We start from the raw sequence: 70820 nt of genomic DNA, 5'->3' as shown, positions 1-70820 counted from the left end.
GGCTATATTGTGTTGGATCCATCTCTGACAAACTTTGTGACTTCTGGGGTAGATATTTGCTGGGATATTTGCTCATCGGGTCTCTTTAACACAAATGAAATGTGGCAGGAAATACTGTAGTTTATTACACAAGGAATTGATCTTCCACCAGCGTAACATTTGGTCTCTAAGCTCCTTGATTGAGAATATTTTAATTTTGGGCAGGGATAAGCATTCAGAAGCCTTCCCTTATGTGAGTGCATCTTGCACCTGTATATCGGTCCATGCTGTTTATTTTGTAGGCATAAACGACACCTGCAAACAAGGCGGATTTCAGCGTGGTTGAAATTATACCCCTTTAACAAAACCATTTGACTTAATAGATCTTGAAATAGCATTTGTATGCTTTGGTAAGATAGCACTGTATGTCAGTGAGGCAAATTATTTCTTTTAGTACAGTGATTCTCAGTTGAGGTGTGATGTTTTGTGGGCAGCAGGGGGATGTGACAAGCTGCCTCATGAGGTCTCAGTGGGGTGACTGGGCCAAATTTCCATGAGTGGCATTGTAACCTGGAGCATGGGGTTGCAATGCCTGCCAGCATTCTTTGTTGCTGAAATTGAGAAACATTGCCCTGAACTTTGTGGATCTTTATGGTTAAGGTATGTGCCTGTAAAAGGTTGCCTAGCCTATGCACAGTTAGCCAGTAGGATCAAATGATTGATTTATTTAAAGTAGAATCCCCTTTGTTGGAATCAGTGGCCCCATTTCCATCTAGATTACATTGGAGAGTCCCATTTTGTAAGAGGGGGCTGGACACAGCTCCAAGTTTAAAAAAAAAAGTTGAGAACCCATGTTCTAGTAGAAAGTTGCAACATGCTCTTGCCAGATGTAGCAGACTAGTCACTCTGAAGCAAAGGAACATCTACTGAGTTACCTTTTAGTACTAAATTATTTCAGATGTTGCAGATGAAGTGTCAAGTTGGATTTGGCTATAAGCAGCACCCCAAGTGTACTCTGAAATACAGTGGAATTTGCTTCCACAGTTACATCCTTGTCACAGAATTGTTCCATGATCTCAGCTTGTAATAAAGAATATGTGGTTTCTCCCTTTTGGTTGCAAAGAGAATCTTGAAGAGATAGGGCATCTTTGCTACAGGTCAGGTCTAGAAAGTCTTAAAAATGTCGATCGGTGCTGTATTCTAGCATTCCTACCGTTGCACTAGCCATTTGAGCTCCACTTGTACTATCAACACATTGCTCGGATTGTCAGTATAGATCAGTCCTTAGTCTGCCAACAGCCTGACACTTGTGTGTTTAACGGTAGACCCTGAAGACAACATACACAAACTTGAACTATTTCACAGCTCATTATTTTGGCAGAAACATCCACCTAGTGTGCGTTTCCCACAAACCTGCTGTCTCCCACACCTCCCCCAGGCATCTAGCTGCCAGCCCTAGCTTCCCACTGACTACAACACAGCTAAGCATGCTTGGTATGAACACCTATCTCACAATGTGAGAACCGTGACATTAAATGTGATATCAAAGAACCTAATCCAAAGGCTGTAGTAGTGTATTCATATTTAGTTAAATTTTCCATTTTTAATGTCGATGAAGCTGCAGTGGAACTTCCATTCCGCTGCACAAGAATTGTGTGGAATCCAGAGCCCTTGCCATAGAACTGAATTCCAGCTTGCGGTGGAGTATGTGGAAGGCCTTGATGTGTATACCTTATGTTACTGCATAAACTTAAAATATGCTATGTCAACTGCGCTGGTGTCCTTTCTCTGTTTTAACTTAGTGGAAATTTCTCATTCCTACCGGAACTCACATCGTAGCTAAATGTGAACTGTGCTATAGTATTATAATTAGTGTCTTAGGGCAAGTTTTTGGTCACGGATAAGGGTAAATGTTTCTCTATAATTCATGCCAGAAAAGATATGATCTGTCAGACATATGTGTATCTGGACTTTAAACATTGAGTGAAGATGATCTAATAGCAGAAGTTTGTGCCCCTTTTTTTGAAGGGTGCCCTTAGCTTTGATATATTTGGAATTCACACAACTAAGGAAATGAGTTGCAAGCACAGTTCATTAAAGAACACTTGAAACAGTCTAGTATGCTGATTCTAGGGTGAAATCTCTTATGGAATCTCCCACTGTTTCTCTGGTGGGATACTCAAGTGAGAATAACTCTCCTGAATGAAACAAAATTGAATTAAAAATATTCTAAATCTCCCGAATTAACCAATTGAGATTTCCTGCAATAGCAGGGAAACCAGGCTCGATGACCCAGGAGGTTCCTTCCACTTCTATGAATTTTTTAGTATTTAAAAAAATAGTCTGCTGCCTTTGTAATACCTCTCATGGTGCTTGCTGTCTAAGTTGCTGTCACTGGTATTGCAGGTGACCTGAGAGAGATTACCAGTTCAGTGATCTTTGGGCGTAGATACTTTTGTAGCCTCCCCCCCATTAACCAGAGTACCCAAATTCTAAATGGGAGAGTAACATACCACTACACTCAACTGTACTATTGTGCTCCCTTTTGATTTTTGTTATATAAACTCAGCTCACCTGTATAATGGAGTTGTCTGAGAGTATATTGCAAGTCTTGTGTAACTGGATTCCTCATGTTGAAATATGTGCCTACAAACATTAAATTGTTAATGCTAATGGGTAAGTCTGGAGGAATGTAATAGTTCCATACTTCTGATGTGCTGGAGGTAGCAATTGTTGCATTTTTAAAAGGCTTTTTCTTAAAGGTGAGACACTGGAGAAGGGCATCAGTCTAATGTCCTTTCTTTGTATATATCATCACTGAAATGTTTGTCAAATTTCATTACACTTACTCATTTTGAAATGCTATGGCAACTGGAGAACTATTCAAATTTTTAGCTGTAGAACTTCAATACTTAGCATGGGGGAGAAGAGAGATCTTGTGTTAAAGAATGAATACTTCTCTCTCTGACCCTTCACATAGGGCTTTAGGTCATAATATTCTGCTCATATCGTCAAAATGTCCTTCAGCAAAACAGGCTTAAAATTCCTGATTTTTTGCAAACAAAAATCCAGGCTTTCTTTGTGAATTGTAAAGTAGCTAAAATGTCACAGGCCTGCCTTTTACATTCTTTGCCCATTGCATATAGGTATTAAGGCAATATTATTTTTAACCGTGATTTGCTATAGATGCCAGCCAGATGCTGTTAGCAGTTTGCTCTCTGGAATGCCTGCCTGAGTCCATTACAACTTGGTCTTAGTAATTGATCAGACTGCCAACCTCTCACTTCTTACCTTGGTTACTGATGGTTCTTAGCAACATATGCCTCTTTAGTGGCTTGTGCAAAATGGAGGAGGCTGTTCTAGGCCTATTAGGGAACCACTTCCTTCACTGTCTTTATTTATCTCTACAAAGAGAGCCTAGCTCAAGAGGCTGAATTTTACCATATACCATGTAGATAGATACAAGGAAATGTAGTGGGGAAGCTACATCTGTTTGTATCTTACTTGTTCTATAGATAAACAGAAGCATTCTTCAGGCTCTATGGTTTACAACTTTCTAAAAAAGTTAAGGAAATAAAGTACTTCAAATTACTTGTTTATAACATTACTCTTAACCCAACTAAGAGATTACCTAGAAATTAACCTTCACAATAATTGTGTTTGAAAGCCACCTTCCTAAAGGTAACTGGCAAAAGAAAACAGCAGGTTAATGTCATAATTTTTTGCTTTTCCAGAAAGCCTGGAAATCTGCATGCCCAGAGAACTAGAGCTGTATGATATCAGTAGCACAGATGTTGAGCAAGTACAACTAGATGATGTGAAAAGTTGAAGTAGCTTTTACTTGAGTTGTATAAACTTAAAAAAAAAAAAAAAAAAGCTCATACAGTTAAATGGCTGTTTGAACCACAGTTAGTACCCTCTTGCTGACCACGACCTTTAGTTAAAGTGTAATTCATAACAGACGTCCTCCACAGCATACTTCATTCAGCCTAATCAACAAACTCTATACTTCAATATTTCTGAAATGTCTAAAGTAAAAATCACTTGAGTTTGGGGGGGGGGAATCTAAAGGCCACAAACCCTATTTTTCCTTTATGGTTCACCTTAAACTCACATTTAAAACAATGAGATGAATCTGTTTCCTACTTTGTAGGCATTATGGATGGAATTTTCCAGTGCATGTTGTTGTCCAGTCTGTTCTATAGCTGTTACCTTGCTTGAACCCTCAGTATGTGTGTGAAGCAACATACTTCTCAGGACATACGATGCCGCCATAACGTGACCACAAACTTGATAATACCTTTGAGTTTTGTTTTGATGCTTTTAATCTCATCACAGCACATGAGGTTTAGGAAAAGATTCTTGCAGCTTTCATTTACACTTTATAATGTGTACATGATTGCTAAGGTATATTGGATAATGCTTCATCCATAGCATCTAAAAAAGCCAGCTGGTTTTGAAATAATTAGCCTTCTGTTGTATCAAGCCTTCTTACAAAGTGTATTCTCTAAATGTGATCACATTTAAGGGGCCTATACCTAATAAGTTTCTTCTGTAATAGATGTACATGTAGTTTTATATTCCTCACTCAATCCTTTGACAGGTAATTGAGTTCCGCTTACTGCAGTTGGGAAGCCTACTCAGCACCTTTAGTTTGACATAACCACTGAATTTTGGCTGTGTAAGAAATCTACCCACTCTGTTCTGGCCTTGCTAAAGTTATGCTAGCTGCTCTGATGTAAAAATTTCACCTTGCCTCCAAACAGGATAAAAATGAGATCGTATAATAGTGATGGAAAGGTGCAGTCAAGGGGGAAATGCAAACTAAATCAACCTTAAATTTCTACAGATGAGGGTATCTTCCCCTCCTCTGCCCCACTCTCAAACTAGTGAAACTTAACATAGAGAGGCCTCTAACTAGGGCTAGTTAATTGTATGCGGAAAGGCACAAATCTGTTTTGTAGCTTCCCAATTCTCAACTTGTAGTCATTTTGGATGTAAGAATAATATAAATGCTTTGTGAGCTCTTTGGGGCAGGGTTTCCTTTTGTTATGGGTGTGCAGTGTCTGATTTAAGAGGTCCCTATTATCAAAGTGCTACCCTAATGTAAATAATTCCAATACAAGTCTTAAAAGTTCTTCTATAGGAGGATGGGCAGTGTATTAAATTAAGGCCATGGAAGAGATCAACAAATCTGTGAGCCAGAATAACAATATCCCCTTCTAGGTGCACACTGGTGAATTGACACAGGCACACTTCTCACGAAGCATATGGCAGACTGAGTATGCTGCTGGGTTACCACCAAATTGGACAATGACTAGCTGGATGTTCTGCAATTATTACATCGGAAAGCACTGAAAGGTATACTGGGCCAGAGAGAATTCTGCTATTATAAAGCAAATGTCTACTGCTTTAAAGTGGTGTTTACATTATATAATCCTACCATATTGGCATTTATTACAAAACTTTAAAAAACATCTAGAAATCCTGCTGTAGCTTTTTATTTTGCATACATCAAAGTATTTCACGCAGGGAACATGAAGCAGTGGTACTACAACTGTAATAGAACCAGGAGTAGCTTGAAAATCTAATGGAAAGAAATATATAAAAGGTTTATGAAAAAAGACCCATCTACAAACTGCATATGAAAATTTCATTTCTGAATGGAAGATAGCTGTTAGGTAGTCCTTGCAAGTGTCCTTGAATCCTGAGGGGGGTGTCAGAGAGGTACCTATGTGCACTAATATTTCATATGCAGAGTAACTTTGTTGAACTGTTTCCAGCTTCTCCAAAGTCCAGCAGTTATTAGGTTGGCATTGCCGGCATTCATGAAATCACTGCATGCTTATAAATTAAAGAGCTAAAGTTGGAAAAAGTGAGAATTTGGCTCAATGGTCTAGAAGCACTCAAGAGTCAGAAGTGCTTAAATTCAGGATGTCCTTGAGGGGAGAGCTATGGTGTTAATAAATGCAGAAAGCTGATGATAAAATGGTATGGGTGCACAGCTGAAATTATAATACAGCGTGTAACACAAAAGGTAAGACTTCTATGGCAAAGCAAATTTAACCATGTTGCATTTCCTGTGGGGTTGATGGTGTATATTTGATATTAACGGGGATATATTAAACTGCACATTTAAGGGAAAAAACAGTATAAATATTGCTGTGTGTAGTGCTATGAGTTAATCTTGCAGTGGGAACTAACTTTTCCATTGCCTGACATTTTGTAATTTTTAATTACACCTGTTAACTTTGCAATCACAAACTTTTTTTTCCCATTTTTATTTGAAGGGAGAGGAAATGAATAAAAATGATCACAGCAGAATTAACAGTTCTAAACTGTTAAAGAACACCTTGTCTGCGCATTAATTTTCATTAACTAAAAGAGCATGCTTAAATTGATTAGATTGAAGGGGTGCAAATTTGTGTGTGGACACTCTTATTTCAGTTTGCATGGTTTATTTGGATTTAGCTTAATCCAATAAAATAGGAAGTTAAGACTAACAGTAAATCTCTCTTAAACTGAAATAAGATTGTGCGCAAACTTGCTCTCATTCGACTAAATTAGTTGGAAAATTTTGAGCAAGTGAAAAGATAATCAATTGTTGGGAGGGTGAAAACTGCTAGAGAGGGGTGGGACAAAGGCAAGTTATGATCGTCATTTTGGGCTCATATGCCTACAACTCATTTCTCCTATGAAAGGGAGAGTAGAATTGTCCTCTTGTCTGTGTGTGATGTATGTGCTATTGATCAGGTAGGAATGCAATGGGATCATGGCTCATCCAATTGGTATAGCTACAACATAATTGCACAGCACTGGTTGAGTTGTGCCCTGAAATGGTCTTGAATTATTGAGCTCTTAGCTAGACAGTTTTGCTACTGAAAGTGAGGGGGTTGTATAAAGATGTGATCTCAGGTGAAAAAAACAGTGTACATAAAGTTCTGTGCTAAATTTGCATTCCTCAGTCTTCCGTGGTATTTCAGATTCATCAGTTACACTGAGCAATGCCAACAGGAAGGGAAAAGGGTGTGGCAAATAGTCATCCCCAAGTGTGCTGAGCAATGGACTTAATGAAATTGTTCAATGTGTTTGTGGGGCAGAGGGGAAATATTCATTTACAGTTATCCCATAATGACAGTTACTGCTACTGTTGTCTGCTCTAGCTCTCAGTGCTCCCTTTCTGGGCTAAGCTAGAGAAGCATCAACAGAGCAACTGCCCATGTAGCAAATTAAGAACAAAGCAATTTGAAAGGCCCTAATAAAACGTAGCCTGGATCAGTTAGTTGATAATGGAAGACTGCTGCCTCTTGGGTTGAAAGTGTAATTGCAATGTGTAATGGTTTGGGACATCATATTCCACCAATTTTGATGCCCAAAGGGGAAGAGATTTTATAATGATGCTTAGGTCTTATGTATAGCTTTTATCCATAGATCTCAGTGCTTTACAAAGGAAGAATTGTTATCGCTGTTTTACAGATGGGAAAACTGAGGCATAGAGTGAAATAACTCAGTAATGCACCTGACTCTTATCTAGTGCTTTTTCATCCATAGTTCTCAAAGTCCTTTCCAATAGAGGTCAGTAGCATCATCTCCATTTTACATCTGGGGAAACTGAGGCACCAGGCGGGAAGAGTCACACTGTGAGTCAGTGGCAGAGTCAGGCATAGAACCTGGGGCTCCTGAGTCCCACTTCAGAACCGCATTGCTTCACCTCTAGTACAGCTCCACGTCATCCCCCCTTGTCTAGTGAGCGGGGAAGTGACAATGGTGGGCGGGGGGATGGGATGAGCATGGCAAAGGCAGCCATGTAAGGGGTGGGATGTTCAGTTTTACACTTTGCCAACATTTTGACACAGATACAGTCCATGTCTCCCTCTCTCCCACCAGCTGGTGGGCAAAAGGAAAATAGCCTGTGAGCAGCTAATTGGGAGGGAGCCCTGAACTGGGTGGTTAAATGAAGAAGGAATCAAACCAGTGTCTTCCCAGGAAGGACGGAACGGACACGGGCGCACTGCTGTCCCTACAGGGAAGAGAAGATGGAAGGCTCACGCAGAGGTCTCTGGGGAAGTGGCAGACCAGAAGGGGAAACTGGCATATAGCAAGATGAAGTAACTTGCCCAAGGTCACCTAGCAGGCCAGTGGCAGAGCAGGGAATAGACCTCAAGTCTCCTGAGTTCTCTGCTGTATTCACCAGGCCACACTGCTTCCCATTTTTAAATGTTTGAAATCATGGTTGTTCACGGAGGTAAGCTGCATTCAAGTAACGTGGGGCTTTTTGTGTATGCCTTGCTAGCAGAGAGGGTGCAATGTTCTGTCTATCCGGCAGTCAGCTTCTCTCAAAGCGACTGAGTTGAATCTTTCTACCTGAGTTGAAACTACATTTGAAATCCCCAGTACAGTAAAGCTGGCAGCACAAGCAGCCATTGCTACAAATAATTTCCCCCTATGATACTGAAGGAAATGTTGCTTAAAATAAATAAATAAAAAAGGCACAGGAAGAGCCTATTTAAAGCCCTGAGTGAATTAAGCCAACTCTGACAATCGGCTCCAATTAGTTCATCAAAATCCCCTAACTGGGTCTCTTGTTCTTTTTATGAACAGCTGAAGCTGTTGGGGTGCGTAGGAGGAGCTGTGTGATGTGCTCCTGGAGTTGCAAGACTGACAGGATTACCAGAGCCAAGGGCTTGATTCTGCTCTCCGGGAAGTGAGTGGGAATGTTGCCATTGACTTCAATGGAGCAGGATTTGGTCCAGTATGGGGGAAGAAGTGCAAGCTTTCCCTCTCCTGTTCTGCTAAGGCACCTCAGTGCTGGTCTCTGTTCCAGGCCTAGTCTCTCCTCCAGGCCTGCCATGGCACTTTAGGCCCTGCTACTCCAATTTAGGGTCTTTCCCAAACAGACTTCCAGCTCAGCTTGATTGGTGTCAGTTTTATCATGGTACCAAGCACTTGCTGCTGCACAGTGCCATGAGCAGTCCCATAATGCTAAAGTGCTGGAAGTTAAAGCATGTGCTGGATTGGGGCCAGCATGCTCAGCACTTCACAGGGTCAAGCCTCAATTTTTTCCCAAGAGTGCGTTAAGCTGCATAGACTCATCCCACACACCCCCACCCAGGATATTTTTTGATGTTTATGGTAAAGTGCTGAAAACTGGTTCAAGGTGGCAGCTTGACAGCCCCGGGAAGCGGAGTCCTCTCTTGCTCCATCCCCAGCACAGGAAACAGAGGAAATACAGTCTGTTTGCTTCAGTTTGGACCTGGAGGGACCTCATCTGAAGTTCAGTGTCCATGGCCTATTCAGGCCTTACTCAGCTGCCAACCCGAGTGCCCAATGAGTGTCAAAGGTGCTGCTGCTGTCTTTTTGTAATGCAGACACACCTGCCTATGAGGAACTGCACTGAAACCACAGATCGCCATCAAATAGGAATGAATTTCACTCACTATTGACCTGGGCTGGATTTGAACTGGTGATCTCGAGAGAAAACGTTCTGTTCTTCAAGCCCTTTTCCCATCCACTTCCTCACCAAAGTCATATTGGAGCCTGAGTCTTAGGAGACGAAAGAGTAAATATTTGGTTTCCTACAGGGACACTTGTGGTCTATGAAGCATCCACAGGAGATTGGGTTTCCAGAGCTCTATGATTACTTCATAGCTTTGCTTAAGTGGGTGAGACCTATACCGAACCAAATGTCCCGCACTGGAGATCTGTGTGATCAGTGCAGAAGCTTCATGGCTTGGCAGCTAGGAAGATGTCTTTGTTCCTTGCCCTTTACGATGACTTTCAAGCACATGGGTTTCAGCAGCAGCAAGGAAGGCAGAGCAGTCCAGCTCTGGAGTCTGTGCAAGAACATGAAAGAGGGATCTCTCCATGCTATTGAACACAGGGCAAAAGGAATAAAAGCAAAGCACGTAAGCCTGGGTTTTGATATTTTTGTAAAACATTATCAAAGAACACAGGGAAACTTGTTAAATGCATTCCATTTTGGTACAAAAATGGATCGCAGTCCTTACCACTCGATGCAATTCCCCAATGTCTTTTAGGTAAGCATGAAGGCAATACAATTTTTTAGCAGAGGGAGCCTGTCACTAAAATGTCCCATGGTGGATGAGTATATCTAGGTCACTGGGTCTGAGCTTTGCTGTTATGTTCTGCAGTAAAGGTGTAATTTCCAGCTCACAAAGACGTACATGTGCTAGCTTTGATCTAATCCTTTGTGAATCCTATAGAGTCCTTGGCTTTGATGGCTTGTGGCAGTGAGTTCTGCAGGTTAATTATCTGTTGTGTAGTATTTCTTTTACTCATTTATTAATTTAATTTTTCAATATGTTGCCACCTTATTGTGTTATAGGAAAGGGTAAATAGGAGTGTTTTATTGTCCTTCCCACTACCATTTCATTGGTCTATTTAGTTCCATGATGCCCCTTCTTAATTGTCTCCTGACTATGTTAAACTGGCCCAATTTTTTCAGTCTTTCTTCATATGGAAGTTTTGTCATGTCTTTAATAATTTTTATCTCCTGTTTCTGGACTCCTTCATATATATCATAGCAATGTAGGACTTGAAGAGACCATCTAATCCCTTCCTCTGTGCTTTCCCCTCCACTCCCCCACCCATGCTGCGGTAGGATTGTGTGCCTAGACCATCCCTGGCAGATGTTTATCTAACCCAGTGGTCCCCAAACTTTTCCAGTTGCACTCCCCTAACTCCCTTCACCCTTAATGTAAACTGCCTGTGCCCCCATAGGGAGCTGGGCCACAGCCAGAGGCCAGGGCTGCAGCCAAGAGCCAGAGGTGGGCTGTGGCCAGGGGCAGGGCCAGAGCCAGAGCGGAGCTGGGGGCAGTGGAGCTGGGTGGGGCTTCCTCCCTGTGTGGGCTGGTCCAGGCCCCTCTGCGCACTGCCCCCAAGGTGGTTCTGCGCACCCCTAAGGAGGCACCCAACAATTTTGGGACCACTGATCTAACCTGCTCTTAAAAACCTACAATGATGGGGATTCCACACCTTCCCTTGGAAGTCTGTTTTAGTGCTTGACTATCCTTATCTTTAGAAAGTTTTTCCTAGTGCCTGACCTAAATCTCCCTTGCTGCAAATTAAGCAAATTGCCTTTTGCCCTCCCACTGGTGGGTGGAGAACAACTGATCACTGTCCTCTTTTTAGCAACCTTTCACATATTTGAAGACTGTTATGGTGTCCCCCCTCAATCTTCTCCTCTCATGGATATGTCTGAATAAAATCTGAATGAAAAATGTCAAAATTTTGATGGCAAAATTAGAAAAAATAACAGGAAAAATTGTGCTAAATTCCCCACCACCTATTTTTAACCAACTATAGAGTTAATAGAAATTTTCATTCATGTCAATGTTTTGAAACATTTGACTTTTTTTTGTTACTAATTTCAAAATCAGAGGGGGGGGGGTGCAAAATGTGAGGGTCAATCTAATATTAGATTGGGAACCCACAACTGAACACATTATTCCAGGTAAGGGTGCATCATTTATTTATATACACCATTATAATATTTTCAGTAATACTTTCCATCCCACTCCTTATACACCCTAACATTTTTTTTTTTTTGCTGTTTTTGACCACCACTCTGCAACATCTTCCCATTATGTAAAGACATGTATCGCCAACACAAGATCTTAAAGCGAAACAAAAACCTTAGTAAAGTTTCCTAGATACCCCAAGCAAGACCTATTCCAAATTTAGAGACCAAGTTGGTATTTTCTCTTAAACAAGCAAAGTACGCTCAGTCTCAATGATTTTTGACAGGCTGGTTTTATTTTAAAACACTTTCCCAGTGCTGGCAGTTTTACCCCATTCATTTTACAACAAATCACGTCACTAAAAGGCAGGATTTTTTGACAATAACTGCTTTTTTGGGAATAGCGTCTTTGAAATTCTTATTTAAAGGATGTTATTAAACAGGGCAACCAGTTAAACAAGCATTCATGGTGGAATGTTAAAGAGGATCTTAAAAGTCTGCGAGGGCTAGTGATTGGGGGTGTGTGTGTGTGTGTGTGTGTGTTGTGTTGTGTTTTGTTTCTGTGGGGAGGTTATATCGCCATTTCACTCAAATTTTCAGAATGTTCCCTTGCCCTCGGTTTAGGGGGGAAAAATCCTTGATCCAAAACCAAACCTAAAGTGGCTACCATATGTATTTTTATCTGCTCAGTTGTTATAGCAACCAAAGTTCTAAACCGATGCAATCACATTCCAAAATAATGTGATGTGATTAAAAATTGACGCGGCCGTGTTGAAGAATAAATGTATTGCGTTGTTATGGCAACTGGAAGAGTTAAATTCTGCCTGCATAAATTTAAATCTGCCAAATTATCTGCAAAAAATCTGGAGAATTTGCTAACATAACAATGGAGATTATCCTCCCCCCCGGAGTCTATTTAGTCAAATACCATCAGCTAAATTAAGTGTAGAATCGCTTTCTAGTTTGCAGTGTAAACCTAGTCTACCTCATTATTCTGATTGCACTCGGCTTTACGGTGCAGACCGGATTCGGGGCAGGGGCAGTTGCGGATTTGCATCTCCTTCATCACTGCCTTTCATCCTCGCCCCTGATGTGTCTGTCCTACATCCGAGACAGGGATTCGTACATTTCACTCTAGCAATCTTCGGCAGGTGAGGGGAGGGGAACCGGATCAGGCTGACACGGGGAAGGGCCGTTTGGTGCGAGGTACGCCAAGACTGGACAGCCAGTCTGCCTAATGGCTCGGATTCTCCACCGCCCATGTACCAAAACCATCCCTAGCAAAAACGCCAGGCTCCATCCGTGCACCGCTGCGGAACTCCGCAGCAGCCGGGTCAGAGCACGGGCGCTGCTGGTTTACAGCAAAGATTGAAGTTCAAAGGGTCGGAGCCCTTCCCTGCGCTGAAGATTGGCTACATCTCGCTTTCCCTTCCACGCCGGGCGAGTGGTGGTCGGAGTCGCGCACCGTGCGAGGAGTCAGCCAGGCATTGTCTTGAAAGCCACGTAACCTCGGCTGTGCCCTTCCCTGCCAACCTGCCGTTGGCTGCACTTCGCTCAGAGACAGAAATTCTCCCTCGTCCTGTGAACTCCTTAGTATGTAATACAAATACTGCAGCTGAGGAAGGGGGCTGAAGCCCAGGAAAGCTTATGCCTGCTGAAATGAAATGTGTTAGTCTTTAAAGTGTCACAGGACTCGCCTTGTTTTACTGTGCACAGACTAACAGGGCTACTGCTAGTATTTAATAAAGTCCTGCTGATGTGTCTGCTCGCAGCATCCAGCTGAGTGTTTATTTCCCCACTGGTCGGGAGATTTAGTCTTTTCAAAAGGGGGGAAGATTCGGGAAAGTTATCTCCACTTGTTATCAATTCAAGGGCCAAACTTGGCTCTTGGCTACATCTGTCTAACACCACTAGCTGCAGGGAGCTTTGTCTGGTGTAGCCGAGAGCAGACGGTGACCCCCAGGTACCTGCTGTACAAGATACCTACACACAGGCAATGGGTGATGGTCAGTAACCCTTAAAATGCGGACAAATGTATTTATAAATCCACTCCACCTTGTCATTGGCGAACCTCTGTGGCTGGCACTCCCCGCCCAGGCGTCTCTCATGGGCACCACGCTGCTTCCAAAGGATTCTTCTAGGAGGGTTAGAAATCCTACTGTCCAAGGCCATCAGATCACAGTATCATCGAAGATGAGGGTTGGAAGGGACCTCAGGCGGTATCTAGTTCAACCCCTGCTCAAAGCAGGACCAAGCCTAACTAAATCATCCCAGCCAGGGCTTTGTCAAGCCCGGCCTTAAAAACCTCCAAGGATGGAGATTCCACCACCTCCCCAGGTAACCCATTCCAGTGCTTCGTGAGCACCCAAATAAGTTAACAGAATGGAGTTCCCCAAGTGGAAGCTTGTCGGTTCCATTTAGATGGTGATCTCCACTTTGCCATGAGGCTGATTCCAAATGAGATCCCCCCTCCCCCCGTCAATCATACACTAAATAGATTGAGCGTCAACAGGATAAGTGGGTTCAAAAAAGAACTAGATAAGTTCACAGAGGATAGGTCCATCCGAGGCTATTAGCCAAGATGGTCAGAGATGTAACCCCACGCTCAAGGTGTCCCTCCGACTGCCAGAAGCTGGGACTGGAGGGGAGGGGATGGATCACCGGATAACCGCCCGGCTCTGTTCATTCCCCCTGAAACAGCGGGCGCTGTCAGAAGACAGGACATTGGCTGGATGGGCCCACTGGTCTGACCCAATATGGCTCTTCTGATGGATCCATCGTAGGGAGGGGAAATAGTTTGGGGTGGGGTCGTTTTAAATGCAGGCTCCAGGGGCTCTGGGGTTATAAAAACCCGCATCTTTGAGGCAGCATACTGTGGTTCTCCTTGTCGCAAACCGTCACCCGGTGTCAACACCGCCACCAGACACACCGCTGCCTGGCATCGAGCAAACACGAGAGGCGAGAGGGTGCCTTTACTTGACCCGTGCACCTTGGAGAAGAAGGGGTTGGAGCTGACACGTGTGTACTTCTCATTCATTAACTGATCGATTGATGTCATTCTAAATTTAACCCCGGTCTTGAAAATAAACCAGCGACCCCCAAACCCACCAAAACAGGGATGCGCGGCGGAGCAGCAACCCTCCCCTCCCCCCATAGCCTCCCCAGCCAGCAGAGAAAACCCTGCTACACCGACGCCTCAGAGGGGTTAATAGCCGGTTCAATTATATATGTCCCTAAAATGGGGATTGCGGCGTGGATAACACACATCCCCCCTCCCCCCGCAGCCCACCCCGCTCCCGCCAGCTCGCTCGCTGTCTATTAAATATGCTTTGCTTGTCAATTTCTCAGCCCGTGCATTTCTGCAGGGCAGGCGGCCCCGCCCCCCGTGTGCGCAGGCGCGCGGCAGCCGCCCGGGTTCCCGCAGGCTCAGCAGTCAGTGACCACAGGCTGATTATTGTAGGTAAGGAATCAGATAAGAAAGTAATTTATAAACCTCTTTAAATCATCCGAATGCTCGGCGAAAGGGGTCCGCTCCGCGCTCTGCCCGCCCGTGCTCCGGTTTGCATGCGGCGCATTGATTTGAAAATTGCACTCCGCTGCCTTTGCAACTAGCTCTTCCAGCGGGTTGGTTTCTTTTATTGCATCTTTGGGGAGCAGCGTTCTCTAGATTGGTATTTCATTTTTCCTCTTGCAATGGGCAGAGCAATCGCACAAGTGAAGAGCAGAGGGAATCAGGAGGTAAAGGGGCTTCGGCAGGGACAATGCAAGTGCTTGCAACCCCGGGATGCTTTTTCTATTCCATGTTTAAACTGAGGGAGGGTTTCTTTTTTTAACCCGCCTCCCCCCTGCCCCCAACAGACAAATGAGTTAAAGAGTTTGGAAGGCTGGGAGTGCGATGCAGGAGGGAGAGAGGACAGGGGGAGGTTTGCAATGAGCTGGGAAGGGAGAACGTGGGTCTTTCCCCCCCTTTTTTTTCCTTTCCCTGCCCCCCCCAACTTTCTCCTTCATGCAATTTCCACTCCCCACATTAGAGGAATTTCTGTTTGTGCAACAGAATTTTAAAAAGAGAGAGAGAGAGAATTCCGCCATTTTGATGTTTAAAAAAAAAATTAAAGGGCTTTTCGGATTGTAGAGCTGCTGGTCACCCCCGCTGCTAGCACGAGCGCCGAGACGTGGGGGGCAAATAGAGCCAGGGCTGAGAGCGGGGGAGGCGGGATTATGTCCCTTCTTGATTTCGTTTTCGATGGAGATTCTTGAAGTGGAGATTCTCTAAGAACAACTGTGCAGATCGGGTGGCATGTGGATGCACCAGGGCACCAGATCAGCAGTAGCAGCGTGTGTAGGTCCTTCATTAAAGGTCCCAAGGTGGTTGTTTTTGGGGAGGGGATGTGTGTATTACCACAAGCTCTTGAAAGGACTGTTCTGGGGAGTTAGACTTGGATTTCCCTCCCCCTGTTGTAACATAACATTCCCTCCCCCCGCCCCCCCTTTGTGCCCCGCTTTGGTATTTTATCTAAGTGCCATTAATATGGAAGGACAGGCTCAGTGTGTAAAAGGAGTGTTGCACTTGCTCGCGTTTTGATTCTCAGCTGGCTGGCAGGAGAGGGGCGGGGTGAGAGGCTGATGTGCTAGCATCCTTAGAAATGCTGTGCCTGGCCGTCTAGGTATCTGCGAAAGGCAAGGGGAAAATATGTCCTGCTGGGATAGGCACTGGCGGTGAATAAATGGGTAGCCCTGCCTTCTGGAGGAGCGATCCTAGGAAGAACAGGAGTCAGAGACGTGCTTCATACAACTCCCATTATAAAAGATCAGACCTGGAATCCCTTCCACATCAGCGGGTGGAGCACGAAGCTTACTTTGGGCCATTCTACCGTTATGACATGGATGTGCAATCAAGGCATTTTTCCCCTCCACAAACCTTTATACCAAACGTGTGTGTGTTGGGGGGGAGGGGAATATGACACAAAGTGTATTTTTTACAAAAAGCAGCATGTCAGGGTGTATTGTTTGTTCCCGGAGCAGCTCCTGCACCACTTCCCCAGGGTTTATATGGGGATGTAAGACAGTCAAACCATTCCTCACAATGACTCCTGCTGGGAGAGGCTGGGGGTCGATGACATCGTGGGCTCCTTCTCCCCCATTCCCTGTGGTGGCTTCTGTGGTGGGGTTTTGGGCTATGTTAGGAGCAGCAGTCTGCACAGTCAGTTGCTGCTCCTGCCTTGTTCCAAATAGCGACTCCTGCAGGAAGATGCTGGAACTGGAGGAACTACTGTATAAACTTTGCCTTCACGTGTTGTTCCCTTCCATGACTGCTGCTGGGAGAGGCCAGGACTGGTGCTCCTGTAATGCTTCTTCAGGGATGTGCTGAGGCTGGGTGAGGAGCGGGGATGAGGCCCAGGCCAATCCTCCTGGGATTGAGATTCCCTCCAGTGCTGCTGCACAGTTTGGCAATTTTCCTCTTTACTGGTGGTTTTCGAATCTTGTGTGAAGCCTCAATGAACGCCGCGCTGCTGCTCAGCCCGAGCGCCTCAGCCAGTGCCCCGCAGAACCCAGGAAACCAGTTCAGCCTTCGCCTTCCTTGCAGCGACTGCGCAGGCATAAGCTAGGCCACAGGAAAAGGGGCAGTGATTTTTAGGACAGGATTTGGATTTATTTCTCGGCTGCTTAATAGAAAAATTATGGGTGACCTAAGGAAAGCATGAACGTTTTCTGAAATATTTGTGGACAGTGTTTTTCACATCCTCTTTGCTGCGTCTAACCAGGGAGTAAGTGTATGCTTTAATTCCACATTAAAGTCAGTATCATGTGTACTTTTTTTGTGCAAAGTAGCCTGCAGAATGACTGTGATCTGTGCTGTGTCCTACAGTGCCTCCTGCTGGCAGAGGCTGGAACTAGAGTAGGTATGGAGCTGATCCACAGCCAGTGCTCCTGCCCCGCTCCCTACAGCGACCCTTGCTGGGAGAGGCTGGCACTGCAGTAGCTATGAGTTTCCCCCACAGGCAGTCTTAGATCAGTCCCTAAAGTGACTCTGATTGCAAGGGGATGCGATTGCTGTCAGAAAGCATGACTGTGATGACCCACTGGAATATTACATGAATGATACTAAAAACTTAACCCATAGTTTGCACAGCTCATGCATGTGTAAGAGTAATCCACACTACCTCAGTGTGGTGCTCTGTCCCTAATAGTGGCTGACCTGCATAGAGGTTATTGAGTCTGCTACTGCTAGCATGGCCAGGTCTCTTAGTTCCGGTGGGAGAGAAGTTTGTGCCTGTAGATTTACAAGTCTGAGTTCGAGCCGCGATGCCAAAGTCCCATCTGGAGGTCCCATGCTAGATAAATCCACATGGTAAGAAATGTATCTGACCCAGAATTTACCGGTTTGTTTTGTTAAGTTCACACATTTGTTTCCTTACATGGAAAGGACCCGTCTTTCTGCCTGCCTGTCTCCCGCAGGGTCCTATGTTCTGGCACACAGTAAATAAATTAAAATACACAATACAAATAACAATCTGGTACAATAAAGGACTTCCCATCCCATTTTGAGATGTTAATATAACTAGGATGACAGAAATAAACCCAACACATTCCAACCCTCCTCTTCCCTAAAAGCCTGGGGAGAATAGATGAGGCTTGCAGGGAGCCCCGAGATTCGTGAATCCCTGTCTGATCCAAAAAGGGAGTAAATTCCACACGTGAAACTCAGGGCCAGATTTGATAAGGCAGAGAGAAGCTTTAGATCCACATGCACTCGCATGATTGCATGTGACCATGCAATTACCACCATTGGTCATCTGTGTGTGCAATGGGGTGCTTCAAGGTCTAAGATACCAGTTTGTGTCTGAAGCTGCAGGATCTGCACCTGCAACCGCTCGTGCATTTTTGTGAATGAACCCTGTTGTTCAGCAATGTGGCCTTGTCCATGCAGGAAAACAGTGGAAGACACAGTGAACCAGCTCCTCACCTGCTCTAGCTCCTCAGTCGTGTTGCCAGTCCTTGTGATTTTTATCACGCGTCTCCCGCTGTTTGGTGCTTTTCATAAAGCCTCAGTGCCTGGAGGCAACTATGTGAGAACCTCAGCTTCCATTTAAAGCCATTTCAGTTTCCAGCATTCGTGGTTGTGGAGTAAAGCCTGAAAATGTCACCAAAGAGCACCCTGAAGGCTCAGGAATCAGGAGGCAAATGAAAAGAAACCTCGTGATTTTTAAGCCAATCTCCTGATTTTTTTGTGGTCAGATTCTTGATTTTTGAAAGCGCGGGATTGGCAATAGCCATGGGTAACAGTGGTCAGTCAGTCCCAGAAGTGCGAGAATTAGCGAGCTAAGGGGGCAGGATGAACTGGGGGCAGGTGGCAGCTGGAGAAACACCTGGCCTCATAAAAGGGCAGAGAAGTCAGGGGGAGGAACCCCAGGGAGCAAGATGGGTGCCTGTGGGATGTCCAGAAGCAGGGGCTGGAAGAGGCAGGGGAAGTGTGTGATGGAAACAGCCCAGGGGTCAGCGCTCTGGCAGACAGGCGTAATGGAAACCCAGAAGGGGCTGGGACTGAACCCTGAGGGGTGACGAGGACCTCAAGCAGGGTGGAAAATTAGTTCGTTTTGACTCTCCTTATCTTGGAAGGGATTAAGTTTTCATCGGTGACTTGGCCAGCAGGCTAAGCCAAGCCACCAGCTCACGCCTGTGTGGGGAAGGCTGAGGGGGCCCACCTTGGAGGAGGAAGTCGGGGTAAGGTGTACCTGCAGTGTCCCACTTGGCCAGCAGGGGGCACAATGGGTGCAGGTATGCTCCTGACACTGGGGTAGCTAAACCAAGAGCTCACGCTTTCTGTGGAGCTTTAATCCTGATGGTTGACTGACTGTTAAAGCCAATTGGAAATTAATTTTTGGTCTCAGGCTGGGTCATAAGTCGCATCACTTCTCAGCAAAATGGCTGCCTCCAGCACCTCCTCAGAAACTGCTGTTATCCTAGGTGGGCTATATCTCGGCCTCCACCCCTGAGGCTCTAAGCAACAAGCCATTTCAGTGATAGTTGCACATTGCAGATTTCCCCCTGACTTCACTGCGGCTGTTGGGGCGTGAATCATGACAGGATTTGGGCCAGTACCTATATCAACAATACAGGTATTACTGGGAGAATCTGCAGCCCTGGCCTAAGGTGCTGGAGTAGCTCAAAGCTCATTGGAAAATTTATTTCCACTTTTCCATTTTTCCTTAAAAACAAAAAAACCTTTTGGGATGAAAACATTTCCATGAAAATGTTCCCCCTCTCTTTCCTCCACTCTCATGGTAACATTGGGTCCAACGCTGGTTCCTTAAGAGGTTTCCTCATTTCGACAACCATATTTTCTTCGTCTCTTTCTTGAGTGGTCAAGACAGGAGTGAGTAGCTGTCGCTTACCTTAGACCAGTGTTTTAAAGAGGGGTTGTAGTTAGTCTGGTGGTTCTTGGCTTTCTGTTTGTGTGTCAGAGCACAAGTTTGAGTTCTGTGCTTTCCCACCACATTGGGAGGATGAACGCTCAGTATGAAGTGGGAGAGGGCTACACTGCATGCAGGCTGCGTGGGCAGCAATCAGTGGCTGATCCAAGGAGAGAGCAAATTCCACCCAGGGGATAGGACGAGCCAGATTTTATACCCTCACTGCATGTGCTGTAGATGGGACCATCCGGAACAAAGAAACCATGTCTTTGGAAATCCCGCCTGTTCTGTACAAAGCTTTATCGATGCTGTGGAAAGTTTTTAAAACAACAAAACAAAAGACCTTCCATTTTCTGTGCATCTTCTAGTGCAGTGGTTTTCCACTTGTGGTCTGCAGACCCCTGGTGGTCTGCAGACTATGTTTAAGGTTTCAAAGGGGTCTGCAAATGAAACAAAGTTGAGAAACACATTTCTAGTGCAAACCTTGGAGAAATACAATGCTAAACAATGTCCTATAAAATGCCACAGCCCCTCACCTCAGTGAGCTTAGTAATGACAATGCATCGTGGTTAATAAGACTGAATCACAGTGGAATTTCTATAGAAAAGGTTTAGGGCCCAATCCTGTACCCTTTTAAATTCTGTTTTGCCACTGACTTCAGTGAAAGCAGGATTTCCCCTCCACCCAATCTCGCCACCCACAAGTAGTTCCTGTGGAGTCACTAGCACTGACTAATACCTACACACGATGGGTTCCCTAAAGGCCTGATTTCACAGCCACCAGCAGGAACAGACAGTCCTCTTGGCTTCACACCATGTGGCATATTGCAGTAATAGCCGTGAGCATTACACTCAGTAGTATGGGGTCAGTGTTTGGGGTCAGTCTTGTCACTTGCTTTCCTCTGTAAGCCTCTTGCTGCTCCCACTTGTCCCAGCCCCCTTGCGCAGAATGTCACTTTCCCCCTGAAACAAGCAAACCTCTTCCATAAGAAGTTTGTTACAGTCTTTGAGATTAGAAGTCACTGTCATGGTGAAAACCATGGGTGCAAACAATACCTTGACCTGTGGCACTAGTAACTCTAGTCCTCACATTATTAAATGGGAAAGAATTTTTGAAAACCTAAGTTATTTGTAATTGTTTGTTTACTTCCTGCATTTACTTCAGTTTTGAGTTTTATTCTCCAAGTCACTTTCACGTTTGTTTAGTCATTTTTGCTTTTGGAGGTACTTCTTGCTGCCAGGTTCAACTTTTAAGCACTGCAGGGGGCTGTGTATGTGTATTTGAAAACAACTGGTTTCATTGCGATATTTTAAAAGCGATTTGGGGAAACACCTGTTGGTCTGGGGACTCTAGAAAAAGCTTATTTAAATTGTGATTCAAAATGTATGTCAGCTGTGTTGAATTAGAGATGGAGATGGGAGCGCTCTTTTGCTTTTGGAATTGTCTTCTGGCTGATTTTTGGGAACACTGTTGACTTGGTCTAGAAACATGCAGTGTGAAATCCTGCCTCTGCTGAAGTCAATGGGGCTGGGATTTCACCCCAAATATGGGTGCTCTAGTTGTCCTTGGGGGGGAAAATTGTTATATGGTTTATTAAAGAGCTATTTGCTATGAAACTCTACACAGAAACCGCTTTACCAGGTCCACGCTTAGTCCTTGAACCAGCAAGTGACTTAAGGAGGTGTCTAACTTTAAGCATGAGTCATCCTCTTAAAATCATTGCCACTAGTTATGTTTTTAAAATGGTCTTGTCGACCCCTAGTATTCAAAAATCCTGATTCAGGCCCCCAAAATCATGAGATTTATTTTAAAAAGAAAATGCTGGGTTCTTTATATTTACCTTTCAGAGTCGGAGTCTTTAGGAGTCAATTTTTCAGCCTTTTCTTCACAACCATGAGGCCAGAAACTCCCTTTTTTAAAAAAAAAAAAATGAAAGCTGTGATTCTCATGTAGTCACTGGGCTCCAGGAGCTGGGTGTGTCAGAAAAGCCCCAAATAGTGAGACATGCAATAAAATCACAAGTTGGCAACTTTACGAATGCATTTAAATACTTGCCGAAGGGAGGCCTTTGCTGATGAGTTTTGATCGTTACCCACTGCACATCAGTGCTGATCTCCACTTCCGTGTTATATAAGTAAGTTTCTAGCTCCACTTGAAGCTAATATGAAAATCCAAACTGATGGCTAAGGTGGAGAGTTTGTCCTGGCGATCACTTGCAGCTCTGGCATAACCTCCTGTGCATTTCCAGTAGAGACGACAAATCCTCCCTTCTCAGATGATACAGATAGATCCAAGTGCCATCTCCCACTGATCTATCAGCCCCACAGTCCATCTTTCCAGACCATTCGTGGCAGAACTCCCCACTTAAACAGCACCGAAACACTGTCCGCATGAGAAACCTGTCTGCTTCATCCACCTTCTATATTCAGGTGATACATTGCACATTAGCTACCTCTCCCCTCCTTCCAGATGGGATTAAGATCCCCCACACTGGAAAAAGGCTTGAGATGTACCTTTACCCCAGTCTTGCAGTTGCCTGACATACACAATCATGCTTACGGCCCACGGTCAGCAGGACATGGTGGTGTGGGAGATGTTAAAGTCCTAGCAATATAAGCTGTGTTGCTGGGCTCAAGCGTTCAAAAATCAGGAGCCTTTTTTTAAAAAAAAATAAGTAAACGTGGGATTTTTTGACCTTTCGAGTTCATGGTTTTCCAGCTCTTCTCCACAACTGCTGGAAACTTTTCTTTTGAAATGAAAGCTGAGATTGTCATATATTCACATGACTCCATTAGCCTGGGCTTTATAAAAACCACTGACTATTGTGAGTCTGGTGATAAAATTGTGAGAGTTGGCAACAGAGTTTAACAAATTTGGCTGTCATGATCCTCTCTTAGGTGTGAAATGCCTGTCCTGTCTTGTCCTCCTGGATTTTACAATCCCCCACATCTATAAAAGTGTTGAATGGCCCCTGAGCTTTTTGTAATCTCAAGATTTAGCTGCACGTTTGCTGTATCTGTGTCCCTGTTAGGTGAATGGGGCAGGAGGAAGGAGACAGTTGGGATGGTTGTTTGCAGAACTTTCCCTCCACATGTCCTGACTTTCAAATCTTTTATTTATAACTTCACTGTTATAACAGAAAACACAATGGATCAATACAACCTGAACTCTATTTTAATGATTTTGAGGGGTGGGGCGGGAAATAAAATCTAAATTATTATTAGGTGTTTAAAAGGGAAAGAAGCATTAATGATGCAAGTCATTAATCAAAATGAGTACTGTTCCTTTAAAGCAAAACACAGCCCATGCAGAGAGCCAGCTGACGTCCATGCATCTCTTCAATCTCACTGCAGCTTGTCAGGGCTGTGTAAGACATTTGTCTTCTGATAATTCTACTTTTTACACGTTGATTTTGTATTAACGTACTGGCCCTCTGCACAGGGGCGAGGTGAGCTGCACTGTGGCAGCCTGTGTATCACTCAGCTTGGGGGCTGGTCTATTGTGCTTTCCGTGTGTGGTCATCTTCCCTCAGACTTCTCCCGCACTAGCACAAGATGTGGTGGTGGTTTGGAGTTCTGACTCCCTGGGGCAAATGTTTAAATAATAATAATAATAAGAAGAAAGCCCCGCACCTTTCCCTGCCATTAAAAAGAGTGGGTCTGGATTAGGTTTTTGTAAAACCCATTTCAGTCACAAAGCCTAAGTAGCTGATCTAGGTGCCTAGTGGGGTTTATAAAGCTTGGGAGTTTTTGCAAAATCTGGCCCCTGGTGCTTTGGTAGTGTCCATGAAATATTTCCTTTTGGAGGGTCTTTAGAGAGTTGATCTTCCTCTGGGTGCGTCTTGTATGTTTTGATCCAGGAACTGAACAGCATCCTTGTAATTGGCTATTCTCCTTCCTCTCTCCTACAGCAAATCCTCAGTTTAAAGGGATAAAAGAGTGTACCACCCAGCCAGCCTTATCTTTTACACATCTTCTTGCAACTGTCACAAATACACCTGCAAACTTTACGAGATAAAAGAAACAAGGAAAATAAAATTCCCAGTCCTGCATTTGACGCTAACTTGCCAACGTCCGGCTGTATTGCTTTGCTTCAAGAGCTGCCTGTTCTGCAAAGAACCAGATGTGTTGCTGTTACAAGACGTCCATAGAAAATATATTAACATTAAAAAACCCACCTTCTGGCACACAAGACTACGTGCTATTGTTCAGAAGTTTTTATGTTAGTAAAATTGTTATTGTTCTCTGCAAATAGCTTCCAGAAATCAGCTGTTCATAGATTTTTTTTTTTAATTTTATTTTTATTTTTTAAAGGCCAGAAGATACCATTGTGATCATCTGGTCTGACCTCCTGCATGGCATAGCCCAGAGAACCTCACTGAATAATTTTTACATTAAGCCCCCACTTTCTGTTTGAGCGATAGCCTATTTTCTAGATGTAACCTGGTGTAAGCGGTGGGATCTGAACCGAGAGCTCTAATAGTAAAGTTGGCTCATAGTTGCAAGACTATATTATGAACTGAGATTGTTCAAGTCCTTTATAGGAAGAAAGATGGTGTGAGAGTTCAGTGTAAAAGATAAATATATCTATTTATGTCTGTGTATATAGTTTAAGAACATCTTCTACTGGCAAATAGGAATATGGTGCTGCAGGTTCAAGGAAGTTGTAATCATTATCTAGCACAAATTTGCTTTGGAGCTAGGAGCCAGCCCAAAAATTAAGGAGCCGGACAACGTGGGCCCAGCGATGGGGCACCCTGGCCAGAGCGCGGCAGCTGCTCTCCCCTCCCAGCCCCACTCTTCTCCCACAATGTGGGCCCAGCGGCGGGGCACCCTGGCTGAAACGTGGCAGCCGCAGCGCTCCCCCCTCCCGGCCCTGCCAAATGGACGCAGTGGCGCCCTGGCCGGAGCGCGGTGGCTGCTCCCTCCAGAGAAATACTAGGTGCCAGAATTAAATTTCTAGGCGCCATGGTGACCTGGTGCTTGGGGTTTGTCAAGCCCTGATGTAGTGCAAATGTCCTCCTGGGTCCAGCTTTGAACAGCTGTGAGCTGACGTGCCTTCGAAGGGAATATGAAGCTCTACCTGTAACCCGGTGTGAAAACAGGTTGCCTTGTCCTTTCTTCACTCTTAGGTGCCCTGTCCCTGAACTGGTTGATGTTCCCTAATCTCAGCACAATTTCCAGACCGTCATTATCAGTTTGATGACCTGACAGTGGATAGTCTCTTCTGTTCTTAGACCTGGGCTATGCTAGCAAGTTTCACTGGCATAGCTGTGTTGGTTAGGAGTGTGGGGAAAAAATCGCCCCTCTAACTAACATAACCATGCTGGGATATGCCTTAGCGTGGATGTGGTTATATTGGCAGAAAAGTCCTTTTGCTGGAATAGCTTATTCAGGCCTGCTCTGCGCTAGAACGTTTTACCTGTAAACACGCCTTATTTCAGCACATCTTTGCATGTGTCTGCACTCAATTTTGAGTCCTGTCACTAACACCCTTCTTCTCGGTGGCTGAAAACCATCTCTCCAAATGACATGTGCTATCCGCTGGCTCTGTTTTTACTAGTACAGTGCCAATGTGGATGCTGTTACCTCAACCATTCGGGGAACTGGTTTAAGCTATATAAGCAAAATAATTATTTTGCCAGTACGAGCTTCATCTGCACTAGAGTTTTTTTGCTGGCATTGCTACACAAGTATAGCTATACGGGCAAACTCTTTGTAAGGTTAGACAAGGTCTTAGTTAACAGAGCATCATGCTGATGAAATGTTGCCACTGACTCGTCTGTTTCACAAACACCTCTGCAGAATCCATGCTTTCCAGATTATGACCTGTTGCAGATATCTGTTTCATTACACTATTCCTGCTCTTGATTTTTATCTTTGCATTTCCATTGCACCTTTCATTTGAACAGGAACATTCTTTAACTAGATTAATTAGTTTGCCCTCCCTGTTCTCCTGGCTTATTATTATCTCCATTTTGTAGGTGAGACCTGACTGCCATCCAGCTTTTGGCTAATATAGCCCTCCCTGTCTGTTGTCCCCTCTGAAATTCTGAAACTAAATAAGCCTGACCTCGTTGGACCAGTCAGAAACCTGATAGAGCATCCCTGAAATACACCCCTCTCTCCCGGGACTAAGGACCCTTTGTGGGCCCCGGTTTAAATCAGACATCTTAGCAAAGCTCAGTCTTCCTAATCATTCAGAAGAAAATTAATTAAAAGAATCAAGCTATTTTAAAAAGTTGTCCTTAATGTTAGGAACATCCATATCCTCTCCTGGTCTGACAATGGGACCTCAGCTACAATATATTGAGCGATGGTTGAGGAAAAGCCATGACTTTCATACTGTTGTCTATCGTGTGAGCTCCCCAGCAGTGACTCCTGCTGGGAGAGAGTGGGACTGGTGGTACAGTGAGCCAACCGTAGTCGGTGCTTTTAGGATGTTCGTCATACTGACCCCTGCTGGGCCTGGGGTTCCAGCTCATTCTGTCTGTGCTCCTTTGTTGAGTTCGTACCACTCAAGCTCTGACTGGCCTCCATCCCTGCTGGTTGCATTCCAGTTTTATGCCCCGTGCCCAGAGAAGGTGATGGATGGCAGAGTGGAAATGGAGGTCATGAGAAGCACCAAGGGGAATGCCGCTGGAGAGGTCAGCGTCCATCTGGTCGCCAACGAGAACACAGTGCAGAACACACACCTGCCAGCGACTGCCTTCATCATCCCAGGTATGTGTTCCGGGCGCCGGCGGTTGAGCATTCATCTGTGATACTTACACAGCCCCCATCAGCACAGTATTGGAGCACCTCACGATCTCTAATGTGTTTATCCTCACAACACTTATGTAAGATAGGACAGTGCCATTATCCCTATTTCACAGAGAGGCAATTGTGGCATAGAGAGACTAAAGGACTTGCCCAAGGCTGTACAGGAAGTCTGTGGCAGAGCTGGGACTTGAACCCAGGTCTCCCGAGACCTAGACTAGTGCCTAACTGTGGAACTCTCCTTCCTTTCTCCAAATAGCTCAGAATGTGTCCTCCATTTATGGAGTCACCTCCTCCCGCTCTTCCGGGACAGTCAGCAGGGTTTAAACGATGGACCACTGGCACTGTAGTGCAAATCTACTGCATGAGCCTCGAGAGCACCTCCATTCAACATCAGCAGTAGTAGGCTGTTATCTTCTATGTGGACCAGCCACATGAGGGGAAGGCAACTTACACTTTACAAGCCTGTTATTGTAGCAAATATTTGCCTAGCAGACTCTCACCCATGGGACATGCAGCGGGGCTTGGGGCTGGGATGATGTTCTGGGCACGCTTGTGCTGTAGATGTTTGTCTTGTTTAAGATCTTGCATTGATCCAGCCAAAGGATGAACCACAAGGCAGGGAAGTTGAGACCAGGCCTGTCGCCTTATCTCAGCATGCTGGCAGGGCAATGGCACGTAGGGCTGACTATGAGGGCTACGACGGGGAATCAGAACCCCTGGAGATGGGTGCACGTAGCTCTACAGCCCAGTTACCTAGAACATATCCTCCCCTATGTCCCTTTCATGCACTGTCTTCCTCGCCTTTAACTCTCACTTCCGTTCCCCCTCTTTCACTTCCTCCCCCATCTCTCTCCTTCCTGTACCCAGGTGGGCAGTATAAGCCCTGAGAGTGACCCCTGCTATGAATGGTTTTCTCTGTCTCCCAGTCAAGGGGGTGATTTGTGCTGCCTTGGAGACATTCCTGGTCACGGAAGTGCTGGTGCGTGTCCCAGGGCTCCTGCATCAAAGTGGTTCCCAGCACAGTTCCCCAGGGGAAAGTGGATGTTAACTAGCACCTGTTGGGGATGGTCCAGCACAGTTCCCCCACACTGCCAACACCCACCGGCCAGCCAGGATGATCGGCAGCTCTGCTCGTCCCTGTCAATGGATGTCCTGGGTGCAGGTAGCAGCACGTTGCCTGTTGATTGCAGTACCATGGAGTGGAGCAGAAAGACTGGGCGAGGGTTTCTAGTGGGAAGCTGGGTTGTAGCCTGTTGAGGGGTGTGAAGATGAGGACTAGGGAACCAGGAGGGGGTGCTGAGCAGTGGCGAGTTCTCACAGACCTATGCTTAGCAGCTGGGCCATGCATTCTGGGCCAGCTGCAGCTGTTGGGCTGAATTTGCAGAGTCCAGGCTTTGCCTGCACAAAATGGAGGGGCATGGAAGAGCTGCCTGGAAGCTCTCATAGAAGTCAGAGCAGCTGGGGGTTTGCTCTAACTCACCCTGGTGGAGCAGTGATGCAGCAGAGCCCTGCTCTGCCGTGCATTTTACAAACCCCTGAGAAATAAGAGAAAGACCAAGGAGAGTGTAGGCCCATTTCTCAATGAGGGAGGGAAAGACAATAACAGAAAACATAGCAACGGCCAAAAGTGTTCAATACCTTTTTTGTTTGTTTTCACCAAAACAGTTAGCAGTGATTGGACGATGAACATAGTGAAGATCAGTGTAAATGGGAAAGATCTGGGGCTAAAATAGGGAACGAACGAGTTAAGAATTACGTAGACAAGTTAAATGTCTTCAAAGTCGGCAGTGTCTGACAAAATACATCCTAGGATACTTAAGGAATTGGCTGAAGAGATCTCTGAGCCATTAGCCATTATCTTTGAAAACTTGTGCAGGACAGGAGAGATTCCAGAGGAATGGAAAAGGGCAAATATAGTTTCTACCTATAAAGAGGGGAATAAGGCCACCCCAGGAATTATAGATCAGTCAGCTTAACTCCAGTATCCAGAAAGATTATGGAGCAAATAATCAAACCATCAATTTGTAAGCACCTGGAAGATAATAAGGTGATAAGTAACAGTCAGCATGGATTTGTCATGAACAAATCATGTCAAACCGACATAATATCCTTCTTTGACTGGGTAAGAAGCCTTGGGGATAGGGAAGAAGCAGTAGATATGATATATCTCGACTTTAGAAAGGTGGCTTTTGATATTGTCTCACATGACCTTCTCATAAGCAGACTAGGGAAACATAGCCTAGACAAACCTGCTATAAGGTGGGTGCACAACTGGTTGGAAAATGGTATTCAGAGAGTAGTTATCAATAATTGACAGTCTGTATTGAGTAGGGTCCTTCAGGGATCTGTCCTGTGTCCAGTTCTATTCAATATCTTCATAAATTGTTTGGATAATGGCATAAAGAGTACACTTATAAAGTTTGTGGATGATACCAAACTGGGAGGGGTTGCAAGCACTTGAAAGAACAGGATTACAATTCAAAATGATCTTGACAAACTGGAGAAATGGTCTGAAATAATTAGGATGAAATTCAATAAGAACAAATACAAAATGTGAAATGACTGCTTAGGAAGGAATACGGTAGAATAGAAGGATCTGTAAGTTATAGTGGATCAGAAACTAAATATGAGTCAACAGTGTTGCAAAGAAAGCGAACATCATTCTCGGATGCATTAGCGGGAGTGTTGGAAGCAAAACAGGAAAAGTAATTCTTCCACTCTACTCAGCACTGATAAGGCCTCATCTGGAGTATTGTGTCCAGTTCTGGGCAGCACATGTTGGAAAATACGTGGACAAATTGGAAACAGTCCAGAGGAGAGCAACAAAATGATTAAAGGCCTAGATCAGTGGTTCTCAACCAGGGGTATGTGTACCCTTGGGGGTATGCAGAGGTCTTCCCGGGGGTACATCAACTCATCTAGAAAGTTGCCTAGTTTTGCAATAGGCTACATAAAAAGCACTAGCAAAATCAGTACAAACCAAAATTTCATACAGACAATAACTTGTTTCTACTGCTCTATATACTATACACTGAAATATAAGTACAATATTTATATTCCAATTGATTTATTTTACAATTATATGGTAAAAATGAGAAAGTAAGCAATTTTTCAGTAATAGTGTGTTGTGACACTTTTATATTTTTATCTGTTTTTTTTTTTTTACTAGCCAGTAGTTCTACTTCGAGTGATTGCTCATATCCATTCCAATATAGGTGAGCACACGCCACCGTGCACTGGTTCCCGGAACTTTTTTCCGCTTAGCAGATCCCGTAGGGCCGGCTGAGGCGCCCCCTGGAGTACCGCGCTCATGCCGCGGTATATGAGGCACCGCCGACCCTTCGGGCCCTCAGTTCCTTCTTTCCTCCTTACTGACTCTCTTAATCGTTGTTGAATAGTTTGAATAGTTTAGTGTTAAGTAGTTACATTAGTTAGAATTAGAATAGACGCCCTTAGGGGCTTAGTGCCGGGCCAGGCCCAGCTCACCCGGCTTCAAGTCTTGTGCCTCTTGCAGCAAGCCTCTTCCCGTGAGTGACCCTCACGATCGCCACCTCAAGTGCCTGGGGAGCAGCATTGGAGGGATACATGCAAGATTTGTAAAGCCTTCAAGCTGAGGACTCAGAGCGTGATATTCGGCTGAAGGCTATTTTGATGGAGGTGGCGCTCCGACCGGCCTCCGAACCACTGCGTTCCACCTTGGCACCGAGCGTCTCCTTGGTGCGGAGCGCTCCACCGGCACTGGAGTTGACCCGACACCGCCCATCCCCAGTGCCCAAAAAGAAACAGCGCCAGGGCTCAGAGCATCCATGATCCCCTGCACCACCTGTGCGGCCGGGGTCGAGCGAAGAGATGCACCAGCCACGGCCCATTGAGCCTGCTCCGGTGCCTGCATCTCCACGCAGGGAGCCTCCCCCGATTCCTTGGGGTGGGGGAGCGCCCCCGCAAGGACCGTCAACACCAGAGACTTTCCACGCAGCACGGGCCTTACTGGCCATGCCCACGCCTCTGTTCCCCCCTCAGCCGAGGGTGCGAGGACCGGTGTCCCGGGGTAAACCCGTGCTGGGTGCCTCTGGTGGATGGTTGAGACCCCCGTCAGGGGCGAAGTCTTCCACCAGACAGCCAGGGAGGGTAGAGGGCGGCAGCTCCCCTCGCAGCTCCGACTTGGAGTCGTCGAGCTCCTCCTCCCCGTGGCACTGAGGTCGGTCCCTGGCACCAGAGGCATTGCACTCGAGGCGGCTCCACTCCTAGTCCGCCTCACGCAGTGTGCGTAGCTCCCGCTTCCGCACCCAGGCACCGAGCCCTTCACCACCATGGCACTGGTCCCGATCTCCAGCACGGAGCCCAATGCGGAGCCCGGCACTGAAGGACCTGGCACCGAAAGACCCGACCACCTCGACCCGTCGCCGATCGCGGTCTTCGGAGTCGGGCTCGGCACTGAGACGCCATGGACGGCACTGTTCCCGGTTCCCGAAGGGCAAGCGGCATCGGAAGTCCTTGGTGCCGAGACGGAGGATGTCGTCATACAGCTCATCGGGGCGCGCGTCCTCCTGTCGGCACCGCTTGAGGCGGCACCGATGCTTATCTACCTCGTCAGGGTCTTCGAGAGGCTGGTCTCCAACTAAGAGGAGCAAAAGCCGGAGGCATCGCTGGCGCCAGTCCAGCGGCTCCGGGTCCCGCAAAGACAAGACCTGCCACAATGCTCTGCAGCTGGTACCGATGCCGGCACCGGGATGGCTGCAAGAGCCCTGGCAGTGGCCTTATTGGGGCCCATGGGGGGCACAGATGGGACAGGGAACTGTGTCAGTCCCATCTTCAGTGGTGCAGCCGGTGCCCCCCCGCCACCAAGCCAACAGGCTAAGGGCCTTTCCTCAGAGGAGGAATCAGACCCTGAGGAGGGACCCTCCACGGGGGCCCCTCAACAATCCTCCTCCTCTTCCCCTGATGAGGTGCCCCCCAGAGACCACAGGGTGCCCCTCCCAGACTTCAGGGCCCACTAGGAGCTCCTGAAAAGGGTGGCCTCTAATTTGAATCTCAAACTCAAGGAGCTCTTGGAGGAGGAGGATCCCCTCTTTGGGGTTGTTGAGTCAGTGGGACCATCAAGGGTGGCCCTACCCGTGCATGATAGGGTCCTTAAACTGGCCAAGGCCCTATGGCAAACCCCCACCTCGGTTGCCCCTACATCCAAGGGTGCCGAGAAAAAATACTATGTCCCGGCAGAGGGCTTTGAATTTTTGTTCATGCACCCGGCCCCAGGGACTCTGGTGGTTTGATGCGGCCAACCAGAGGGACAAGGAAGGTGGCCCAGGCACCACACCAAAGAACAAGGACAACAAGAAACTTGACTTGTTTGGCCGTAAAGTTTACTACACTGGAGCTTTGCAGCTCCGGATTGCGAACCACCAGGCCCTCCTAGGGAGATGCAGTCTTAACCTCTGGGACTCCATGTGGCAGTTCGCAGAGGGGTTGCCCCAGGACCAGGCAGCGGACTTTGCCACAGTCCTGGAAGAAGGCGTCATGGTGGCAGGGGAGGCGTTGCGAACCGCCAGTGACACTGCAGACAGCGCTAGCAGAGCCATGGCCTTTGCAATATCCATGAGGCGGTGTTCATGGCTGCAGTCATCGGGGCTGTCCCAAGAGGTGCAGCAATCTATACAGGACCTGCCCTTCGACGGGGCAGGCCTGTTCTCGGAGAAAACGGACAAGAAGCTGCACGCTCTGAAGCATTCGTAAGCTATGCTCCGTTCCTGGGGACTCTACACTCCCCAGGCCTCGAGGTGTCAGTCTCAGCCGCAGCCCCAATGCCAGGCACAGCCACCCCCTAGGCCATCGCCTAGACCATCTCATCCCCGTAGGGGCCAAGACAGGAGCAGGGGGTTCGGACGACGTGACCGCTCCAGCTTGTCCGCAGCCTCCTAGCAAGGGCCCTCTAAGGGGGCTAACAAAAAAAACAATTTTGATGGTGTGCCCGAGGGTTGCACCAATACCTCTCTCCCGGATCCACTCTTCCCGTTTGCAGACAGGCTAAGACCCTTCTACGCCGAGTGGCAAAATATCACCTCAGATCGTTGTGTCCTCAGCGTAGTTTTCAGGGGATATGTCCTTCATTTCACGGCCTTCCCCCCGCCCCACCCCGTCCCTCTTCAGAGACCCTTCTCACGAGCAGCTCCTTTTGCAGGAGGTGAATTCCCTCCTCCTCCTGGGGTCGGTGGAAGCGGATCCTCCGCAAGAAATAGGGAGGGTATTTTACTCCAGGTACTTTCTCATCTCCAAAGCAAAAGGGGGCCTGAGACCCATATTAGATCTATGCCGACGGAACAAATTTATCAAGCGTCTCAGGTTCCGCATGGTCTCCCTAGGTCTCCAGAGGTCTCCCTAGGTCTCCAGAGGTGGTGACTTTTATCTTCCACAAGTGGGGTGTTCCCCAACTGGACCTGTTCACATCGTCCTGGAACAGGAAGTGCCCAAGGTTCTGCTCGCTCCGGGGTCGCGAGCCGGACTCCATCTCCGATGCGTTCCTCATAGACTGGAAGGGGACCCTCATGTGTGCGTTTCCTCCCATTCTGCTCCTGCCCAAGGTCCTCTTCAAAATCAAGAGGGACAGAGCGGACATAATACTCATTGCCCCAGCGTGGCCGAGACAGCACTGGTTCAGTATGCTGCTGGACCTGTCGATCGCCCCGCCCATGGAGCTCCCAAGGCATTACGACCTGCTCTCCCAGGACCAGGGTTGCCTGCTGCATCCGGACCTGGACTCCCTCCACCTGACGGCCTGGAAGCTCTGTGGCTGATGGAGAGATAGAGCCTGCTCGGCACAGGTCCAACAAATTCTGCTGGGCAACAGAAAACCTTCCACTCAGGTCATGTATCGGGCCAAGTGGAGACGGTTTATCTGTTGGGCAGAGTCCCGGGGCATCCTGCTGAGCTGCTCGCCTATACAGGCGATCCTGGAGTATCTGCTCCACCTGAAACTCCAGGGTCTGGTGCTGTCCTCCCTGAGAGTCCACTTGGCGGCTGTCTCAGCCTTCCACCAGCTGCTAGAGGGGAGGTCCCTGTTTTCCCACCCCATGTCAGTCAGGTTCCTCAAGGGGATGGAGAGGCTTTACCCACAGGTCCGTGACCCGGTGCCTCCCTGTGATCTAAATCTGGTCCTCTCCAGACTAACGGGGCCCCCCCTTCGAGCCCATGGCTACATGCCCATTGTTCGTCCTCTCTTGGAAGGTAGCCTTCCTGGTGGCCATTACCTCAGCTAGGAGAGTTTCCGAGATAAGAGCTTTAACCTCGGAACCCCCCTACACCGTATTTTATAAGGACAAGGTGCAGTTGAGACCCCATCCAGCCTTCCTGCCTAAGGTGGTCTTCCAGTTCCACTATAATCAGGATATCTTCCTCCCCATGTTTTTTCCAAAACCGCACGGGTCGGAGGAGGAGCGGAGATGGCACTTGCTGGACGTGAGACAAGCTCTCGCCTACTACATCGAGAGGACCAGGCCGTTCCGGAAGTCGACGCAGCTGTTCGTGGCAGTGGCGGACCGGATGAAGGGCTCACCTGTTTCCACCCAGAGCATCTCCACCTGGATCACCGCCTGCATCAAGTGCTGCTACGAGCAGGCGAATGTACCGCTTCCAGGGGCTATTTCAGCGCACTCAACCAGAGCCCAGGCCTCATCGGTGGCCTTCCTGGAGAGAGTGCCCCTGGAGGACATCTGCAAAGCCGCTTCCTGGTCATCCGTGCACACCTTCATGTCCCACTATGCCATAGTGCAGCAGGCGAGAGAGGACGCGGGATTCGGCAGAGCCGTGATGATGAGAGCAGCTCACCGGTAACTCCTACCCACCTCCAAGGTATGGCTATTTAATCACCTATATTGGAATGGACATGAGCAATCACTCAAAGTAGAAAACAGGGTTACTTACCAGTAACTGTTCTCCTTTGAGATGTGTTGCTCATATCCATTCTACATCCACCCTCCGTCCCCGCTGCTGGAGTCGGCAGAAAGAAGGGACTGAGGGCCCATAGGGTCGGCGGTGCCTCATATACCGTTGCATGAGCGCGGTACTCCAGGGGGCGCTTAAGCCGACCTACGGGGTCTGCTAAGGGGGAAAAGTTCCGGGAACCAGTGCACGGTGGCGTACACACACCTGTATTGGAATGGATATGAGCAACACATCTCCAAGAACAATAGTTACTGGTAAGTAACCCTGGTTTTTTAACTGAGGTGAAACTTGGGGGTACGCAAGATAAATCAGATTCCTGAAAGGGGTGCAGTAGTCTGGAAAGGTTGAGAACCACTGATGCAGATGACCTACAAGGAAAGATTGAAAAAAATGGGATTTCTTTAGTCCGGAGAAGTGAAGTCCGAGGGGATGGGAACATAAGTCTTCAAGTACATAAAAGGTTGTTTATAAAGAAGAAGAAAGAAGAAATTGTGCTTCTTATCCACTGCGGACTGGACAAGAAATAATGGGTTTAAATTGCAGCAAAAGGAGATTTAAGTCGGACATTCGGAAAACTTCCTAAATGTCAGGATAGTTAAACACTGGAACAAATTGTCTAGGGAGTTAGTGAATCTACCTCACTGGAGGTTTTGAAGAACAGGTTAGACAAACCGCTGTCAGGGATGATCTAGATCAGTGGCTCTCAACCTTTCCAGACGACTGTACCCCTTTCAGGAGCCTGATTTGTCTTGCGTACCCAAGTTTCACCTCACTTAAAAACTACCTGCTTACAAAATCAGACATAAAAACTATGTGTCACAGCACACTATTATTGAAAAATTGCTTACTTTCTCATTTTGTCTGTATGAAATTTTAATTTGTACTGACTTTGCTAGTGCTTTTTATGTAGTCTGTTGTAAAAACTAGGCAAATATCTAGATGAGTTGATGTACCCCCTAGAAGACCTCTGTGTGCCCCCGGCGGTACACATACCCCTGGTTGAGAACCACTGATCTAGATAATACTTAGCTCTGCGTTAGTGCAGGAGACTGGACTAGCTGACCTCTTGAGTCTTTTCCAGGCCTATATTTCTATGATTGCATGACCCCCATCAGTCCTCCGCCATCCCCTCTTGCTGGAGGTGGCTGCACCATGTCTGCCAGCTTTGTGCCTGCATGAGTTATCCTGGGCTGGAGGAATTATCCGCTGGCTCCCTCCAGCCAGAATATGGCCTCTTCCCACCATCTGAGCAATGCTGAGCTGCTGGGGTAGATCCGAGACTCTGGCCTGGCTCTGGATGGGTTCCAGCCATGAAGGAGCCAAGGCCTGGGTTGCTAGGACCAGATCTTTATCTGTGCGGAGCAGCTGCTCTTTTTTTTTTCTGTAGTTAGGGATGTAATTTGCTGTTCCCAACCACTGTGGCCGTGAGGTGTGTTGAGCTCTGAATTGGGGCATGATTCTGCGGGACGCTTGGAAAAAATAGCTGCTGTTTGAAGGCAGATCAGACCCCGACCGGCGGATGGACGTCTTTCAAGGAAACCATGACGCAAACCTAAGAGTCAGCAGGGACTGGGTGCCTGGCATCCATCATCCCTTGTGCTGTGTTTGGGGGCTGCCCTGCCCTGCCCCTGCTTCATGTGTATGAAGTGTTGTCCCTTTTTACCTTTTCGCCCTTCTCAAGCAAACGCAACCACCATCAGCCTCCCCACCAGCGCCTTAGAGATCCAGCGATTTCCCCGGGAGCCGCAGCGAAGTGCAGGGGCTGAGAGACTGGAGAGGGGGGCAGGGAACGAGCCAATCACAGCGACTGTCATCCCCCAGATCAGCGGGGTGCAGACCTGCAACACTGTCCGGGTGCTGGAGTGGAAAGATGGGGTGGCCACTTTGCCTGGCAGCAACTTAAGGGTAAGTGGAGGGAAGCCAGGCCCCTGTAGGTAGCACCCTTAACCAGGGCTGACGCTTCCCAGGGGAAGGATGAACTGGCAGGTTATGCAGCTGCTTTCCTACCAGGGCAGTAAGAGCTTCTCCTGTGGCTCCTGCCCTCCACGCCCATCCTTGGGATCCCACCTGCTGAGCCTGTTCCTTGTTAGCAGAGAGAGAGAGGTAGCCCTTTAAATCCCTGGCCAGCTTTCGGATAGAGTCTGGTGCAGGCGTGTCCGCAAACGGCTAACTGCGCACGCTGAAGGAGCAGACGTCACCGGCTCTGCATGTGCCCGTGGCTTTTCAAGGCACAGCCCTGGAGCTGGGCTGTGCATGCTTTTGCAGGCAAAACCCACCTTCGAAGCGCTGGCCCTAAGCATGTCATATAATGGCTGCGTTTAGAGGTAGATTGGCTGGTGTTTATGCTGAGCACCCCTTGGGGCTGGCTGGGTAGCTTAGTGCCAGCGAGCCACGCACGAAACACAGCTGTGGTGCCTGGACTGTGACAATAACCAGCGTACCCCGTCCCCTCTGCTACCTCAGTCCCTGGCAGCACCTGCCTCCACCCGGCCATCCCAGCCTTCGGACAGCACTCCGCCTCTCCCTGCTGTGTCAGCCGCCAGTCCAAACCTCGCCTCCCAGGCTACACAGTGGGTCAGTGGAAGGAAACCCCACAGCTCTCTTACCCCCATCCTGTACTTCGCCCTCTCTTGCCTGGTAGGGCTGACGTGGCACATCCAGCACCAGGGGAAGGGTTGACATTTATGAGGGAAGAGGGTCACCAGGGTTACATCTGAGTCTTAGTTATTCTTGCCTTGGGCCGCCCCCTTGGCCACCACACCAGGGATTGAACCAGGAACCTCCACATCCGAAAGCATGAGCTGCTACGACGAGCGAAGGCTTCCCCGCTGGGGCTGTACCAGACTCGCGTCCCCTGTGGGTGGGCCCAAAGGGGGACCTGTCACACCCTCACCAGTGGGTAACACTTTTATCTTCCTTCCCTTTTGTGTGTGCGTTAATAACCCAGTTCCGGATAAATGACTACGGGACGCTGAAAGTGGTGAGTGCCGATAAGCTCCCCTCTGTGGAGCCCCTAAAGGAGGCTCATGCGGAGAGAGACGGGGAGTCGGAGGTGGCGCCCGCCAGCAGGGACAATCCAACTGCTGCTCAGGGTAAGGATGCCAGCTTGGCTCAGTTTAGGTGCCTTGCTGGGCACCGTGACCTGCAGAGCGCTGGGAAGAGCCGGCACGTCCTCTGACCTGTGGCTTAGGGGGTGGGCGCAGCGCTGGGGAGCTTTCAAGGGAGTCCCACGTGCTTGCACTGGCCCTTTTAGCCTCTGCTGCCTTTAGGGACATGAAAGCCGCGTTCCCGTCGGTGGGGGTGTTAATATCTGTCCCACTCGGCCTTGGGGACGGAGGTTTCTGCTGGTGCCTCTCCTCTGAAGTGACCTCAGATCCGAAAGGGAGGATGGGGTGGATGGTCTCCGAAGCTGCTGCAGCTCTGCCTCCCATCCCCTCCAGAGAGATCCCCACTCCTGCCCTAGAGATGGGCATTTGGCTTTCCCTAGTGGGACATCCAGAAGGCTCTTTTATCCGCTTGTTGTCAGCGTCTTCTGGAGGGCCAGTCACTCACCGAGCCTATGGCCCTGTCCCAAAAGCCGGCTGGAGCCAATGGGTCGTTTTCAGGCAAAATTTTTCCATGAGGCTTCCTCCCCCTCTTTACCACGTGAGCTTCATGCCAAGGAGTGAGATGGTCCGTCCTGGCCCAGCACAGCCCAGCAATCAGCTGCACACTGGCTCTGCCAAGCTGCTGACCACGGGGCCTGCTTCCAGAGTGCCCCCCTTAAGCTTGTCCCAGGGATAGGGCTGAAAGAGAGCTTCAGCTTTCCCCACATTCAGCTCCCCAGCCAGCGCCAGGTGGGAGGCAGATGTCTTCTGACCTGTGCTGTTCTTCCCCAGCGGCTGTGGCCCATGGGGGTTCACTTCTCTTTCCCTCTCTCCTGACTCAGATGTGCCCGAGCAGCCCAAGTTGCCGACAGCAGAGAGCATGTGCCACTGTGACACCTGCGGCCGGAGACATGTGTCGGAGGGGGCCCGGGAGGGCAGGGGATTCTGCAGTGAACGTTGTCACCGGCAGTTCAAGGAAAGGTATAGGAGATGCCGCTGTGGGGGGAGGAAGAAGGGAAATGCTCTGAGCCAAATCCTGTCTGTCTGTCTTTCTCAGACCTGCCTTTGTCCTCTAGAGGAGAGGGGAATAGAGGGCGGCGTGTCTCTGTGGCCTGGGTGAACCTCTCTCATTCCTGTGAGTGGGTTATTCTACAAGCAAGCTCAGAGGATGACCCTGGCCCCACTGAAGTTAAGGGGTGGTTGCCATTGAGTTCAGCGGGGCCAGGCTTTCCCTCAGCTTGTCTATGGTCTCAGTGCAGGAGTGGGCTGTGCCTGGTGCTGTGAGAAGCTTCCCCAGGGAAAGGTGCCCTGAGATCACCTTGATTCCCGAAGGACACGTTTTCCCTCATCTGGTTTCCCAGCTCACAGATGAGGGCAGGCCACCACATGTAGATCTGGATTTCCAGTGCCCCATCATTCAGCATTGCTTGGATCCAGGCATTTGGTCCAGACCTTTATAAAGATCAGTCCATCCGGATCTGGAGCTGGATTTGGAACCCCAACGTTCGAGGATACTTGGATCCAGGGTTTTGGTTCAGGCTTATCTCTTAATTTTGACCTCATGAAGACACGTGTTCTTGGTAGATTGCTCATGTTAATCATGAGTAACTGTGTGTGTGTGTGTGTGTGTGTGTGTGTGTGGAGGGAGGGTAGGTGTGCATATGTGTGCATGCTCACACATAGATGTTTGTGCATGTGTGTGCATATGTATAGGCACTGGAGTGGGAGTGGAGAGACTTAAAGGGTGATTGCTGACATCCTATCTCTTGCCAACATGCAGTGCTTCTCCTTTCTGCTGCTGAGTGTTACGATCCCTTCTCCCCTGCAGATCTGTCATAGTGGAGAACTCTGCCGGCAGCACTAATGCCACCGAAATCCTCAAGCCAGTGAAAAAACGGAAAAGAAAAGATTACCAGAGCCCTTCGGAGGAAGAGTATGAATCAGAGCAAATGGTAGGGAGCGGGAAGGCACAGAAGGGACAAGATCACACACAGATATTTGGATGTCCAGACATCTTCTCTGTCTGTGCGGGGGGGTCTCTCTCTCTCTTCCTCCACCCTCCTTTTTTATTTATAATTTTCAGTGCTATATCAATTATATGTCCAAGTATTAATCAGAAACTGATAACTCCAAGGGAGGAAAAACCAGACATCTAAAGGGACCGACCTTCGAGTTGTCTAGATGTTTTGGGCAAGATTTTCAGAAGATTCAGTGGATTGGGTGAAAGTTGGGTGCTGAGCACTTCTGAAAATTGAGGCACTTCTATACCCATCCCCGAGCTCCATGAGAAGCCTGGCCTCTTGAGCATGGAGCGCTGAGAAACTACATCTAAAAACAAGAGAGCCTCTGCCTTCCTGATCCGGATGCTGTGTTCTGGGGCATAAAGCACCAACTGGCCAAAAATAAATAAATAAATAAGATGGCACTGCCCACAGTAAATCCATCCTTAGTGAGATCATTTCAAATCCACTCCCAAATCCTTCTCCGACAGCTGCAGTCTACTCATAACTGGGTCCTCCTGGCTGTCCGTTTCTGGGATTTGGGTATCCAAAAATTCTTGAGGACCATCATAATCAAAGAAAGGATGAGACCAGGTCTTGGCTGCTTTGTGCTGCACCAGCTGGTCTGAGGGTAGAGCATTTAAATGCCAGGCACAAATGCATAATGCTCACCTCCTATAGGATAGATGGGTGGCCTGCGTGTGAATTCAGACATTAAGAGGGCGGTGAGTGACTTACTACAGTTCTCTGTACTCTCATGGTTAGGAGGAGAAGCAGGAAGAGAGAAAGAACTCAGAGGGAGACCCCACTATCAGCAACACAGAGAGCGAAGAGTGGCGCATGAACCAGCACGGTAAGGGATGCGGCAGAGCAGCGTCTGGTGGCTGCCTCCCCTGCAGCAGCAGCAGGGGAAAAAGTCAGCTGCAGTGTCCTGCTTGCAGTGCAGGTGACAAAGTCCGGGAGGGGGCATGCCTGCAGCTCACGGTGCCACCGGAGCCCCACCGATGAAATGACATCACCTTGTACTGCATGGGTGATTAGCCATAGGCACTGCCAGACTGGTTCAAAGCTAAGGTCCAGCTAGTTCAGTGTCCAGTCTCTGAACGCATCTGCTGATAGGATTGAGAGGTGGGTTCCTAGAGCCCCTTTCCATCAAGAGATCTTTCCAAGTAAGCTGAGGAGGGATGGCCCAGGGATTAGGGTGCCAGGTTAGGAGACCTGGGTTCAATCCCTGCTGTGCCATGGACTTCCTGCGTGACCTTGGGCAAGTCAGTTAGCCTCTCTGCGCCTCAGTTCCCCCTCTGTGCAATGAGGCTAATAGCATTTGCCTTCCCCCAGGCATCAGCAGCAGCTAGCACTCAGCCTTGCCAGCTGGTTAGCTCCTGTGCTAACAGAGCTGACGGGTCTCTGGCTGGTTTGGGGACTCCCTTTTGTTGTCTTTACAGCTGCTCCTGAGCCTTTGGTTGGATTCAGAGGAATGGGACTTGGGCACCCCTCTCCTTGTGGTGGCTTTGAAAGATTCAGCCATTGTTGCTGGCTAGCTGTAAAATGTAGCTGGCTACTGGGTTCTCCTTAGGGTTTCCTGTGCTGTATACAGTGTGATTCTTTTCTTGTGGGCCCCTGGGCCCCTAACTATAAGCACCTTGTGAAGGGATAAAGCGAATACCGGCCTGGCTCTGGTATGCGTGGGAGATGGCTTTTCATCTCACCCTTCTAGCTGAATAGCCATCCAGACGGACAGACGGGACTTTGGCCTAATGTCGCGCCTGGAGGGGGGTGCCTGAGGTGACTGGGGATGGGAGCAGACCACTGGGGGCCCAGGATACAGATGTGCATCACTCACTAGACAGGCCCACCTGTGCCTTCCCCCAGCTCTGAACACGGGTGACAGTGGTTGGGGACTGGTGAAGGGCCCCGCATGCTGCACTCTCAGGGGCTAGGAGTGGGGAGCTGGTCTGCCTTTACCGGACCAGCTCAAAAGTCGCTTCCAAAGCAGACTCACCAGATCTTCAGCAGCGTCTGTGAGTGGCTTGTGTGTGCGTTTCTGCCGAGCTCAGGTTCCAGCGAGGAGAAGAAAGAAGGCTGGTCCTGGGCATCCTACCTGGAGGAGCAGAAAGCTATCGCTGCCCCTTTAAATCTGTTCCAGGAAGTGAGTTGGGATTTTCCTTTCCTTTTTTCTCCTCTCCGTCTCGTTCCTGTTTTCTAGCTGTGGGGCTCCCAGCACTTGAAGGTGCGCGATGCCCAACTCTTCATCCTGGGGTAACCAGCCGTCTTCTTCTGCCGCTCTCCGGCTTTGCTCTGGCCTGACTCCTAGCCCTCCCCTTGGTGGTCTTGCCCCCCCCACTCAGTCTGTTTGCCCAGAAAATGCCCTATAAAGTGATGACCCTGGCATGCCTTTCTCTTCTGTCCCTTGATTCTGTCCCACACCAGCCTTCGTGAGCTGTCTAAAATGCCAGCCGTCCACTGGCTGGGAAACATGCGTCTAATTCACTCTGTGAACCGCTCTCCTCCTGCCTTTGTCTGGGCAAGAGATGAGCCCAAAGCCCGAGGTGTAAACACCCCTATAGTTAGGGGAGGCTCGTCTCTAAGCTGGGCTCACAGCACTCGGGCGCATGCGTGGCAAGCCAGTGCTGTAGCATTTCCTGTCCTGTTGGCGATGAGAGAAACAAACTACAGAGAATGGCTTTAAAAACCAAAACCCCATCAGTTTACCCCCTGCCTGATCTCCTGAAGCTGCTGCCACCCGAAGGGCTGTGATGTGTGATTGGAGCAGGTCTATTCCTCTCTTGTTTTCAGTACCAGTCAGTTGCCCAGCACAAGAATGGCTTTAAGGTGGGGATGAAACTGGAGGGCATCGATCCCCAGCACCCTTCGATGTACTTCATTCTGACGGTGGCAGAGGTAAGATGTAGGACTGGGAAGGACTTCCCGGGTCATCTAGTCCAATCTCCTGCTATTGCAGGGAACCCAGTCACGTGATCTTGTTAAGAAACTTCTCGAGCTCCAACTTAACACTGGTTGGGTGGTCTGCCCCCACTCACCACTGGAAGGCTGTTCCAGAACCTGCCTCCTGTGATGGTTAGAAACCTTCTTCTGTGTGATATTGCCCTTCTGGGTCTTCTCGGCACAGCTGCCGCTTCAGGCCAAAAGCTCCTGCCTGCCTTTCCCTGCTCCTCCGAGGCACTTTCCCCTCTCGTGCTCGCAGCCGTGTTGTGGGAGGGGATTCCAGGGTGCAAATGGAAATGTTGTGCAGGAGGTGACTCTGCACCTTTAGGTTCTCCCTTCAATTCCAGGGCTGGCTGGCAGTCACCAAGACCCACACTGTCGCCTGGCCAGCCAGCCGTGTGTGAAATGAGCTGGTGGTTCGGGGGTGTAGGTCAAGTGAGCCGGTGGTGTCAGTCGGGTTGATAGTGGACAGGTGGGCGCATCGCAGAACCACCGTCTCAGTTGGCACCCACATTAGCACGGTCAGCAGAGGGACCAAGGCATGAGTAGACCCTGGAGCCGGAAGTACCCTGCGGGCCTTGAGTTTCTGTCTCTTGTACAGGCTCAGCCACATTGGTGGGGCAGTGAATAAGGGCTTGTTCTTCCACTGACCCATCTACACGCGTTCTGTGGGTAAACAGAGGCCTTCAGCCTCTAGGCTGTCAGGACAAACCCTTCCATCTGTGCTCCCTTCATGTAAGGTGCAGAGTCTGTGACACACAGCACTCACGGGCCAGCACCTGGAGTCTGTGCGGTTGTTCTTCACGGTGAGAAATTCCACTAAGCAGCTTGTTTAGGTTATTTCTTGCTGCTGGCAATATATACACTGGAGCAACAACCCCTTGCAAAACGCTTTTGAGAAGAAGAGGGGGGAATTTGCCACGGTGAGATCTTTATAACGCTGGATCCACCCCAAGGCCAACGGCGTCACCATTTCATGCCGTGTCCCAACAAGCCAGGCCGGTACTGTGGGGTAGAAGTACTGGGGCCGGTGGCTCGGTGCTTGCCCTGTTCCCATGTTAAATGCACAGATCTTAATGCATTTTCCTGATTCCTGGTCCCAGCGTGTTAATATGGCTCTCTGGCTTTTTCAGCAAGATATCAAGGAGATAAAGTGATGGGGGTCTTTGCAGTGCTTCTGCATGGGATGCCGGCCAGGCTTCTTTGGCACGTGTTACTTGATGGGCGTAAGAGCACGCATGGGGCAGTGCTGCTGGGCGTTCTCATCCTTCAGTTCCCCTCTGCTCCCCACTGTAGGTATCTGGCTATCGGATGCGCCTGCACTTTGATGGCTACTCCGAATGCCATGACTTCTGGCTGAACGCCGACTCCCCCAACATTCATCCTGCCGGCTGGTTTGAGGAGACGGGGCACAAACTGCAGCCCCCGAAAGGTAAGAGGTCGGTGACCTCACGACTGTGGATGCTGCTCCAGATGGGCCTTCCCCTTGAGTGCTGGCAGTCAGGAGGCATGGAGTCTGCGGGACCCCTGAGAAGAAGAGGGCTGGTGGTTATGTCTTCATCAGTGCTCAAGCAGAGGGGAGAAGAGGAGACAGTGGTGTTTCAGAGGGAGGAGTAAAATCTTCCCACCGGGGGAGGGAATGGCACAGTGTGTTAATGTAGGCGTCTGTCACGTCTGGGTTCGAATCCTGCTCAGGTGCTGAGCCTTTTAGTCCCAGGCGTCCCGGTCCCAGCCAGGAGTACAGTGAGCAGCACTGAAAAGCAGATGTTTGGGGCCTGACCCTGGCAGGGACCGAGCACACAGAGCAACGGGGAGCTGATTGCTTGCTGCCCTTCGCCCCTGCAGCTGGCGCCTGCACTGCAGCATTCCCCATTCCATTCTGAGCATAGAGGGTGCCACAACCACTGCGCTGCCTTGTGCACCCGTCGAGGAGTGAGGATGGCTGCAGCACAGCAGATGGCCAGCGGGTGCCGGGTGGGAGGCAGTGGCTGGCTGTTGGCTCCTCAGTCTGGTGTCTGTGCAGGGCTTTGAAGCACAGCATAGAGGAAGCACCCCCATCGTTGCGGGTCCTGCAGGCCTGCGGCAGAGCGGCTCCTCTCTCTGTACGTTTGCTGCTGTCTTTTCTTTCCCTGAGGGTGTTTAGGTTACAAGGAGGAGGAATTCAGCTGGACCAACTATCTGAGGCTAACGAAGGCTCAGGCAGCTCCCAAGCACCTCTTTGCGACCCCAGCCAATGTGAGTGGCAGATCCTCTTCCTCCTCCTCCCAAGCAAAGACCTCTCCGTACACATGCAATTCCCCCACAGAGGGGATCTCTCCACCAGTTTTGCTTTGGCTCCTTCCTCCCAACATCACCCCCCCACTCCTCTCCCAATCCCAATAGTAATGCTACTCCTGAAATGGGGGTCGACCCACAGAGAGCGGGATAGGCCTTTTCATGCCCCATGCATGCAGAGGACACTGTAAACTCGTGCCAGTGTCACCACCCTCAGTAATGCTGGGGGTTGTCCAGATAAGGGGGTTTTGTTTGGACCCATCTCTAATAGAGCCTATATCTACACTTCCAGTGGTGCGTAGAGTACAAGCACTACATGTGCGGCTACACGCTGCGGTGAAAAGCTCCAGCAGTGAGGAGAGGCTCTGGCAGGGTGGAGACAGCTGTGTAGACACGGGAGGCATCGCTTGGGTGTGTAGAGAACAGTGCAGGACATATACGGGGAGGGGTTCAGGCGTTCACTCCGCTTTATTCACCTAATCTGTCCCTCCCCGCCTACACTGCTATTTATACCCATGCTAGCAGGGCATGCAGTGTCTGTACTCCACCTGCTGCCACAAATATAGATGTAGCCACAGACAATTAGAACTGGTCCCAAATATTTTTAAAAGAACTTTTTCCCAGGAAAACGTTTCTTTTGAAATGTTCTAAATTTTTTTTAACCAAAAAAAGGTCAGTGTTTCATCTGTGTCCTTTCTTTCTCTCTCTCTCTTTCTTCCATGTTCTCCCCTTTTTTCAGAGAAAAGAGAAAAGAGAGAGAAAGGGGTGGAGGGAGGGGAGGGGAGACCTGGATTTTTTTTTTTTTTTTACAAAGAACCCTGAACAAAATATACTTTTTGCTGAAATTTTCAAAATTTTTGAGGGGGGGGGAGCAACCCCTCCCCCACCTTATCAGTTCTTAAACAATAAATAATAACAATCCATCATTGCCTCTTTGATAAATTCAGCAAATAATGTGTGATTGTCACACCGATTTATCGTTCAGCTCTGTCAGTGAGGTATCTGTGACACAGGGTTTTACAGGAATGTTATAGCTGAGAAGACCAGACCAGATGGGTGTGATGCTGGTGAGGGAGGTTTCGGATGAGAATACAAACTCCTAGTAAAAAAGGTTGTTGCTAGATCTTGGAAAGCAATGCTGGAAACAAGTGACTGATTACTGACCCTAACTCTCAGGGAGGGCTTGTTCTGCTCTGGGAGGCAGCATCTAGCAGGGGTGTGGCAGTCAGGATTCTGCTTTATCTTCTCAGATCTGTGAGTGATTCTCCCTGTGACCTAAGCCACGGCACATAGCTTCCCTGTGCCTCAGTTTCCTCACCTGTGGCCGTTTCCCGGGGGGGCGGAGAGGCTAAATTCACTGATGTTAAAAGCTCTTTGGGCCCCTCCGATGAAGTGCACAGTGCTACTGCTTAAGCGTTCCGGGTGGGGGTGTCCAGCCGCTGCTCCCCACGTGGTGAGAAGTCAGGGCTGTGTGCGGAAGGGCTGGGGACAAAGCCATAAGAGCAAACCAACTGGTTCCCAAACATGCCTACCTCACTTCTCTCCTTTCCCCAGAGCACTGCTCCCACGGGATTCCAGGTGGGCACAAAACTTGAAGCTGTGGACCGCATGAACCCTTCCTTGATCTGCGTTGCCACGGTGACGGACGTGGTGGACAATCGTTTTTTGGTGCACTTTGACAACTGGGATGATACTTATGACTACTGGTAAGAACAGGGGCATGCCCTTCCAGCTGCAGACCAGCGGCCTGCCTCATCGAGCTGCCTCCTGCAGTAACTGCCACTGGATGCTTCCTGGGATGTGGACAGATTCTATAATGCACTTGGCCAGTTGTCTGATACTGTCCCAAGAAGGTGAATTTCTTCCTGCTCCTCCTCCGCCCCCCCCCCCCCGGTGAAGCATGAGGAAATATCAAACATTAACGGGACCAAGTCATTCCCCACCACAGCCCCTTCTAGTCCATGATTCTACGCCTCTAGTGATAGGCCTGAACCAAACCCTAGTTCTGAGCCCACCTAAACTTTGAGACCCTTCAGACCTTGATTCAAAGTTTGCAGCTCAGGCCCATTTTGGATTAATTCTAGGCTGTTAGAGACTCTGCTTTTGTAGCAGAGTTTAAGCCCAACCTCATAACCAGCAATCTCTGACCCTCCCATCACACCCCCGTCCTGTCACCTGGAGAGCGGCGGCATCACAAACACTTGGTGGAATGATGAATATCAGTGGGACGCGGTAATATCAGGGTACAAAATAAATAGAAATTTGCAAAATATATAGGAATGATAGAGTAGGTTGAGCTGGTGGGAGTGTGGCACTATATGTGAAAGAAAGAATAGAGTTAAATATAGTAAAAATCTTAAATGACTCAATAGTACCATAGCATCTCTATGGATAAAAATTCCATGCTTGAATAATGAGTATAGCAGTAGGAATGGGTTACCTAGGAAGGTGTGGAATCTCCATCTTTAGAGGCTTTTAAGCTGCGGCTTGACAAAGTCCTGGCTGGGATGGTTTAGCTGAGGTTAGTCCTGCTTTGAGCAGAGGGTTGGACTAGATGACCTCCTGAGGTCCCTTCCAACTCTAATATTCCATTATTCTATTCTATGAATATACTCCTGACCAGGATGGAACCTGTAACTGAAATGATCAGGGAGATTAGAGAGGCTACAAAAACAGAAAGCCCAACAATAATGGGGGATTTCAGCTATCCTATATTGACTGGGTACACGTCACCTCACGACAGGTGCTGACATAAAATTTATAGACACCATAAATGACTGCTTCGTGGAGCAACTAGTCCTAGAACCCACAAAGGGAGACGCAATTACTGATTTCGTTCTAAGAGGTGCACATGATCTGGTCCAAAAGGTGAATATAGAGAACTGCTCAGTAATAGTGGCTGTAATGTAATTAAATTTAACATCCTTGACAGGGGCAAAATGCCAAAGAAACCGACCACAGTATCATTTAACTTAAAAAAGGACGAAGCTAATTAAATGGAAATTAAAAGGAAGAATCACAAATTAAATGCCTGCAAGCAGCATGAAAATTATTTTAAAACGTCATAATAAAGGCTCAAACTAAATTTATACCCAAATTAAAAAACAACAACAACAATAATTAAAAACAGTAAGAGAACCAAAAAAATGCCACCATGGCTAAACAACAGAGTAGAAGACGTGGTTAGAGAAAAAAAGATATCCTTTAAAAATTGGAAGTCAAATCCTACTTAGGAAAATAGAAAGGAGCATAAACTGTGGCAAGTCAAGTGTAAAAATATAACTAGGCAGGCCATAAAAGAATTTGAAGAGCAACTAACAAAAGACACAAAAACTAACAGCAATATTTTATTTTAAGTACATCAGAAGCAGGGACTCCGCCAAACAGTCAGTGGGGCCCCTGGACAATCCAGGCACTAAAGGAGCACTCAAGGAAGACAAGGCCATTGTGGAGAAGCTAAATCAATTCTTTGCATCTGTCTTAATTGCAGAGGATGAGAGGGAGATTCCCTCATTCTTTTTAGGTGACAAATCTGAGGCATTGTCCCAGATTGAGGTGTCAGTAGAGGAAGTTTTGAAACAAACTGATTCAATCAAACAGTGATAGGTCACCAGGACCAGATGGTATTCATCCAAGAGTTCTGAAGAAACTCAAATATGAAATTGCAGAACTACTAACTGTGGTATGTCATTTAAATCAGCCTACCAGATGACTGGAGGGTAGCTAATGTAATGCTGGTTTTTAAAAAAGGCTCCAAAGGCTATCCTGGTACTGTTAGGCCAGTAAGCCTAACTTCAGTATCAGTCAAATGGGTTGAATCTATAGGAAAGAACAGAATTATCAGACACATGGATGAACACAGCAGGTTGGGGAAGAGTCAACACGGCTTTTGTAAAGAAATCATGCCTCACCAGTCTATTAGAATTCTTTGAGGGGGTCAACAAACATGCGAACAAGGGTGATTCAGTGGATATAGTGTACTTGGACTTTCAGAAAGTCTTTGACAAGGTCCCACACACAAAAGGCTCTTAAGCAAAGTAAGCAGTCATGGAATAAGAGGGAAGGTCCTCTCATGGGTCAATAACTGGTTAAAATATAGGAAATCCAGGGTAGGAATAAATTGTCAGCTCTCACAATGGAGAGAGGTAACAGTGGAGTCCCCCAAGGGTCTGTACTGGGACCAGTACTATTCAACATATTCATAAATCTGGAAACTATTGGTCCCAGTGTGCTATGCTCCACGGGGATTTGAGTGACCAGGTCCAGAACTGGCCTTAAGCCCCACAAACTACATAGCCCCATGGATCACCTCACTTTGAAACTTCACAGGCTGACCCTGTCCCCCTCTCCAATGGCAAAGGGGCAAGGAATGTGTCTCTTCCAGCAATGGGACCGTAGAAGTAGCAAGACCTGACTTGCACACCAGCCTATTGTGCAGCTCTGGGCTTTGTTTATCCCTCCCCTGCCCCTCCCTCCCCCTGAAATGTGGGGTCTCATAGCACTGACCCTGCCAGGACCTGCAGTCCCAGGGGCTGCCATTCTCTCTGGAGGAGAAGGGCAGCCACAGGTGGTGGTGTAGAATGCTTTGGTTGGCATGTGGCTCTTGGATCATGCTCCAGCCACCAATGTGCTGTGCTGTCCCAGCTGGTGCCATCCCTGTGGCAGCACACCTGCCCTGGCTCCTGATGTGCTATGTGCTGCCATGGAGACATCATGTGCATGCCTTGGCTGTGACTGTACCTGCCTCTCCGGTGAGCGTGTATGTGTGTGCTGCAGGTGCGACTCCAGCAGTCCGTATATCCACCCAGTCGGCTGGTGTCAGGAGCATGGGAAGCCCCTCACACCTCCTCAAGGTGAGTACACAGCCAGGGACTGGATCCCAGGCTGTCGCTGGCCTCCACGCGCTGAACTGTGGTATATTGAACACGCTTGGGACCAAACGCTAATGCCCTGACTTAGCTGAAGGCTGGGGGAGTTTGGCTTGAGTAATAAGCAACTTGGGATTTTACCCATGGGAGTTTGTTTGTTTGTTTAAAAATAAGGACAGGTCTTGAGGCTGCTGCCAGCAATCCCTCCTGTTTTATTTCTCATTTTCCCAACACTTGACACACCCAGCGCCTTGCTAAGGATTCTGGGGAGTGTAGTCCAACAGGCATTTCCTGCACCAAGAGGTACTAGAATGAAAACTACCACTAAAGGGCACCCTGCAGGCTTGTTACCCTCCCTCCATGGCCAGCTGGAGCCAATGTTAAAGGGAAGGGGAAGAACTGAAAAAACCTTGCCCTGGATTGAGCTGCGCTAGCCCCATGTGCAGGGTGCTGGATGTGTCAGGCCAGCCAGCGAGCTGAGGGAGAGCCTGAGCTGTCAGATGCTGGCACAGGTGTCGCTTACTAACACGGCCCCCCAGCAATGGACTTTGGGGTGCAGAAGGAACTGAGACACTTCCAGGAATTTCCAGAGTTCCCTCCGGCCCCGGTGCAGACTGAACGCTGCCTTGGACCCAAGGGGAGCAAGGAATTGTGGGACATCCCCCCCAGAGGAGAAGCCCCTCAACCTGCACCTTGTTTTCCTATCCAGACTATCCCGATCCTGACAGCTTCAACTGGGAAAAATACCTGAATGAAACCGGAGCAGCTGCAGTGCCAGCCTGGGCCTTTAAAGTGGTGAGTGCCAGTGCCTGGCCCTGCCCCTGGTTCTGCTGGTGCATCACGGAGTGGTGAGCACTGGGCCTGTGGAGAGCCTGCTGTGCCCATGTGGGTCTTTAGAGTGGCGCCTGAGCTAGCCCCTCCCTTACAGAGTCTCAGCCATGCTGGGGTGGGCCATTGAAACAGGGGAGTTGGGCCCATCCCCCTGCAGACACAGGACTTGAATTCGTGCCCCAGATCTCATCTTTGGAAACTGGCCCTGTGCATGGTGAGGTTCGCCTGGTGGGCTGAGCCACACATATCATTGCCACATATTGTCCCTAGCTCGGGAGGTCACTGCGGGGCATTGCCACCCCCTGGGCGTTGGGAGGAAGCAGCAGCTGTGTAGAATCCCTCCCTCCTGGGCTTTGCAGCATGATGCCAGGAAACCAGATTGTCAGCCAGGTTTGTTAGGACCCGGGCTGACAGGAGATAATCGCAATGCACTGAAAGCTCCTCCAGACAGACAATAGCAGCATCCAATCAGCAGCCACTGATCCAGGCCCTGTGCTCCAAAAGGCTCCTCACCCTGACCTACCATCATGCATCAGCACAGCATTGATCTGGGTCTGTCCTTGATGTAATCCAACCCTGCTCCCACCATGCCCCACTGTCCTCCCTGTTCCACTCGTTAAACCCCAGAGACCCACTCTAGGCTCCCAGCCCCTCAGCCGTCGCCTCTCTTGGGGAGAGATCTGTGTCTCTCCACCTGCTGATGGGGCGTTTTCTAGGCTGCACAGTTCCCCACCTGCACTGTGCTGTCTCCAGCAAGGCAGACAGCCTAACCAGGCCAGCGTCTGTATTTTGCTTTCTTTCCAAAGGCTAGGAACAGTGTAATTGCTGACAGTCACAAGTTACCACCCAGTTTTTTCTAGGCAAGCACTTTTATTCTTAACGTGTGAGCATTGCAGAGAAAATATAAAACCATAAAAGTTCCTTTACGCATGCTAAAAGCTTACCAGAGATCACCCATCAGTCTTATGGAGCGTTAGGAGGCCAAAGTCCTTCCAACCCTTCCTAGGAGGGATTGAGGTCCTACCTGGAAAGAGGGTCCTGTACATTTGCTGGATCAGAAAGAAGGCCCTGAGACTTGGAGAAATAGCCAGAGTTTAAACTAAGTTCTTTTTCTGTGGGTCTCTGGACATTCCACTTTGACCCAGTATACGTGAGCCCTTCCAGGTGGTGGTAGCTCTCTGGAGATGTAACAAGCTGAGTGAATTTTCCCAGTCACCTCCCTCTGTTGTTAGTTCCTGGAGGGTTGTGATCCCCCTCCTCCATGAACTGTCGCTGGCCCACAGTGAGACTGTGACATCCTACTTGGGTTCTCAGAAGCATGGGCCACTGTGTCACCCCTTTCAGCCTCAGAAATGGAGAGCTTCGCTGCTGCTAAGCTCTGTGACAGCTCTCTGACAGGCCAGCCTGTCTGTCCTGCCAACAAACTCTTCAGGACTCTGCCAGTCCAAACCTTGCCTAGCAGGTAACAATTCATGAACTCCAGTTGCTGAGTTCCTCAGAGACGTCTTTCTGCAGTGCACAGCCAGCCCATCTCACTGTAACATTCACAAAACCGTGTCAAGTTCGCTACTGCTTTCAAGAGACCGTACATAGTGGCTTATTAACTTAACTGGGGTTGGGAGACTTATAGTGGCTTATACTATAGCTGGCTTATAGTAAAAGGGAAGCAAGTTTCCTAACACGACAGACGTTTCCGTGTTACCAAGTAGAAGGCATTGAGACAGAAATGGTTACAAACAAAAGTGAAAATATGCCTCTAAAAGTACATCTCCGCTTAACCAACGGGAGAGTCTTTTTTGTTCAAAGAAGTTTTACCACAGTCATTCCTCCAGCATGGCTGGCCTGTCCTTTAGCCAGGACCCCATACGGCGCTCAAAGCGCTTGATTTCTCTCACTCAAGTGAAGGATAGCTATAGGGTTTTCTCCATTCCTTTTTATAGTCCCATAAACCTTTGTAATATATTCTTTGACAAGTAAACTCAGACAACTTTCTCTTGCCTGCTGGGGCATAGATGCCATGCTGTCTTCTCCCCCACTTGGTAGGTTGATAGCTTTGTTTGCTTTATAAATAAATGTACCTTCATTGTCTCTGCTTGATGAGCAGGCCGGTCAGACAGGCAAATACATATTCCTTTGTCTAGGGCAGACTGGGCTTATGCAGTGCTTACCAAACACATTTTAAGAACGTTGTTTTAGCACATATTTATAACTCTTCGTACATACCCCATGCATATACCACACAACGGTGTAACCCGTTTGTATATGATCCCTTATGGGACATCTTTTAGATATAGGTTATGACAACTGTGTGTTAGGTGTAGTAAGTACGTTAGGCCTGACCAGAGTGGCCGATGCAGAATAGTGAACCACCAAGGGGCCTTTGTACAGTACAGTATGCGCTCCCAATGATATTGCAGGAAATTGCATTGTCCTCTCTATTCATCTCATTAAGCTCTGAAGCCTCTAAAGCCAGAAGGTCTGTGGCTGTGGGCTGGCTTACACTGGAAAGTTAAATTGGTGTAGCCATATCTCTCTGGGGGGGGGCGGCAAAAATCCAAATTCCTGAGCAACATAGCCAGGTCGATGGGGGTTAGGTCGGCTTTACTATCACCTCTCCAGGAGGTGGAATTCCTCCAGCAATGGAGACTCTTTTCCATCTACACCGTGTAGTAAGTGTAGCAGTAGCTGTGCCATTGTAGTTTAAGTGCAGACGTAGCCTGTGATAGCAAGTGTGTTGGCGTGAAAGCAGGGGATGTTCTGAGTTCCACAATGTAGGTGGCAGACCCAGCCCAAAAGGTGGGAGAGACTTAGGGCAGATATAGTGAGAGCGAAGGTGCTTGTGGACTGCCCTCTGACCCTCTGTATTCTCTGCCCCCAGCGGCCACCCCACGGCTTTCTGGTCAACATGAAGCTGGAGGCGGTGGACAGGCGGACTCCCTCCCTCATCCGTGTGGCCAGCGTGGAAGATGTGGAGGATTACCGGATAAAGGTGGGTTTCCCAGGTCCTGTTTAGTACTGGTGCTTAACCATCACTGTAGTTTGCTCCTCCTACCCACCCCCGTCTTATTGCAACTGATGGAAAGATTCCAGTGCAAAGTGCGTGCGTGCGTGAGCCAGCCAGCCAGCCAGCCAGCCCGCCCACTTGCCCACTCCTGTAGGAAATCTGAGGCTTTTGTCTTCCCAGGAGCAGGCCCAAATTAAGGGACCACCACATGAGGCCTTCTGTGGCCCTGCCCCCAATCCATATTACCATCCCTCCTTGGAGTGGCAGCAAGTTTAGGATGAATGCGGTCAGTTCACACTGTTTGGAGCCATTATTTCAGGCTGTCAGCAGACTTTGTCGGGCATCCATTACACTGGGTCACATTTTCATCATTTTCTTTTCATCCATGAGGCTAGGAATCTCATCTCATCTGATCTCATCACGTGACTCCAGGAGCTGGGGCCCGGAGCCCAGCCCTCTAGCACCTCTGTTTTAGTCTCACCTTGCCAAGGAGCCCATGTGGGTTTAATGCTCATCAGAGAGGGACTGAGGATTAAGCAGTGACCTGTCGCCTCGTCTCCTCAGGTCCATTTTGACGGCTGGAGTCACGTCTACGATTTCTGGATCGATGCGGATCATCCGGATGTTCACCCCGTGGGATGGTGCTCAAAAACGGGACATCCGCTACAGCCTCCTCTCAGTAAGTACCAGTGCCAGTTTTGTCACTGTAGCTCCTCCCCGAAGGGCTAGCACTGGCATTGCCTGCCCAATAAGTGCTAGAATCTGTGGCAACCCTAGTTGTCGCTGCCTCCCGTATTGATGAGCCCAGTGACGCTGTGAGCGGTGCTGGGGTTGGCTGTTAGCGGGAATACCCACCCCCCAGCGCAATTCCAATACAGCAGTACTGGCATCCAACCAGACACCACCTTCACCTGCCACGCATCTCTATCAATGGGAGCTGGCGCCAGCACTCTACCCTGCAACTCCCATAGCCCAGTGCCGCCCCGTTACGCAGTGGACCGAATCTGCAGGCCTGCCATTGAAGTCCGTGGACTCCAGCTTGACACCGGGTCAGTGAGAGCAGAATTTGGCCTGCTGGCTCCTATAGAAGCAGAATCAAACCCTCGGTGCGTACTGGGCCCTGCGCTAATCCCAGCAGGTTTGTATTCTTACTGCCAGGAACAGCGACAGCCCTGGGTGCTTCTCCCATGGAACCGCTCCTGCTTTTCTGTCCTGGTGGAGTCCCAGGCATGTGGCGATTCCCAGCATCAGTCTGTGGGATGGTTTGCAAAGTGAATCTGCTGAAATGGTACCTTTGCACTCGGCAGGTCTGCGTGGGCCTGCAACCTGTCGGTTGGCTCTGGGGCCAACCTTGGGCGCAGCTCCCTGGAATCAGCGGGAGAGGTGGGAGTGCAGGATTGGGCCCAAACGGGTGTTCAGGACTCTCAGCACTGTGCAGCTAGCACCGTGGGGGGCTGGAGGACTGGGATCTCTTTGGCCTCTTGCAGCACTAGGGGCTGCGTCGGCTGCTGGAAGCAGGGAAAGCCCTGGCTGGAGTTCCAGAGGAGGGCTCGAACTTACAGAGCCGAGCACCTGTGGCGGGTAGCAAGGGGAACCTGGCAGCTTCGTTGCTAGGCTGAGCTAGCAACTGGGTCATCACAGCTCTGAACCCACAACAACATCTCTCCTGTCTCTCTTTTACTCTAGGGCCAAAGGAACCAGCCTCTTCTGCCCACGGGGGCTGCCCGACCTTGGGCTGCAAGAGCATCCCCCATACCAAAGGCTCCAAGTACAGCTTTCACCACAGGTGAGCACCCCACGCATAGCCCGGGCTCCAGCCCAGCTGGGCTGCCAGCATGTGGTGGGGGCAGCAACTGAGGTCCCTCCTCCTTTGCGGCTGCTGAGCTTCGCCCCGTGGAGCCTTCCCCAGCTCAGAAGCCCCCATCTGGTTGTGTGGGTCCCCTGGGCTCACACACCCCAGCCCCCAGATACACCCTCCTAGCTGGGAGCCCTCCCCTCCGTCCCACTCAGTTCTCCCCCAGCTAAGGGCAACCCTTTCTCTCCTCCCCCTGGGCCTGGAGAAGTGGGAGCAGGAATCGCAGATGTTGAATTAACCCCTCCTGGGTGTGTATTCCCTGCTCTGGACCAGCCCCATGTGCACCAGGAATCCCCCCAGTGGCGGCCACATGGTCCTGTGCCCTGCCAGGTAGCTTAAGATACCACACTGGGCCTGTCGCGTGGCTGAGGAGAAAAGGCATTACTGGGCGGGGCTTAGCTCCCCAGGGCCAGCGCCCTGATAGATGAGTGTAGAAACTGAAATCGGTGAGAGCTATGAAACACTGTAGGTTTAATGAGATGTAGCCATACACTTCACCATGCCCTTTCAAATGCTTTTTCTTGCCCATTCACCTTGGAATTCTAAGCGGCTCCCATCGAATTGGGAATGGTGGGAGCCCGGCCGTTGCACCACAGCGAAGACGCAGAGCACTGGGAGATGTACGTTGCAAACCCGCGAGCTGTGAGAAACTCGGATCTTCCAGCCCTGAGGATTTCTCTGGCCCCAGCCTGTCAGCCCATCCCCTGAGACCTCGTCCCTCCTCACTCTGCTGGCTTTGGGGCTTAAGAAGTCGCCTGGGTAGTGGGGAGGAATAGAGATGCTATGACCCCCGGTCACCTGCTCCATGAGCACCGCACAATGACCGGGTATTCCCATGGGAAGGTGGTGCTGTTAAAGAGGCACAGGTGTATTTCAGCCTGTGCAGGCTACAGGGCACATGTGGGTTAGCAGCACACCAACGTGACTGAAGTCCTGTGGGATTTGTGCAGTGAACTTTTGTCCTTCGGTCGATCAAGTGCTGGCCCCTTCTCTAAATGGCGGGGCAGAGATGGAGTAACAAGCAGCATGGGCAGCAGGACTCCTGTCTTGTGCCCAGCCCATCTCTTTCCAGGGCCGGCACCCATTTAAAGTGCCTCACGCGAGTGTAACCCTCCACTTCCCCTCTGTTCTCCAGGAAGTGCCCAACACCAGGCTGTGATGGCTCCGGACACGTGACGGGAAGATTCACGGCCCACTACTGCCTCTCAGGGTGCCCCTTGGCAGAGAAGAACCAGGGGCGGCTGAAGGCCGATCTCTCAGACACTGAAGCCTCTGCCCGCAAGAGGAACCTGATCGGCTTCTCTCAGCGAAAGAAATCTCGGCACCACGGGAGGTAGGGAGAGCACGGAAATGAAGCCTGGCCCAGTGTTGCAGCTGTGTCGCACTGAGGAGTATCTGTGTGATGCCCTAGCTTCACGGGCCTTTGTCCTGCTCTGTGATTGGTCAACAGAGAATGGCAACCTGTCTGAGAGGCAGCATGGCCCACTGGACAGGGCATTGGGCTGAGAGATGGGTGCTATCCCTCGCTCTACTGGTGACCTTGGGCACCCCTCAGTGCTTCACTGTCTCCTCCTGCTTCTTGTCTCATCTGTTTTGACAGGGAGCTCTTTGGGGCGCGCAGTGCATTTGTACAAACCTTATGGGGTCCTGACTTCAGGTGGAGCCTGAAGGTTCTATGGTAACTCTGCTCCTGGTGAATGGAGTTAGCCTGTTAGCTCAGGGGGTCGAAATCTGTGCTTTGGAGTTAGCCTACGTCTACATTTGCATGCTTCCCTGGATACTAGTCCTTGTATTGTGAGCACACATACCCGTGCCGAATGTCCTCATAGGCTGTGCACAGGCATATACTGCCATTCCCAATGCCCTTTTTCTGCATGCGATGATAGCACTACCATTTCAATGGTGCATCACAGGAGACCTTCTGGGAATCGCCTTGTGGTTTGCTGGTACTGTGTGCTGCCCTCACGCATTTGGCATCAGCAGCAACCCGTTATCTCTCCCTTCTGCCTACCTGCATTGAAGAAATGAAGCAAGTCCATGAAGATGTTGTTCTGCTCCCGCTATTGCTCATGGGACAAAAGCTCATGTGGTCCAGTACCGTCTACTGGACAGAATGGGTCCAGAAAAATTTGAGACACCAAAGACAGCTGACCAAGAGGGCTAATGAAAATCCACTGGGTCCCCTGGAACAGATATGTTGAATGGTGGGATAATAATGGTACACCCATGAGTGGATCACTGCTTCTCGTCCCAGAGAACCAGCACAGTATGGTGGGACCACATTGTCTTGGAAACCTGGGATGATGACCAATGGCTGCAGAACTTCTGAATGAGGAAGCAGAGTTTCATAGAGTTGTGCAAGCAGCTTGCACCCTCCAGTACCAGATCTCTCATTTTCAGAAACCCATACGAGTACAGAAGTGGGTGGCCATTGCTGATGACACCTGCCAGTTACTGTTTAGTTGCAAAACAGTATGAAGATGGGAAGTCAACTGTCAAGGTGGTGATTTTATGGGTTTGCCAAGATAGCAATACTGTAATCTATACACAGGTGGTTGTGATAACCAAGTCCCTGAAATTATAGTGGGATTTCAGAAGATGGGATTTCTGAAATGTTCAGGGCCTTTGATGGAACACATCCCAATCCTTTGACCACCGAAAGTGGTGAGTGAATACGTGATCCATAAAGATTACTATTTATTCATTCTCCAAGGCTTAGTGGAACACCAACATTGGACACACGGGAAAGGTCCACGATGCCAAGGTGCTCTGGAGACCGGGATTGTACCACAGGGAGAAGAAGGGACTTTATTCCCCTGAAACAATGTGGTTCTGTCCCCACATGCTCCTTGTACCTGCTTCTACTGTGGCTCAGGAAGCTGTACCTGACATTGCCAACCCAAGAAAAAAGGAATTCAATTATAGACCGAGTAGCTGCAGAATGATGGTGAAGTATGTCCCTGAGCATCTGAAAGCTCGTTGGCGATGCTTGCTGACTTGTCTTGGTGCCAATGAGGCCAACACAGTTCGCATTATTGTGGCTTGCTGTGCCTAGCATAACATGTGAAGCCAAAGGGGAATACTTCTAGAACAAGTGGGCACAGGATAAAGCCTGTACAGGCAGCTGGAGCCCACCCATGTGCACACTGCTCCTGGTTCTTGGCAGGCAAGGGAAATTCGTGATGCTGTTTGCTCATACATTGTAGATCAGCATGGAGTCATGAAGGTGACTTGGACTCCAAGGGACACTATTGTGATGCTATGCTGCTGTTGGAAAAGCTCAGTAGAGCATTGCCACATAGTGGTATTGTGACATACCTTGGTGGATTTCAATCCCCTGCAGCTGATGATAGTGTATTAACTGAAAGTGGCAATTGGGGAGTGATTTTCAACTGGGTTACAGCTCCGTGGTTTTGTGTGGCAGAGTGTACACGCCCTATAATTCCAGCATTGAGCAATGTTTTGTTCTGTGTTCAGGGTGCTTTATAGGGAGTAATGAAGCATTGTTCAAGTAATTTGAAAACAGTTCTGTATGGTTTTGGGAGGAGCTTCACACACTCCATCTTCTGTTTTCTGACACCATTGCTCACTGTAGTTATCCAGTGGTATGCATGAGTACACATGTGGCTGCAAGTGGTGACAGATTGGTGGGGGGTCAGGATGGAAGGGTCCTAAAAATACTGTTCAGTGTTAGGTATCTTCACACATTTCCTTTTGTATTGTCTATTAAGTTGTTAGCTAAAATAGCTTTTATGGCTTTGTTAACTTCTCTTCTGGTTTTTGTTCTGGTGCTTTGTACAGCAACAGTTATTTCACAGAGTAGTTCATTGTCCTGAACTGTGTTGTGCTCAGTTTTTTTTTGTTTTTTGTTTTAACATTAAGAAATTCATGGCTGGGGACTGGTGGGGGGAAGTGGGAGGAACAGCATTCATTGCATTTCTTTGTCACCATACATTTAAAGATGTCCCAGTCATGTGCTGTGACCTGCTGACCCATTGCTAGCATATGGGAAATATCATGTTGCTCATACTTGGAAAGCAAGGTGAATGCACAAGTGACATGAACGGTAATTTTTGTTAACAAACATACATCAAACGTAGGGTTAAAACAGTTCATAACAGGAGCTAATTAACCGGAAAAAGGTAAAATATCCTGAAAGTGGGCAAATGTCTGTGTCTTCTCCCCCTCCCTCTGGTAAGGCAGGAATAGCTGCGGAATATCGAGCAGAGTGGAATAAACAGGAACGTCTCCAGTGTGGGGTTGGGGGGGAGGGCTGAACACAAACTGGGCTACAGGGACTGGATCGGGCTCATGGCTCCCTTCCTGCATGCTGTAGGGGGTTCCCCTGCGATGGCTTTTGGGTGTGCTGTGTCCAGCATGCTCCTCCTTGGTGGGGTGTGTGAGATTTACCATCTCAGCAGCCGCCTGAGTGGCAGATGGAGGAGGAGGAGGAGTGCTGCCTGTTCCCAGAGAAGCACAGCGGCCATGGTGGCAGGTCAGCCCTGAAAACTTCTCCCACTGGTTGCACAAGTGACTGCATGCATGCATGGTCCCGTTCCCTCTGGACATTTCTGCTGCTCCATGAACCAGTTTGTCAGTACCTCTTCCTTGCCCTAAGAACTGGAATTGCTCCTGACTTCTCCTGTCAGTGCCAACGAAGCAGGTCCTCCAGGGTCCTTCTCTCCCTGCCTCTGCTCTGCTGCTCTTGCTCTCCTGGTGGAACAGTTCCCTATGGAATGTCCTGCCACAGCAAAGACAAGGCCAGCGTCCCATTTCATTTCTCCTTTGAAGGAGCCTCCGGAATCCCCCCACATAATGTCATTCTGCTGCCGAAGGTCACAATATTGATACTTGTCAGCATCCCAGGACTGCTATTGTTACAGCTGCCTTCCTTCAGACAGCGTTTGCAGCCCACGAGAAAGGAGCCAAGGATAGAAATGGTAAGATACCCGCAGTGCTGTTGTTCAAATGTTGCACTGTTCACAGTGCAACCAGGGGACGGGTGGGGTGGGGTTTGGTTCCTTTCAGGGGTTGTGTTCCTAGTTACCTATTTCTTCTTTAGAGGCTGGCCACCATCTGGAGAATTTAGCAACGTTCAGCGTCCTGGCATGGAAAAGAGAGAAGTGGCTTTCCAGTGCTGTGGAGGACATCTGCCAGAGAGATGCTTCTGTGTTAATGGTCACCCCGCTACCTATGGCTGAGTGGAGGGGTCTGGTGAGCTACGAAGGTGAACTAAGCACATTTGCCCTGCTGCTAAATCTGAAGAACCTCTTTGAATTTCTGCTACGCCAGAATTTTTCTGAATTATGCTAAAAGGACTGGGAGGCAACTCGAGAGGCAACTGTCTGACTGTATTCTCAGGTAGCAGCTGGTGTTCCCATGGAAGAGAAACAGAGAACCACAGAAAACATCCATCTATCCCCTAACCTTCCCACCTTGCCAGCTAGTCCGGCTCCTGTGTCCAGCCAACACCATTGAAAGGGACGGGGAAACAGTCGCAAGTGTATTTTCTTCCCTGAACTTTTGGATTAACACTGAAAGCCCGTCGCCTCTCCACTTCTAAGGGACAGGGCGCTGTGTTTGTGGAACCGCCAGAGCAGCTGCTTCACCTACCCACACTTCTCCTGCTACAGGGACAGTGCATGGGGCAAGATCAGCAACAAGGGCTGGGAACGGTAATAAACATTTGCAATGGTCACAGGGAGAATGGATCACGTTGGATCAGCCAAATGGTTCCCTTTCCCTTCCCGGACCTAGGCAGGCCAGCACCCAAGCCACCAACCACCCTCACCCCCTTCCACGTGCAAAAGGACAGAGGGAGGGAGAGAGATGGTTTGGGGTCTTTGAGCAATCATAAATCTCACAAAACTCTTCTGTTCCCTCCCTCCCTTTCCCCTCAGTCCTCGCAGCCCAGGGACTATCGCTGTTCAGAGTGCTGGCTGGGAAACACACAGACACAGGGGCACAGTGACTGCTTGTTAAGAATCTGCTGTAGCTCCCACTACATGCTTTCCACTGTTTCACGGCATTTCAATAAAATCATTGATTTGCAGTTGTGCCTCGCTTGGGGACCATGTTGGGGCACAGCAGGGGTGGGGAGTGGAGGACTGCCGTCAGGGATGTATTACTGCAGCAAAAGGAGCTATTTCCAGGGAGTGTGGGGGTTTATTGCAACTTACCAGCCTCAGATTCCGGTTCCTGCCATGGCTCGGGGTCCTGCTCCAGCTGCTCAGGGGTCAAGGTGCAGAATCACACGCTCCTGTTCCTCCGTGGTCCCTGCTGCTTCCTTGCCTTGCCCCCATTAGCTTCCTGTTGTGTGATGCGAGAGGGTCATGAGTCACTTCAGGATCACTACTTGCAGCCGTGGAGAGCCTCTGGTCCAGCTCATCATAGCAGGGTCCTGTGCTAGGTCCCCTCCTGGAGCGATTGTTGGAGTCCTTCACCCTTCAGTGCAGAAGCTGGAGGGGCTTTGTGCACTCCTGGCACTGGGATGGAGTCTGTTGAATGCAGCCTCCGTGAAACCTCCCCGTCGAGGTGTGTGTTCCTGCTGATCCGGGGGAAGCCGTGGAGGGCCACGTACTCTGACCACATGTTGATCAGCACCCACATGTGCTCCGCAGCTCTGCATACGGCAGCTCTGCGAGCATAATCCATGATTGCCGGTGCTAATTAATACAGTTCATGGAAGAACTGATCTTAAGAGCTCAGTGCAGCTTGCTACTGCTGCTGGCAATGGGGGGACAGAGCCTTTAGATTTGGGTAAGGGTGAGGCAGGAAAGATATCAATGCATTGTGGGAATGGGGCTGGTGCACACCCTTTGCCCCCATCCACGCTGGGCTGTAGAACAGGTATGGGGGTAGGCCACAGCACAGTCATGTATCTACTGAGACTCCCCATGTGTGCTAGCTTTCCCGCACTACACTATGTCCTTCAGGAATGTGCTTCAGGGCTTCAAATGTGGATAATTGGGAGTGTGTGGCCCAACAAGGCACGTATAGCAGTTATAATTGCAAGGACAGACGGAGCCTTAGAGGTCCTTGGTTCAATCCCCACTAGGGGATTGTTACCTCTATCAGTCACTTAAGGGTGCAGCCCTCGCTGTGCCAACATGAGGTGCGGTTAATGAACACATGCTGGTTCCTGCAGCACCTCTGAAATGGTAAAGCAGACAGCTTGCAAATAAATCCTCTCTCTCTCTTTAGAGGGCGACCTCCAAAGTATCGGAAGATCCAGCAGGAAGACTTCCAAGGTAAGAACCTTTCCCTCCACGCAGCTGTTTTTTCATGGCGGGGGGAGGAGGGGCAGGGTGGCTCAAGGGCATGGGGAGGGGATAGAAAGATTTTTGAATGTTGAGGTCCACATTGTCACTGGGCCTCCTTAATGACCCCTCCCATACCAAACTGGAGGCCATTAGATAAAATGCAGGGCGTTATTTATGGGTCTGGATCTAAATGAAGCACTGAGTATTAATATCCTAGGCTGTATTCTGCCCCAGAAGATTTCCCTTTGTGCAGTCTGTGCTTTCTGGGAAAGCCGTGCCTCAGACAGCGCTAAACTAAGACTTTTAGTGCCAAGTTTCTCTGCAGGGCAGAGGAGCTGCTTCTCCCAGGTCCCCCTGCCCCCCGCTCCTGAGCACAGACACCTAAGGAATCTGCACCAGCAGATCCGCCAGGTCCGCTCCTGTTTCTTCCTGCCTCTCGAAGCCCTGCGACTAGGAGTGAAGGGGCCCACAGGCAGTGCATCCTGCCCCAGCTCCCCTCTCGTGGGGCAGGGTCTGCCCCTCTGCTGCATGCCTGGTGATTGTAAACCACAGTCCGCCACCCTGCAGCAGTGCCCCTTTACTGTAGCTGGTTGGCGTCTTTGATTTACATATCTCCAGTTCATCTCTCTTCTTTCCCTCTTTCTGCCCTGCAATCCCTCCTCTCACCACCAGAGGGTCTGCTGATACTTCAGCATGTGGCCAATATATCCAAATGGGTTGGAACGTGTTTTAATCTTTCATGCCACAATTGGAGAGCTGATTCCATGCTGTTGTCCCTTTGTCCATCACTATGAGCTGAATCAGCTGATGAATGGCTATGTCTGGAGCCCATGAGATCACTTATAATGAGCTCAGGAAAGCTCCACTCACTTAGTAAGGGAAGAGACCAGCCTTTGTAAAAAATTCAAGGGACAGAGTTTGGCCTGAAATTCATTGTTTCAGTTTGAAATGAAAGTTGGTGGCTGGGTGTTTGCATAATTAACTAAAAAAAAAAAAAAAAATCCATGAAACTAGCCTTTTTGGATGTAAACACGCCCCCACCCCACAGCTGCTGGGAAGCTATAACAAAACAGCAAGGAGATAGGACAGGAGAGCAGATAGGGACATGGGCTATAAACAGAATGTGAAACTGATCAGTCTGGTATCAGAGCCCAAATCTTCTGTAAGTGAAATGCAAAAGATAAACAAACAGCAGAAATGTGAGACATAAATCAAATCTTTAAATTCCTTTCAGGTTAACAAATGGTAACCCAAGTAACGAGATTGTGTGTAAATTGTCCTTACATATGTACTTATAAAATGTACATACTTATTGTAATAGAAGGACATGATCAAGTTAAATAAATGCAGTTTGTTCTGCATGAACTATTGCTAAATAGACAGTTTTTTCTCTGATACAGCATAACCTCAGTCATATCATGATAAAGAGATTAGCAGTATTGTGGTAGCTGTGCTGGCCCCAGGACATTAGAGAGACAAGGTGGGTGAGGTACTGTCTTTTATTGGACCAACTTCTGTTGGTGAAAGAGAGGGCTTTTAAGCTACACAGACCTCTGCTTCAGGCCTGGGGTACCTTTCCCAGACCTCAAGAAGAGCTCTGTGTAAGCTTGAAAGTTTGTTTCTTTCCCCAACATAAGTGGATCCAATAAAAGGTATTACCTCACCCGCTTTGTCTCTAATAAAAAGACACCCTCAAGATATGGATCTTGATCATATCCTTTTATTCTGACACAGCTGAGGTTCCACTGTACTGGAGAAGAATGCTGTCTACTTAGCAATAGTTAGTACAGTACAAACTGTTCTTATCTGATACCTGCTGAAACCCCTCTAGCATCTGCCTTCAACCCTCATGCCTTCTCAGACCTTCTTTCAGGCAGGGCCTGTGGGATGAGACTGGATTTCCTTGGCCCTCTACCGTGTGTAACCTTTTGAATTACTTTTCCAGCTATTTCCTCGGACAATATGCACCAGTCCCTCTTCATGTCAGCCTTATCTGCTCACCCTGACCGCTCCCTCTCCCTCTGCTGGGAGCAACACTGCAAACTCCTGCCAGGGGTAGCTGGCATCACAGCAGCTACTGTGGCCAAGTGGACCATTGATGAGGTGAGGGGGCTTCAGAGAAGCTTGGTAAAGCAGAGAAAAATGAAGAAAAGCATGAAATAAATATAAGGTCTGATTTTTCCAAAGGCACATGTGCAAATCCCCCAGTGCCCATGGCGCGCCCATGAGGGTGTCCTTTGCCCCAGGGTGGGAATCAGCGAGGATTGCCTGTAGGATCTATACAGGTTCCACAGTCTCTCTGCTCCCTTCCAGTTCTCCACTCTCTGTGAACCACTCATCTCACAGACTTTGTCTCCCTCCCCGAGCCCCCCGCTTATCCCAGCCACTGCTTTGATTGAGGGGTATTGCTCTGCCTCCATAATAAGGGCCCACTGATGTTTCCCAGTATAAACTCCCATGATTGGCAGTTTCCAGCTTGGCTGGAACCAGTAGTGTTAGACTCAAACTGGGGGCGCAAGGGCGTGGCCAGTGGCCAGCTATTTAGTCATTTATTTTATTACAAATTTTCCAATAATCAGTTTGGACTTCTTTTTCTTTTCTTTTTTTTTTTTTTTTTGTGAGTGACAACTTAAAATCGAAACATAAACCTAAAATCAGCAGAGAGAGAGTCCCCTCCCCACCCACAGTTTTATCTGAGTGCCTCATTAACACCTGCTACTGCTAACAAACACTGCCATACTCTAAGACCTCGGCCCCAAATGCTCCATGGCCCATTGCTGGGTGAGTGTATTTGTGGAGCTGCTGAGGTGTCACCTTTCCGTGGTCAGCAGGTATCTGCCCTCCAGTATCTTAGAATAAAAGATGCGTCCTGTTCGACCCATGGCTTATACAGAACGCAGCAGATCTTGGCTGGAGCAGGGCATGCAGAGTTCTGGAGACTCCCAGCTCTGTGTCGTGCTCCTTAGACCCTGAAAAGGTAGCTCCAGGGGCAGAATTTCAGGCAGGCTAATTCCCTGATTGTGTGTCTCCCTCCTTGTCTCTTCCCAAGGTCTTTAGCTTTGTTCAGACACTGACAGGTTGTGAAGACCAAGCCAAACTCTTCAAGGATGAGGTAGGGTGAATGGGGCTCAGTGCATGAGTGAGGGAGAGCAAAGAAGCCCATTTGCAGGCGGAGGGGGTGGGAGAACGGGCTGCCCTAGATGGTTTTTTACCACCAGCTCTGGGACTCAGCCCTGCTGCTGCTGCTAAATCAACAGCCCTTGAGAGGATTTGTCCAGGGTCGCACCAGTAGCCAGTTACAGCAGAACCCACTAACCGTGACCTCAGATGTCTCTCTGTCTGTCGTGCATATAAGGCACCTCGTGGATCTGTCCAGATATAGTCAATAGATAGATATGGTGACACTCCATGTGTGGGGCAAATCCAGTCCTCTGAGAGTGGGGGCTTGAGGTAGGAGACTCCCAGGGGTCAGTGGAAGAGCAGAAGCAGAGCTGCTCCGTAACCAGACAGAGCTGCTTAGTCCCAGATCCCCTGCCTGCTCCCTCCGGTCCCGTTGCTGGTTCTCTGTTCCTGGGGACTGCGTGCTCAGCTGGAATCCCAGATCCCAGGCTGTGTTTGCAGCACCAGTGGTTACAAAGATTTTTGACCCACACAGCTGTGACAGAGCACATCTGATCCCAACTTACTGGCAGAGAGAATCGCTCAGACACGTCTGCAGAGTTGCCGAGGCTGGCTGACCCAGAGTGCTTTGGTTGCTGGGAGCACCCCAGCCTGTCCAGTAAATGGCCTGCGCTGGCACTGGTTTTCATTGCCCCTTACTAGCCTCCTAACATGGTGGCGCTGGGGAGGAGGCTGGGCTTTGCACTGAGGAGGCGGGTTCATGTGTCCCATGCTTGTAGCATCCTGGCCTGTAACCCAGCTAGTCCATCCCAAGAGCCACCTTGCTGGCCCCGCTCAACGTCCCGCAGCTGTGCATCTCCCTGCTTTGCAGGATGTGCGTCTTGTTTGAACACAGGGCCCTGAGGCGTGGGGGTGGGGAGGGGCAGCCTTGGAGCACAGATTTCCCGTGAGCAGGATGCGCACGCTGGGTCTGGATCTCCCTCCCTTCTCCCCCCGTCTCTCTTGCAGATGATTGACGGGGAGGCGTTCCTTCTGCTGACGCAGGCCGACATCGTCAAGATCATGAGTGTCAAACTGGGCCCAGCACTCAAGATCTACAACGCCATCCTCATGTTCAAAAACGCCGACGACACCTTAAAGTGACCACGCCCCACAGCACGGGACCGCCCTCGGCACTGCAGCTGCCGCGCTGTTTGTCTGGCTCACTGGAGCAGAGACCGTCCTTACTGCAGCAGCTGTAAAATCCTGCTCGCTCCTTCTCTCTCTGAGTCATCTTCTCTGTCCATGCACCAAACCCATCTCTCTGTCTTTCTCTTCCCACTGACCTGTTATCCTTCTCCTCCAGCCTGGCAGGAGAGCTCCAGGTGGGGTACCATGGACCAGCGCACTCTCCACTGACCATTTTAAAGAGACAGACCGCGGATTTGAGACAGGATGGCCTCTGCCCTTCTGACTGACCCTGTTCTGTAGGATGATGATGTGTGTGTGTTTGTTTTTCATTTGTTTCGGGACAGAGGAGATACCAGGGAGAGGGCATGGAGGGATGATGATGCTGCTCAAGAAATCAAGATCAGAAATTTTTGTGATCACATCAGAATTAAACTGATTCCACACACCCCTTCCCTCTCACGCACATACACACATGTGCGCGCTCGTTGAGAGGGGTGGCTCGTTTTCCCTTTTCTTAGCAACTGAAAAGGATTTTCTCAACATATCTCGCTGTGTTGGGGCTGGTATATAATGCTCTTTCGAAGGGACATTCTCGAGTAGCTTTTTATAGCATTCCATTTGTTCTCTCCAGTTTTTGTGACTCTCCCTTTGAAGCTGGGAAGTAACTTTGCTTTGCCCCGGCCCTGTTTCATCGTGGCCATGAGGCCAACTTGAATTTTCTTCCATTTTCTTCTGTTTCTCCTGGGGAACGAGCCCATAGTGCTATTTATGCTGCAGATTTCTTTGCTGCTGGGGGTCAGTGTTTTTTTATTATTTATATTGCAGTAGCAGCTAGGAGCCTAAGTTACTCACCAGGACCCCCCCTGTGCTAGGTGCTGTACAAACACAGAACACAACGCTGGTCTCTGCCCCAAAGAGCTTGCAGTCTAAGTATAAATATACCAGCCACTTCAGCACAGCTCTGGGACTAAGGTTTGTCTGGGACTAAGTTGTGCCCTCTCTGCTGGATAGGTGGCTGCTCTGCAGCACAGAGATTCTTTGCAGAAGAAGAGTGGCCTTTTCTTTCTGTCTCAATGGTGGGGTTTTTATTTTCAGATCTCAGCAGCCCTTCACCATCAGACTATAAGAAATTCAAGGTGGGCCCAGTTTTTGTCCTTAGCTACTTGACACATGTCTCCCTGTGACAAGACTTGAAAACTGCTTTTTCAAAAAGACAATCACCTACCAGTTATTAATGAGACAGTCTCTTGAGATTGGCTAAGAAAAGGTCAGCGCAGGGTGTGTGATGGTGTACGGCCAACTGCCTTTACTCCACCATGTAAAAACTTCCTGAAGGACCAATCAGAAGAGGCATAGGCTGGGCAGAGGGACCCAGTCCCCAATCCGCGCTTTGTCATGTTAGAAACATTTGCATTCCTAAGGTCTGCAATTCCTTAAAGGAATCAATATTTTCCTTTGTTCCCCCCCTGCCCACTGAAGACAGGGATGAAAGCTCCTACCATATGCACCAGCAACATGTCTCATAGTAACATGGCATATGAAGTCCACTTTCATGTACATATGGGTCAAATTCATGCTAGGCTTCCCATGGAAATGCAGCATTTTGACTCTTTTTATTATTGACTCTTTGGGGTCACATTTGACCTGCCATTCCAATGTTTTCCGCTTGCTATTCATGAGAGATTTTACACACTTTTTTTTTTTTTTTGTAAGTTTAGGTTTGTTTCGCAAGTTCTCTCTCCTCTTTCATTTTTTTCCATCCGTTCAAATGCTGCTGTATGTTCGTCTGTGGGGAGAAGCAAAATGGGAGGCAAGGTGTTTTGGACTCTGGACCCTGTCCTCCCAGACATGCAATCTGATCCTCAGCAAATGGTGCCAAACCAGCCTCCCTATCCAAAGAGGAGATCTTTTCCTGGACTGCTGTTGGTTCGGAGGAGCGGAAGAAGAGGAGGGGTCTTGGGATACAAACATGATTTCAGCTTTGGGATTCTCCATGTAAAACTCCCCTGGAACATTTCCAAACTTGATCCTGACCAAAAGCAAGTCTCCTGGTTAGCTCTTTATATGCCTGCATAAGGCTCAGTCTGTGTTTCTAGGAACATATACTGCAGAGAAAGAAAGGAAGAAGTCTCCTGTTCTCCTCAGCTCTGCCTCAGCCCGCTAAATGATTACATTCCTCTAGTTAAAGGTGAGCTGAGCAGTCATCGCGCTGGTTGGATGCCAGAGGGGTGCTCTGGTCTTGGTGCTGGCTATCGGATGTCTCAGTGGAGCTCTGGACTCGGCCCTGGAGCGTCAGGTGCCTGAGTTGTGCTCCGCATTTGATGCTACAACAAAAGATCGAGCGGTTAGTTCCTGGAGAGGCTGTTCCAATAAACAGGACCATTTTGAAGGGAGCAGAAGCTGTAAAAGTCAGCCCAGGATTGTCTCCTGGGAATCCCAGTGGCTAATGGGAGTAAGTCTCCTGTTCTATTACTGAGACAGAGGGTGAGCTGTTTTCAGGCTACCTGACACCTTACAGATCTTTAGCTGCATTTCTGGACGCCTGTGAAACTAACTTCCTGGTTATTGGTGAGACTGTAGGCTATAGTCACCTGAGGGCTCCCGGGCCAAACTGTGCCCATCCAACTCTTACATACAGCTTCTAGGAGATTTACCTGAACTGTTTTCTCACCTCCTTGCAGTGTAACCTTGGACACAGACCAGACTGGACTGGACTGAACTGAACTGGTATGCCCAGCTGTAGTGTGGAGTCTAGATACAGCCTGGGAATGGTCTCTCAGGGGGAAGTCTCTGGGGTCAGAGCTCTCCAAAAGGAAATGCTTGCCTGGAAGATGTTCCTCACTGGAAATGTGAAGTGAGATCGAGTGTGTGTGTGTGTGTGTGTGTGTGTCTGTCTGTGTGTGTGTTTCTCTTTATGACAGCGTTCTTATATCAAGCTCGCTTAGCTGCTGCCTCAGCCAGGAGTCCATTCCCCACTTGGATTGATTATTTCCTGACCTTTGAGGTAGGAAGCTTCTGAATTGGTCTGGGGGAGAGAAATACAGATTTCATAGATGGCCAAGGGCTATGTACTGTTAACGCTTGTAACGTTTTTTTTTTAATTTTAAAAAACAAAAACAAACCCAAAGCTCTGTGTGTGTGTGTGTGTGCGTGTGTGTGTGTGTGTGTGTGAGAGAGAAAATCAGTCGATGCCGTTTCCTTCATTGTTTGTCCAACGTTGGTTTTTGTGGCACTCTCTTTGCTGACGGGACGTGGTTCTTGAGATGTTAGTGGTTGGTCAGGTGGCTGGGGAAGCAGGAGCACAGCCCTTCCCTGATGGGAACTGGTTGGGAATTTTCTGTCTAAATAGTGTTTTGTCAGAAAATTTGTCTCATTGAAATGGAAATGGTTGGGGAGAACATACCAATTCTGATTAAACTTTTGGCAGGAAGGTGTCTCGGGTCCAGGATGGAATTTCTGGTCAAAACAAGAGAGACAGGTCCTGGAATCCCCCATGGCTAGGGCACATAGGGACCTGACCCTGGATCTCCCACAGCCTGACCTGCTGTTCTCCCTGACCTCCTCAGAATCACCCTCTGTCTCTGCTGTGCGTTAGTGCCAAGATCTCCGCCCTGTGTTAGACTAGTTAGCAGCCCTACTAGCTCAGGGAACATTGAGGCCCACACCTGGGAAAAGCTAAAGTCCCAGCTGAGGGAATCAATCCTTAACCTCCCAACAGGCCAGATTCCTCACTGGTGGCTCGGAAGCCACTGGAGTTCTACCAAGAAGTCAGTAGAGTTACACCAGGGATGAGCCTGGCCCTGGAGTCTTCTCAGGTCTCCTTGTGGGGGAAGCTAGAG

General features: G+C 48.9%; 1 protein-coding gene across 1 annotated transcript; it reads left to right on the top strand.

Moving 5' to 3' along the window:
* The first annotated feature begins 26441 nt into the window (after positions 1-26441).
* L3MBTL1 (L3MBTL histone methyl-lysine binding protein 1) lies at positions 26442-67355 on the top strand. The gene is made up of 21 exons (XM_067554658.1): positions 26442-26591; positions 36247-36470; positions 37513-37657; positions 38494-38632; positions 39480-39603; positions 40417-40504; positions 41709-41800; positions 42448-42552; positions 43894-44029; positions 44741-44832; positions 46426-46577; positions 49648-49724; positions 50449-50534; positions 53449-53559; positions 54139-54253; positions 55261-55360; positions 56565-56762; positions 62633-62679; positions 64637-64794; positions 65741-65803; positions 66820-67355. Exons 1-21 carry the CDS (start codon positions 26456-26458, stop codon positions 66952-66954), a joined length of 2523 nt encoding a protein of 840 aa, XP_067410759.1. The 5' UTR covers positions 26442-26455; the 3' UTR covers positions 66955-67355.
* Positions 67356-70820: the final 3465 nt, after the last annotated feature.

This window comes from Emydura macquarii, unplaced genomic scaffold, assembly GCF_026122565.2.
Source record: "Emydura macquarii macquarii isolate MOO-44397 ecotype Brisbane River unplaced genomic scaffold, CSIRO-AGI_Emac_v2 contig_1483, whole genome shotgun sequence".
Classification (NCBI taxonomy): domain Eukaryota; kingdom Metazoa; phylum Chordata; order Testudines; family Chelidae; genus Emydura; species Emydura macquarii.
Note: the sequence above shows the minus strand (reverse complement) of the source record. Positions and strands in the feature narration are given on the sequence as shown.

Bases quoted from the DNA above. Each gene is read 5' to 3' on its own strand.
- L3MBTL1 (XM_067554658.1), top strand. From the start codon at position 26,456: ATGGATGGCAGAGTGGAAATGGAGGTCATGAGAAGCACCAAGGGGAAT. The intron at 44,030-44,740 runs GTAAGAGGTCGG...GAGGGTGTTTAG, and splicing joins CAAACTGCAGCCCCCGAAAG to GTTACAAGGAGGAGGAATTC. The intron at 46,578-49,647 runs GTAAGAACAGGG...TGTGTGCTGCAG, and splicing joins GATGATACTTATGACTACTG to GTGCGACTCCAGCAGTCCGT.